Source organism: Phodopus roborovskii, unplaced genomic scaffold, assembly GCF_943737965.1.
Source record: "Phodopus roborovskii unplaced genomic scaffold, PHOROB, whole genome shotgun sequence".
Classification (NCBI taxonomy): Eukaryota; Metazoa; Chordata; class Mammalia; order Rodentia; family Cricetidae; genus Phodopus; species Phodopus roborovskii.
In genome coordinates this window covers 97537-169625 of record NW_026125861.1, presented here as the reverse complement: position 1 = coordinate 169625, position 72089 = coordinate 97537, and positions in this window count along the sequence as shown.

Here is a 72089-nt window from a genome sequence, read left to right as displayed (position 1 = left end):
AGCTCGAGTTTTCTTTCTTTTGTAATGCTCTTGTCAGGCATCAATACGATGGTAATCTTAGCTTCATAAAATGAATTTGGATGTGCTCCCACTATTTCACTTATTGGATGAGATTAGAAGAGAAGTATGATGTGATTAGAATAAAAAAGACTGGAAACAGAACACTCAGGTGACTTGCTTTGTATCTAAACAATACAAGAGAAATCAACAGTTCATTAAGATCAGCTTTAAACAAATGTTTAAAGTCTTTGTGTATCTGTTTTACTAGCTGAAAGAAACTGTACTGCTAAAATTTGAAACACTTTCTCCCCCAGTGCCTTATTGCTTTATCATGCATATAGTAGATTTATACTAAATAACTTTGCAAATGAGTTGGTTTGAATAAAATTACAAAGTTTGAATGTGTCATGTTGACTTCATATCCTCTGTTCTCTCTTCCTAGATTTGTCTTTTTGATACTTGTCCAATGTAGGTCAAATATGAAAACTGAATTTTAAGATACTGAGTTTGCTTTTGAACTTTTGGCTAAGTAATTTCATTTATATGCTTATATACCTTTAAAATGCAATAATTCATGTTGAAAAATGTCCAAAACACAGGAAGAAATGATGACTCTCCTCATTAACCTTAAATTCCAATGTGAGATCTTTTTCAGCCTCCCACTGGAATTTTTTTCCAGGTTAGTGCTAATATGTCTAATGCTAATGCTATTGTTTAATTTATCCTCTTTAGTAATATTTATTCATTGTTACATTTACCTCATTATTGAGGGTTCCATTTGTTTTACAAATAAGCATTATTTGTAATAGCCAGAACTTGGAAGCAAACTAGATGCCTCTCAACTGAAAAATTGATAAAGAAAATATGGTACACTTACACAATGGAGTACTACTCAACAGAAAAATTAATGGCATCTTGATAGCTGAGCCAAATTCCTGGAATCCAGTTGTAGAGAGGGAGGAATGATGAGCTAAGGAGTCAAGACAAGGCTGGGGAAACCCACAGAAACAGTTAACCTGAACAATTTGGAGCTCATGAACTCCAGACTGACAGCTTGGAGACTGGAGACTAGCATTGGACAGAACCAGGCCCCTTGAACATGGGTTTCAGTTAGGAGGCCTAGGCAGTCTATGGGGCCCCTGGTAATGGAACAGCATTTATACCTATTGTATGAATGAACATTGGGAGCCTATTCCCCATAGAGGAATACTCTCTCAGCCTAGACACATGGGGGAGGGTCTAGGCTCTGCCCAAAACTATGTGGCGTACTTTGATGATACCCTTTAGAAGGCTTCACCCTTTCTATGGAGCAGAAGAGGGATGGCATGAGGGTTGGCGGGAAGCATGGGAGAATGGGAGGGAGAGCAAACTGAGATTGATATATAAAATAAGATTGTTTCTAATTTAAATAAAAAGGAAAAATAAAACAATATTTAAAAACAAGGAAAGCAGTAGCAGTCATGTAGGTATCTATCACACAGTTTTAAATAGTAAAACTGGGATTTAAACCCAACCCATAAACCCTCAAAGGCTAAGCTTTACTATGGTAGCAAGGGATGGCTTTTCTTTGTTTTAAAGAATATGCACCATTATTAACTCATTAATTACTTAAAATGGAATATAGAAATTTAAGATTGAAATTAGGCTAGTACCTATTGAATTTGAGTGATCTTATACTAACTTGCAAGAGTAGATTTTATGTCTTCCCAACTCCATATGATATCACTTCCACAACTTGAAATCAGCTATTACAGATGAGAAGCTTGTGAAAATGAAAGGTATTAAATGGTAAAAAAAAAAAAAAAAATCACATACCAAGGTTAGTATTATTTTTTCCCCAATTATCAGATGTATTAGCAGAGTATGAGAAAAGCAAATATAAGAAGCTAAAGCTAATCAAATGTAAAAGATCCAATGTACTGTCTAAACTGTTAGTACCTCTTCCCTTCATTATAGATAGAAATAAATTGGACAGAAGTAGACAGTAGGGAGAAAATGAAAAAAAAATAGAGATGGGGCATAGAGGGAGAGGGAAGAAGAGATAAAGGAAGGTAAGCAGGAGCAACAGAAAAAAAAAGCATAAGAGGAAGAAGTATGAAAAAAAAGTGTAAGGAAATACAAATAACCACAGATTCTGCATTAGAAGGAATGTTCCAAGTCATATTATACTGTAATTTGTGACAGTAGATGCACATAAGAATTGCCTAGAATAACCACATGATTTGCATTTTACAGAGTTAATACTAAATGAGATATTCCAAAGAAAATCTGTGTGTTTAATAAATATGTTCAGGTATTGTGATATAGTTAAGACTGCATTTGGAATATACTTTATGCTATTGATCCTTTATGACATGTATGAAACAACATACTCTTTTATCTAGTATGAGTTTAAGTTCAATCTCAAATTTTAAGCAGTTTATCTCAAGGCACAATTTCATGCCATATGCTTTGCACATCATGAATACAGAATATGTTTTCAGAAACTAATAGCAGAGTTATTTTAATCCCTTACATTGGCACAATGACTTATGGTTTAAAGAGGAAAAAATAGTATGATAAGAGAACTTTTGTTCTTTGAGTCTTTACATGCACTGCCTTCTCTGGAATTCAGGAAAGGATTATCAGAAAGAAAGTGTGTGTGTATGTGTGTGTGTGTGTGTGTGTGCTAGCCTATGTGTACAGAATGAGAGAAAGGATTGCTTTAAGAATGGCCTCATTTCAGGGCCCTGTGAAGGGCTTAGAGTGCTCTGGGGATGCCTTGCATTGGGAGTCAGTGCAAAGACATGGGATGGTTCACTGAAAGAAGCTAGTTGCGATCAATGGCAGGGAGAGCAATAAAAACAGAGACTTTGTTCTCCAAAGCTTGCTGAAAGCATAACATTGAGCTATTGAGACAGCTCAGTCTCTCTCACACACTCCCACTCATCTTTGCCAAGGTGTAGGACTGCCCAGCTCAGCACAGCACATAGAGAATTGCTCCCTGTGAAAAGAACCAAGTAGCTGACAGACACAAATAAAGTTCTTGAAAGAATGTACCAAAGGAAAGTTTTTGCTCTTTAAGTTGTTTCAAGTCTGGGGTTTATCAGCAACTATAAGCATTCAGGATTTAGTGTAGGATTTTTCCCCATTCTCTCTCAAATGTCAAGCCAAGCTCAAAGGGTGACAGAAGCTTCAAAACTATGGTTTTCTCTGGGATTTTCCTTGATTGATTTGAAAAGATATGAATGAAAGGAATATCATACTGATAATATTGTAGACTATAATTATGAAAGAATATTCCCTGAATATTCTTCACTGTCATGATAAAGAGTAAAAATTTAATTCTGGGTTCTTATCTTTCTTGCTATGAATGAATGAATGAATGAATGTAATGAATAAAAAAAAAGATGATCTAATGAATAAATGTAAATTGGGCATCTACCTGGTAGTGACAATGCTCAAAGAAATAACACATGCAAAATCCTCAATTGGGGAAGGAAATATTGTTTCATGAATTCATCCTCAGATTAGTGTACCAAGCAACTATCATGAGCCAGATCCTGTGACAAAAGCTAGGCGTATCTGTCTCAGTGACTCTCACAGCCAAACATGCACCAGAATTACTTGGAGGGCTCACTAACAAAGGATTTGGCTCCAACCCAGTCTCTGATTCATTAAATCTGGAATAAAGCCCAAGAATATGCATTTGTAACAAGTACCAAGTAGATGGTGATGGATAAAGAAGTATATTTTTTTAAGTAAAAGTCACTGTTTTTAAAATGAAAAAAAAAACTGATTAGATACACAGCAGTAACCATCAATTGACATGGAGGATGCTGTAGGGCACAGATGAGGAGCACTTCAACCAGCTCTTCAGTGAAGATCAAAAAGGCTTACCAAAAGTTGTAGTTATATCAACTGTCTCTTACATGCTGATTATATTTTCAGCCAGGTGAAAAAAATCTCAAACATATCCCCAAATAGAGAAAAGAGGAGGTCCGCAGACAGACATGAGAAATACCATGTAAGTTTTAGGGACTGGAAAGTTATCTGTGGCAGTAGTTAGAGAAGATAATACAACATGTATTATAAGCTTGGCACAGAAAAGGCACTTGATTAGCATGTAAATAAAAGAAATGGCACAGACATACCATACACCTTATCAAAACTCTAGAAGAACATGCCATGTGTTCTTATGTTCAGTTCTCAAGATGCTTTCAGAATAGAGAAGCAATTCATCAGAGACAATATGGTACAGAACAACTAAGAAGGCGGGGTGGATTCACAGTAATTTCTTCTGTGCTCTAGAAACAGTACCTTGTAGAGGGTCCACAGTTTCTCCCATTATTAAAGTTAAATGTTTTTGCCTTAAGTCACACCAGATATTTCTAGGTAAAGGCACATAAAGTAAGCAGGCCACTTGGTGTAATCGACTAGAATCAGCTGGAATGAACTGCAAGAGATGGCTTAAATTATCCTCTAAAGTTTGTGAGATATTTAGGGCAGGGATTGCTGACCATCAGGGTTCCCAAAAGAATCTGAGAGAAGGAAAACACCAGACCAAGAAAAACCGATCAGTAAGAAGTAGAACACTAGTAGAAATTTTCTTTCCTACTAAATGTCCCTAATGCTGTGTCCTTGATAGCCCTCACTTTCTTGATTCATTAAATTCCTGAATAGCATTCCTGTAACATCTTTTTAGTTCCCCACCCTCTTTATCTCCCCCCATCTCTTACCCTAAGACAAGTTCAATTCCTTGCAATCTAATCAGTTGTGACTGCTCCAGTCAGCAATCACTAGGGATCTGAAGCATGAAATACACCCTGAATGAGCCTCTATTCCATGGGATGAATCTGTAGTCAAAGCTTCTCAGGGCCAGTGGGATTTAAGTCTGCCTCAGCACAGTTAACATGGTTTAGTTAAAGTGAAGAGACACAGGGCCTCCCAACATGGAAAGAATCACACACACACACACACACACACACACACACACACACACACACACACACACACACACACACAAAAAAAAAAAAAAACAGTGTTTATTTTATTTGAAGAATGTGGTTTTAAACACTGCTTAGGAAGTTTACCTGGAAGGAAAGAGAATTTCTTTTTTTAAAAAGATTTATTTATTATGTATACAGTATTTGCTTGCTCAAACACCAGAAGAAATCACTAGATCTCATTATAGTGCTGGGAATTGAATTCAAGACCTCTGGGAAAGCAGTCAGTGCTCTTAACCTCTGAGCCATCTCTCCAGCCTGAGGATTTCTTACATAGAATGAAACATCAAACCTGGAGAAGTCAGTCACACAAAGTTTCAAGTTTAGGCTTTCTCCTATAATATCTGAAGGTCCAATGAAGAAAAATAAATAAATAAACAAACAAAGTGGGAAATTTTAAGAGCAACACTCGAGTGACTACTTTTATTGTTAACAGTCTCTCTTTCTCATCTATCTCTACCTCCTTCCTTCCTTCCCTCCCTCTCCTCTCTCTCTCTCTCTCTCTCTTATTCTAATTCCTCCTAGTTCTCACTTCCTGTCTTCTTTCTGACAATAGGCTTTCTTACATATGTGGAGCACAAATATTAAAACCCAGAGATAGATATTGGAGTTCAAGCTGAAGATCAGAAAGCAAATCAGACAAGCCACTGGAGAGTTCTCACCTCTCCTAAGCCTCAGACCAAAGAGTGGTGGTGAGATCCTGTCCTCAGTGTGACTGCAGACTGCAATGTTCTCCACTAAACCTCAGACTCCCTGAGACTTCACTGAGCTCCTGCCTTATATTCCTCTCTAGTGCTGGGATTAACGGCGTGTCATCCCAAATTTTGGTATCAAAGGTGTGAGCTCTGTTTCTCTTTTATAATGATTCACTCTCATGTAGCCCAGGGTGGCCTTGAATTCACAGAGATCCATCTGCCTCTTAATCCTGAGTGGTGGGATTAAAGATGTGACCACCACTGTCTGTCCTGTATGGCTGACTAGTGGCTTAGGTGTGTGGCTAACTATTGTCTTTAGCCCCGCACTATGATGCTCAGGCAAGCTTTATTTGTTAGATTACAAACAAAATATCACCACACATATGTTTTGGGGTAGGGTAGTTCACTTTAGATTTCATAAGATATACAGAAAAACTTTATGGGAGGATTTCTGGGACCTGGGGATGGACATTGGGATTTGACCCAGAAGCACCTGCAGTGTGGAGTATGGTACTTCAAGTGCTTTCATGACAGGAGCACTCTGCTAGAAGTCAAAAGATCTGTGAACATAATGTTCCTCATCTTTAAAGTCAAGAGTGATGGGGGATGTCCTCTGTATGCTGTGAATATATGTTTCTCTTGTTGGTTGATGAATAAAGCTGTTTTGGCCAATGGACAGGCAGGATTTAACCAGGCAGGAAATCCAAACAAGGATAGAGAAAGGCAGTAGGTGGAGTCAAGGAGACACCATGTAGCTACCAAGAAAGCAAGAGACCGGTATATCACTGATAGTTAATATAAGTCTCTGTGTGTTTTGGGGGGATTACATGGCTGTGGGACCAGGCAGGACACAAACTTCCCTCTACACGAGAGGATAATTCCCATTGTCCACTTCTCACAGATAAGTTATGCAGAGAACTGAGATCATAAGCACAGAAGCTCTTTTGTGTTATAAAGAATTTTGGAGAAGGTTGTAAAGATTAATACATGCTTTAACCCTCTCTTTCAGCCTTTCAGCACCAAGGCTTTCCTGATTTACCACTAGCAGCAAGTTTTTATTATTTGTGCACTTTTTCCCAAGCTGCCACCTCTCTTTGAAGAGATTGCCCTCGTCTACACATTCTGGGCAGGCCTTTCTTTTGTTCAGCTTTCTCTCCCCCACCCATTTTGTGTTTTTGTTTTTTATTATTTCAGATCAGACAAGATGCATTTACAAATTACTTTCAAGACATTTTAAATAGACTGGGAAAATATGCACATGCCCTGGTCCTTGGAGACCATGTTTTCTTATCAGGTTGTCTCTTCTTTATTAATGCTGTCCCAGGATCCCTTTCTTTAAGCATCTTCTTGTCTTTTACGGGAGGGAGCCTTGCCTCACAATTGACAATATGCTTCCAGGAACCATTCATCTTCTCTTTCACGCACACCACATTTAGCATTCTCTCATGTCTCAGTCAGGAGAGTGCATCGACTGCAAATCCGCTGGGCCCCAGCCTGATGCTGGGAGCAGGGTACACCTGTCTGGCAATGCCAGTTCTACCCTGATTTATTCAGAGATGGAAGTGAATGCCCTGAACAGTTTCAGTCCTAGGAAGTCCTTGTCAATGCAGTGATCTATCTATGCCTTCAGGGAAGCATCCAAGAGATGCATTTAAATCTGCTGTCTTTCTTTACATGGATGAAGCAAGAGCAGGCCTCAAGCTGCAGGATGGCTACAGATGACATAATGGGATGTGCAGAATTCTGTCACTACTACATTTTACTTCCTGTACTACACTGTTTCATTGGCACTGTTTCCAAATTCCTTGCCCTTTTAATGCATTATAGCATTCAACAGAAGAGAGATTTCAATTGTAACAGAAAAGGCTGTGTGTTGCTTTTATCTTCACTGATTCAAGCCAACACATGTTCAGAAACTTTTCTGTTAACTGGCATGCATTTTAATAACATGGTTCCAAAAAGTGCCCATTTTCCTAATTATTTCAGAATTATGTGGACAGTAATTACCAACTTCCATTAGCAGCCTTAGTGGTAGTTAGAACAAATTTCAAATGCATCCAGCAAGTGCTTTATACTAATATGTCTGCTTCATTAACTTCAATCAAAAGACAGCAGTGGCTGCTCATAGCAATAAGTTTGCTTTGATACATTCTCATCAAATATTGATCTGAATAGTCTGTAGGAGTGCTAAGTCAGGCTGTGTGAAATTTATTTACTGAATATATTATTTTTATCCCCGAAATATGAGTTGCTATATGAGAAAAAAAATCTGTTTATTTAATCTTCAGACTTTATTAACAGCCAGTGCATCACTATTATTATTTGTGTGATTAATGCACACCTTTGAAAATGTTTTCAGTGCAAAAACTTGGATAGAAAAGGACAGAACTCAAAGTTATAGCAGAGAATAAACCTTATACAAGGTGCTCTTTTTTCCTGAGTAGAAAATGTCTTCAAGGCTGAGTTGCAGTGAGTACACCCTATCCCCCAAGCAGGTTTACTTAAATGTAACTTGTGTAGCTTGAACTTACATAAGTTTTGTTGAAATGGAGTTGGTTTTTAACTGTTGGGAAATTATTTTAATAGAGAACAGACTGCAAATATTTAAAATGACAGAGATTCAGGAATGAAAGGAACCTCTCATTGATGTATGTAGTGTGGAGCCTAGCTCCCAATTTCACATGTACACTTCAGTTACAGCTGAGGTCTGTGAGGTGGCAGAGAGTGAACGGAATACAGAACAGGAGAAAGAGCTGGCCTGGGGAGGCCTGAAGGAGGAGATAGGCGACGTTAGTAAATAGACTCTGACAGTCCTGTAGAACTGACAAGAAACAAAGCACCAGGCATGAAATGGGAATTAAAAGGCCATTTAGCAATCCAAAATGGCAGCTGTTCTTAAAGCTAACAAAGCTAGCAGGAAATCAAAATGTAAAAGATGCTTCCCACTTTATTTCATTGGAGATTTGAGAATGAAGTCACAATGAGTGATAAGAGTCTCATCTGTGACAGAGGTGAAAGAGGATCGGTGAGAAATCACTTTTCAGGATGAGGCATAAAATTGCATTAAATGTGTTCAGTTACCAGATAGAGTCAATTAACTCCAAGTAATTTGATCTACAATAGTCATAGACACTGAGGTCTAAACAATTCAAATGTTTATTATTTACCTGTTATAGGCAGGGATTTTGTTCTAGGTTGTGAGATGCTGATGAGCAGAACCTAATATCCACTGTGCTTGTTATCCTTGATAATCTCTCAATTGACTCAGTTGCCTATATAAGTGATCAAGAACTCTGCAACTGTCTGAAACATCACATTCATATCTCCATACCCAGTGCCTGGATGAAAACATTACCCAACTCTGTGGTAATATATGCTTGATTACAGTTTGAACCTGTGGTAGCCATAATTCAAGAATCAGAATGGTGAAATTAATGCATACAGGGTGAGAATTTCCAATAATAAAACTGATCCAGGATCTAGTAGCAAATAAAAAGACAATGAGAGAAAAGAGTCATATCTATGTGTTCTGAACATGTATTAAGAGGGTATCTGCTTATGAGTCATTTCTCAAAATGCAAGTGATACCAACAAGATCGCATACCTTTACGCTTAGTTCATTTTAAAGAGCTTTGGACATACTAACCCATTTGTATACTGATATATTAATTGTCGAAGGTTGGAAATATAACTTCTGTGACACAAACAGACATGTCAGGTGCAAAGAGTAATTGACTCTTTTGGGTTCACATAGCTAGTAAGTATCAGAATCAGAACTCATTTATCAGACATTTTGCCAGACTGATAAGTGGTAGCTCACTTCAACAGTATAGAATGTATTAAAACATGGGAGACAACTTTAAACAAACAATGAGAGCTGTATAATAGGGTAGAGATGAGATTTTTCTGAAGCATGAGAAACAGCTATAATAAAAGACTACTAGTGATTCAGTAAAGAATTGCCCTGTTGTAGACAAGGAAGTGGAAAACAATGCTTGCTACTTTGCTGTTACTTGAGAATAACACTAAGACCCTTCTGAAGGTTTATAATTACAAATCCAAAAAATCATTATAATGCATTATGGTAGATAATTACTAACCCAGTTTGGATCAAGGTGAACCCAGCTTCTTTTCAACAAAGTGTAATTATTCTTTGTTCAAGCAATTTCTGGATCTAGAGTCTCTTTGATAGGAGACGAAACAACAAATTCTTTCCAAAATTGTACATATGTTTATTGAGTACCATAGATCCTTAATTGTAAACTTCATTTTTGCTTTCCTGGGGTCACTGGAGGATTGCACTCCGTAATTGAACAATGGCTTAATGAATGTAATTTGGTGGCTCCACTTGCTAATGTGACTAGTTCCTACTGTTTATTTCATTTCAAAATTGGACACGATCAGATATGGAAACATAATTACACTGTGTAGAAATAAGCCTCAAGATTTCCAGACCTGACAGAAGAAAGCTTGTGGGCATGTAATTAAGAGAGGTTGTGGTGACCTACTTTTGCTGAGTTTCAGGGATCAACCTGTATATCTGCCTGTGGATCAATTCATCTCCTTGTCTCTCCTCTTAATAATCCTGACCTCATTTCTTATTGTTTGCACTAATGAATTAATTTGTAGTTCAGTTATGTTGATTTAGAAATCCAAATAAATGAGAGATTGGGAAGTGTCAATTAAGAAATCTGTGGCATTTCTATCACAATGAATGCTTTGTTAGACTTGTTTTGCATTCAGTATTTGAAGATAATTTAGGGGCAGAGGTAAGGAGAGAGAATGGAGCTCGTGACAAGGTCATTGTAAGAAATTATTCAAATGAAAGTAAGACTCTCCCACAGCGAACTGTCAATACTGAAATTAATCATCTGGGAACATTCAAAATTTCTATCTCTCCATTTACAAGCAATAAACATGAGTTTCTTCATCATTGCATTCCAGGCAATAACTTAACTCTCAGGGAAGGAGTTTGGTGAAAATAAGGATACATTAATACTGAAAGAGAATATTCTGAAAAACCCTACATTTATACTGTCAAGTATGGTAGCTACTGGCTACACGTAACTACTAACAACTTAAAATGTGACTAGTGCTATTGAAAAACTAAATACTGTATTTTCGTTTAAGTAATTTAAACTCATGATGGGTGTTAAACATGGAGAGGACAACCAAATTACAGTATGATTAAAAATCATGCCATGATGATCAGATAAACTGAAACAGAAAGATTTGATTAGACAATGTAAAGTTAAATTTCAAAGTGAGAAGATAAACAGTGTGCAATACTGCTGAGTTCAGATAGAATTGAATTTTTTTAGGGACATGATTTATTCTTTCCCTCATTACAAAACAGACACTAAAAGCATACTATCCAGAAGCATATCATCTTCAAAGTGACATAAAAACATTTTGGCAATTGCTATTCATCTTTTTAAGTTTAAGATTTTAGTCTCTAAAAAAGAAAATTCTATTCTTTGAGTCTGCATGGGCTACATTTCAAACAGGTGTTTGGAAACAAGCAACTTAATTCAGGCAGCTCTGCTCAGTAACAGGATGCTAATGAGTAGTTCTCAAAGTAACCATTTGTTTGATCAAATTTAACCATTTAGGGTCTTTTCAAGACAATTTATGTGCTGTGTGTAGCTAGCTATAAACTTGTCTGAAGGATAGATGTGGAAACTGTATTCAGCAAAAAGCCCAAAGTAATAACATGGTTATTTTCTTGACCACCTATTGAAGTCACTAAGGCGTGAGATGTGCATCTCTGAAAAGAAAGCCCTTTGAGATCAATGCCTCTATGTCTTTCATACATTGCTTGAACCTTCTTCAAGTTGTTCATCTGCCACGTCTTTCCTTGACTAGTTTGAACTCTTTACAATTCCATGTAAAATCCCCACGCTTCACTAACTTTTAAAGAGCAATATTTCTTCCCCACCTCATTTTGTGACAACACACACAATGCAGTCACACAACTGAAATATCTTGTCCTGAGCTTTAAAGATTTCAGTAGAGTAGAAAATACGGCTTAGAGAACTTCCCTCAAAAGCATTCACATTAGCTCATTGTGCTAATTATTCAGGGGGGAATACAAATGCAGATATTTTAATTCATTATCCAATCACTCTTAAGTGATATGTCCAGAGAGGTCTGTTTCGCAAGCATAGTTCAAAGATCTGCTTTCTTATTTCCCAAGTCTACGCACCCCAATAGCTTCTCCCTGCCACTCATGGTTGTCCCTGGTAATTTACTCTAACAGCTGTCTGACCCTGACTAATTCAATCGACTTGCTTACCAATACCAGCTTCACAAAAGCACTGCCATTCGACAGTTTGGAGCTCCTCTTTTAGAAGCGTTACTATACATTCTACAGTGTACACACTGGGACAAGATGTGTGACTGTTCATACAAAGGAGAATCTCACCCTGAGTTGCTTCCCCAAGGCCTTCAAAAGGAGAATGCAGTGGGTGAAGAGATTTCAAAATAAAATAAGTGTTAGAAGGACAAAACATAATATCAGCTTGAAGCTGTTATTACTCTGGAATGCATAGCTAAAGAGCCATACAAACCCTCTAAGTGATTATCTAGTGAACATATATCTGAAATGACATGATCACTCTAAATGTAATTTGTACAAATTTTCACCAATGTATTTCAGGGCTAGCAAATTAAATATTTTTATTCAAATTTAACAGCTGCCTGCTATAATAATGAATAGTAAATTCAATTTTATTAGTGTTTAGTAAGACATTCCATTTACTATGCCTATTCAGTGCAGTAAATGAAATTTTGGGGCTCTGGTATTCAGTCAACAATGATACCTGTTTATAGCCAGTCTACCTCACTGAAAGTTGTGTGGATCTCTACCCTTGAGTTGAAGCATAAATATACTGATAGTGCATTATTAAGCTAATGTAACAAATGTCCGTGGATATCAGAGAGCCATCACCTCTTCAGAGACGTGTGGAAACAAGGAAAACTATCTTCAACTCAAGGAATTTGCTACCAAATCCAAACTGTTTTCAATCTCTAGGATGATCATTATGCTTGAGCACATAAGGTTAAGCTACTGGAATAGTCTGGAAAGCATGGTTTCTCTTTGTCCAACATTATTCTTACCTGGCAGGGGGCTGGGAGCATAGCTCAGACATTGGGTCTCCATTACATAAAGCCAGGGGCTTCCTTTAAAAATACTTTGCTAGAATATATTAATTATACTGACTAAGGGACTTCATTACTTACATACAGATACACACACGGGCTCGCACACATACACACACGCATGTTCACATGTACACGCACGCGCACACACACACAATCATTGGTACCCTGGTGGTTTTCCTCCTAACCAGTCCCATTGGTGTTCTTTCCAACAGTCTCACTTCTACTTTCATGCTTTATTTGTGACCCAGTGAGCAAAGGGTTTGTTTAGAGGAATATGGCACCTTACCAGTGCCTATAACATTAAAGAGAATATCTCTCCCTAATATATGTATATATCCTCATGGAGGAAAGTGCTTCCTTGAACCCCTCTTGACAAAATGTCCAGAAGGCCAACTTTGTATAGGTTTTGTGCAGGTAATCTCAACTGCTGTGACTTCAAAAATGCAACAGTTATGTCACATCCAATGTCAGAGGTCCACATCACTCTCCTTGATTCCTATGGCTCTTAGATGTTTTTGGATTCTGAGTCTGCAAAACTTTTCCATGGGCCTCAAAGAGGTTATATAGAAGTCCACCTGTGGCTAAGTATCCAGTAGTCCCTTATTCTAAGCACTTTGTGCAGTTGAGAGAGTTTCCATAGTGACTACTAACATAACCACTACAAAAAGAATCTCTCAGATTAAAGCTGTCAGAAGCACTGATCTATGGCATAAATATATAGAAAGCAATTAGGGAGGGACATCAACCTACTTAGCAAAACAACAGCAATAGCTTCCCCACTAGAGCCTATGACCTTCTCATCCTGGCTTTTGACCAGGTTTACAGTACTAAATGTGGATTCTTTACTGTAATAGGTATCCTAAAATCCAATAAAAAAATTCTTCATTCCAAAACAGACTTATCACTATTCCATTGGTGAGCACATCTTTCCTGGAGAGTAAGTAGTTTTGTATACAGAGTCCATAGTTCAGTGAGATTGTTAGTGGAGTTCTTCCACATTGGCCTGCATAGCCCCTTCTAGCACCATGACAACTAGCCACCAGAGGATCTTTGCAATACAGAAGCTGCTGATTTCTCATAACAGAAGGTGGTGTCTTCAGCAATGGGGGGGATCTTATCTTTTACTTCTAGAGCCAACTAACAGTAGTGTAAACTGTTCTGGAAGCCTCCCAGACAAACACCTTACATACATTTTTATTCAATATCATTTCAAAGGGATAAAATAAATACTAAATTAAAAATTATTTTTTAATAATTTGCAAATTCAGGTATCTCAAGCAGCTCTAGCTAAAAAGGTACTATTAATATTTTTTTCTGTTTTACTTTTGTGAGACAGGGTTACCTTGGTGGTCCTGGATCTTGTTTTGTAGACCAAATTGGTCTTGAACTCACAGAGATCCACCTTCTTCTGTCTCCCAAGTGCTGGGATTAAAGGTACATGTATGCCACCAAGGCCCAATGGAAAAAATGCTATTTCATGTTGAAAAGCCTTTTAATAAATTTCCAGACGCATCTAAAGAAGGCTTCCCTGATTTTATATGTAAGATGTTATGGTTATTAGCCCATAAAATGAAACCATGGATTTCTATATAAAATGGACCTTTATATTATACATATTTACCTTTACATTTATAATCATGGTCAGATGAGACAATCATATACACAAACACATACACACACATTTATGTTGAAATGAAAATGGCCCCATGTATGTATGTATGTACAAGTGTGTGTACAAGAAGCCATCAGTTGAGAAGGAGACAGGGAGAGCACATGGGAGAAATTGGAGAAAGTAGATATGTCAAGTGGTTGGAGAAAGAAATGGAAGGGGGAAAATTATATAATGGTATTTTAATATATTTATTTATTAATCATTTAAAGGAGTTTCTCCTCCTTCCCCCGACTGTTACCACCCCCGAAACCCTTCCCCTTATGTTTCTGTTTAGGAAAGGGTATGTTTACTATAAATATCAACAAAACATGGCATATAAAGTTTAAGTAAGACTAACCATGTCCCTTTGTATGAGGACTGGACAAGGTGACCCAGTATGAATAATAGGGTTCCAAAAGACAGCAAAAGAGTCAGTGACAGTCCCTGCTTCCACTGTTAGGAGTCCCACATGAAGACAAAGCTACACAACTGTCACAAATATTTAGAGTGCCTAGAACAGTCCCATGAAAGATCTCTAGTTGTCAATTCACTCTCTGTAATCTCCTATTAATTTTAAAATATTACAGAAAATGTCATTAGCCTTCTTTGGTTCAAACATTGTATACAGAATCTAAAATATCTAGGGTACTTAGTCATTACTCTGTGAATGTCTATAGGTATGCCAAATCTCTGTGTCTTGTCTGTCGTTACTGCTAAGTTATCAAATTTTCTGTGACCAAAGCTAACAGTACACCAATCTATATCTATGTCTATCTATCTTTCTGTCTATCTATCTAATATATATGAGAGAGAGAAAGCACAAGACCATAGGGACTACTAGTGCAGATGGGCTCTGCTCAGAGCATCCCTTTCATATGGCTCTAGTAGCAGTCTCTTGTTTACCTGGTGCTCACATCCAGTGCTCTAATACAGGTGGAGAACTCTCTATACACAAGCTTACTAACGGAACAATTAAAAAATCCTAAATAAGCCCAGAACTTGGATTTAATTGTCCTCTTGACATTGCACAAACAAACATAAAGGCCACTGGTGCAGGCTCTCATTGTCCAATGATGAAAGGTCTGGGGAAAGTACTTGAGACACTAGCCTCCAAATTGATTACCCCAAGACTTCTTCTGCCCCAAGAAGTACTCATATTTTCTGAACTAGATTTGCCTTTGGGTACTCGGTTTTAAGGTAGCACTCACCAGAGTGAGTTCTCCTATGAAAAGTCATTACTAAGGAAGCAGTCTACAGGAAAACTAGTGGCCAACCATAACTCAGGAAAAGCCTGGAGAAACTCTGAGGGACACCAATCTTTAGGTTCTATAGCACAAAAGTAGCAAACAAGCAGCAAGATACTCTCTGCGTTATGACAATTCTATTATCACCCTGCATTATAACAATTCACCTGGGAACTTGATACTAGAGAGGGTATCCCTATGTGATAATGTTGGGAAACTAAAAAAAAAAAAAAAAGGAATGATTCTTGTAATTGAGAGATTCCAAGAACTGGAAGAAGAACATGGAACACAGCCATGTCCTTGAGAAAGAATATCAGAATTTTGCTTTAATGGAGAACTAGGCCCATGCTGGTTTCACCCAGAGTTTGGTGGATAGTCTGTGTCCTTCACCCACTCCCATTCCCAAGGGCACTTAGGAAAATCTTGTTTCTTTGATTTCTCCCAGACTACCAACTCTGGAATGTGGACATTACTGAGCTTTGATTGTATGTGCTTTTTGTATATTAAAGGCAATGACTTCAAATAATTCCTAAAAAATAAAAAAATAAAAACACACTCCAACATATTTCAAAGCACTTTTGAAAGTTAGAATCAGTATCTTTGGTGTCAGAATGCAAAGCCTTGGTGTAGAAGGCAACAGTACTTATTGATGGCAAGTTCCTTGAGGATAGAAACTATGAAACATACACTTGTTAGTTTTATGTCACATTGCCATTGTCTAGAGTCAATTACCAAATAGTAAATTTCTACAGAAGCTGATACAAATCACCAGAGTATTAAGAGATGAAAACAGTAAAGAGAAGAGATTGCAAAATTAAATCTCATAAAAATGGAAGTTCATTATAACTGAATTTCTAAATAAATGTAGTGGCATCATTTTTACAAGAAGAAAGTTTGTATTTTGACAAAGTAACTGAAGATAACATATGTGCAATTGAGATACAGATGAGCTAGTACATTTGATATTTTCAATCTGAAACTTTCTTCTCTATATTAATACAGAATAGTCACCATCCATAAGTACTTACATATGAATGACATGAAAGTAGAAGAGAAATTTGGAGAAGGGAGATAAGTTGGAAGGACTAAGGGGGAGAATGGAGAGCATATGGGGAATTAATATAGTCAAAGTACACAATAGATTTCAGAGAAATTGTTTTTATGAAACCAGCACTAGTTTAGCATGAAAAATAAAAAGACACGGAGATGGTTATTGAGGGTCAAGCTTCAAGCTGAAGATCAGAAAAGCAAAGCGGCCAGCCTCTAACTATTAATTCTACCTCAGTTCAGACAAAAGGGCAATTCTAATACTGCTCCCAAGATTTACCCAGACTGCTACGCTTGCCTCAATGTGGCTACAGACTGCTTTGTATTGGACCCTTTGCTTTTTATACCTCTCTAGTGCTAGGACTATGGGTGTGTGAGCCCAAGTGCTGAGATCATTTTTGTGTGAACTGTTTCTTTTAGTACTGGATCAATTTTAGTAGTGCAGTATGGCTTTTAACTAACAGAGATCTGTCTACCTCTTAATCCTGAGTCCTGGGATTAAATGTGTGTACCACCACTGCCTGACCTCTATAATTTGAAGCTGACCTTGCTTTCTGAATCCTCAGGCATGCTTTAATAAATCATAAATGACATACCACAACACACTGGACCTGTAGAAATGGCTCAATTGGTAAAGTGCTTGCCAAGCAAACATAAGAATCAGAGTCTGCATCCTTAGTAATCACAAAAAAGTCAGGTATGAATAGTGGCTTAATACCATTGCTCATAGGTAGAGAGATGGGATTACCTGAGTCAACTGGCTAGCTAGAATAGCTGAATCTCAAATCTTTGGGTTCAAGTATGAGGAACTTGAACTTGGAAGATAAAGTTCATAGCAATGGAGGAAGAAGCCTGACATCAACCTTCCGGCCTCCACATACATGTACATAGACACCCACACACAACCAAAGAGGTATATACAGATACATGTCACACATAAACACAGAAAAGGAGGATAAAAGCCAGCATTGTGTACAGTGAATATGAGCCAAAATAAATAGAAAGTAGGTAGGTATGTATACAGGTGGCTGGATAGAAGATTGATAGAGTGTTTGTGAATATGGCTCATATAAGACAAAAGGTTTATAGCACTTGATATAAAGATGGTAGAAGAAGGTTGACCATAGGAATAAGCTAGCTTGTCAGAAGGAATGGAAACCTTAATGTATTTCATGATCACAAACCTAAGATGGCTAAAAATAACCATCTTTCTATCAACCCACAGTTTTGTATAAGTGATGATTAGCATGATCTCAGATGTTACAAAGTGAATTAATGCAAATTTGATTAATTTTTAGGTTGACACACTTTTAAGAAAGGCAGTGCAAGTTTCTGGGTGTTACTGACAAAGCAGTTGTTGAAATTATTGCCTATGTAAGTAGCCTATTGAAAATGGAATGAAGAAAAAGTTAATGCTTTACTGCTAGAAAGTACTGGGCAAGTTTTTGAATATCCTAAAGACATGAAATAATAGTCATGATTGCATTTCAATTATGAAGTTCAAAGAAAAGTGCCCTAAAATAAAATGAAGTACTGGAATTACACAATTTGCAGGTGCAACAGTAATACATGATGATAGGATAGGGCTGAGGATGTAGCCATAGAGGCAGGTAACAGAGCAGAACAAGAGAAGAACATTATTGAAACTAGAGGGCAGATGGAATACACATTGAGGGATTTGTATCTTTCTAGAAGGTTGGAGGGACTTACAATGTAAAGGAAAACTGTAGATCAGTTGTCAAAATCACTAAATGAATAATCAAAATAGACAGCAATTTAGAGAGAGAACGAATTTTGGAACTTTAGGATAGAATTTTCAAGAGAGCAAAAATGTGTAATAACAGCACAGAAGAATGACATTCTTGAAGAGGCCATGGAGAGCAATAGAGACACTATCAGTGCTCTGAGTCTATTGCTTGAACTGTTATATAGGTAAAGTAATTGATATTCAGGAGGCAGTGTAATCTGTTTGTGACTCTTCATGCTATTATTTTCCTGGTAAAGAAAATACAGTGAAACTAAAATATGTTTCTTTACTCTCTAACTTAAAAAAAAAAAGGTTCAAGGTTTGTAACTGAACATAAAAGGTTTAAAAAATTACTTGACCCATGTACTTTAATATTTCCATAAACTGTCCCCTAAGAGCATTTGTTATTCCTTTACTGAAAAGATGGTCAAATAAAGCACTGTCCTTCTTAAGACAAGTTTGTATTAAACAAAATGGAAATGGAAGAGATGCTCCAAAAAAGTTGAATCTAGGTCTCACAGCAAAGGAAAATCCCCTCTCAGTAAAACTCCACATCCATGAATGCAAATCTTTTCCATCTTTTCATATTTCTCTCCTAAATATTTTCTTAGAGATACACTTCTAACCACCTGTCTAGTCACCAAGCTGCTGAGAACCACAACCTTCTCTCTCCTGTTCCCTATTTCTATTCCATTTAATGTTCTATCAGTGTTGCATTTTGCAGCCTGAGTAATCTTTCTGAAACAAAAGATATCCTATCTTCTGTTCACAAAAAGTCAAGATTTCCCAATTATCAGCTTCATACATATACAACAAAGCTGTTTATCTTATGACTCAATTAGAATGAACTATTCCCTGACATCCCAATACTAAAAGTTAAATTAGAAGCTCTCATTGTCTGTGCAATTGATTCACTCTGCTACAGCATTTTTCAAACTATTTGCCCTTCAAACAAGAATGGAGTTTGTTTTCACTTCCTAACTGGTTGAATAGAAAAGCAATGGACATGGAAGGGTAAGTATTTATGTGGAAAGATAGAGTCCTTTGGGCATTAGCCCAAGAGTGGTACCTCTGGATCTTGAGGTAGATCTATTCCCAACTTCATGAGGAACTGTCACACTGCTTTCCAAAGAGGCTGTACAAGTTTACCCTCACACCAAAAATGAATAAGTGTTCCCCTTTTCCCACATCGTTACCACCATAGGCTGCCATTTGTTTCATTGATCTTTGCCATTCTGGCTTGAATAAGTTGAAATCTCAAAGCAATTGTAATTTTCATTAGCCTGATGTCTAAGGTTGTTGAATACAATATATTAAACAGAGTTATCCTACAGTGGGAGTAATAATACCCCTCACAGATGCCATAGTTAAATGGTGTGCAAAAGTATATGACTACTAATATTACTAAAATACCAATGAATTTGAAACATCTTTACTTACAGTAGTCATATGTAAATCAAACATTTTTCCACAATCTTCAAATATTAAAATTTTAACTTCATATACAGTTCACCATCATTGTATAAGGCCACTAATGAAGTGTTAGTAAGTCAAAAATTGGGAACTTGCTTATAGTGGCATCTTGTTCCACCAATAGAGTTGAGGTAATGGTCACACCTTTTGTGGTGGGTAAGATTATGTTCCCCAAGAAATGTGAATATTTAATGCCCAGTATCTGTGACTATGAACTTATTTAGAAATTAGGACCTTCACGTTTAACTTCAAATAAAATCATGCACAATTTGAAATACATGTATAATAGATTGCAATAATATGAATGTCATCTGTTGAAAAAAAAAGAAGTAACATGCAGGGAGAATGACTTGTGAAGTCAACAGCAGATACTGAGAGACCTGAACCCAAAAGTTATAGACTGGGAATATTGTCAGTACAGCCAGATGCCAAAAGAAAAGTACGGAACAGAGTCTATCCTAGAGATTATGTGGAAAATGCTGCCCTGGTTACCACTTCATCCAGACCTTGTGTTTTCTACAATGTAAGACAATGAACTTCTGTTGCATTAGGTACCCAATCTAACTAAGGTATATTCTAACAATAGCCACTGCAAACATACTGTTTACACAAACCAGTAATTGATGTTGGGGCTTCCAGTAGGCCAAGAAAGGAAATTGTGTGGCTGTAACATTGTCATTATGTGCTGCTTATTTACTTATTTCATCATCAAGCAGCTTCTCAATTTGACACAACATGATTCCTTCGACTGCACTATACACTGAATGAATTGTAAATGCTGTCATCTATCTTCATACTCCTTCACTTCCTAACATTTTCTCTTCCATGTCCATACTCTACCTACTCTGTGTCTCTTCTGATAAAGTACATATCATTATAAAATCTACATATTAATATTTTTTAAGAATGTAAGCAAAAATAACTGTAAAGCAGTAAATATTTTAGGAGCTCTTATAATTGTTTTTTTAAATCAGATTGTCTTTATTATAAAAATTGAAGACCATTTCCTCATAGCTCCTTCTCTTCCAAACTGTTTGCTCCGTGTGTGTTTTCATCTGAATCCTAAATGGATTTTGAGCTCATATTGCTGTGCTAGCCAAAGATCAAAGTAGAAGTCAACATTGAAGATAGATAACAAAGTACCATGAAGTATGATATTTCAGTGGCATAAAATAAATATAATTATTCCCCTCAGCAATCTTGTTCCAATTAGATACACAACAGACACCCTCACTTTATTGTTCAGTTTAGTCAAGTGTAGTTTAGAGCTTCTTAAATATTAATGAATACTGGATTTAAATTTAATACTTTCAACTGTATCATGCCTTCATTAAACTTTGGAGTCTGGAAAGATCTTGTGAGTCAGTGATTTCAAATTGTTCGTGGAAGTACTTACTGAGATTTACAGGAGTTCAGAGAACTCACTGACAGTAGAAATGAGCTTGGATCGCAGGTTTTATGGGCCCAGTATAACATTCTTCTGGTCACATAATTTTTTTAAGATTACAATTTCCTTCAAAAAACAGTATTGCTGTTTCTTTTTCAAGCAAGTGTGCTGTAGTATGATGTTTTATTTCTTTAAATGCAAAATGGACAGAATCTCCCTGCAGAGACATTCATTTAAGTTTCCTCTTATCACAAGTAGAAATATAAAATTCTATCCTTCTAAAAATAAAATCAAAGTTCACATTGTGGGGTCACTAATTAGCAATATAATTGCAAAATTAAGTAACTGGCATGGCTTAGATGTATTAATTGTACTACAGGTTGTAACAGGTTAGCAGCAGGGGAAATTGACATTTGTAAAGGAACTGCAATTATTGTAATATTCTGTGCCTGCATTTATTAAAAATTAAAAGTTTAAAACTGAAGAAGTAGGAATTTGAAATGCACCGATAGTTTTCTACCTAACCTGAAACATTTCACTTCTTATATTCTCATAAATTTATGAGGGAAGAAATGCTTCAGGCAAGACTATTTTGGACATATGTTCTTACCAGTTAAATTTATGTCCAATTTCACAATCACACTCCACAATTGCTAAGACAACATGTCAGCTTCAAGTATTTGTGAGAGGCTCTTGTAGAGCAATTAAAAAGTAAGTCAATCAGGTAAATAGTTCAGAGCAGTTAAGGCTTCATATTCTTTTAAGTTGTCGAGGGGAAGCATTTCAAACTCGGTTTGTTGTAATTGATTTATCAATAACCAGGGAAGCTCTGGCAAGGGGGCAAATAATGCAACATTAGATTATAATTTTTTCTGCAATTACAGTCTCAGAACTAGTTGCTGGTAAAACTGAAACTCCCTGATTACATACCAGGAGTAAACCTTGCTACAATAGTTGTTTTTATTTTTTTTTTCACAATCACTAGTTAATATAGTTTTATTTATTTAGTACTACTTCGCCAGAGATTTATATTCACCCAAAACTTTCAAATGCTAAATAATCTAATAGAAACAGACTATATCCTTAACCAGTTCCATTCATTGCACAAAACCTACAATCATCCTGTAGACACTATTGGTACTGGATGTAAGATTAAATACCCACAATAGAATAGGAATCTGCTTTAAAAATACTGTTTGTTGTATGTTTTTCAATGGAAAGTTGGTCTGTTTCAACATCCAAAAACTTTGGCAAATTTTCAGTGCATCTATGTTTATGGTTTTCATGTGTTTTACTCCATGTAAGATCATTTGGTTATATCTATTATATTTATCTAGCGTCTGAAAATTTGAGAGTGCAAGTTTTCACAGTGACCTCAGTTATCTGATTAAGTCTAGAAAAGTGGTTGCTTTTCAGTTCATTTGGATTTATCTGGTATAAGATGAACGACTTCTAGTTCAGAAACTTAACTCCAATTTTTGAAGATAATTATCACCTCTTCCTTATGTGTCATGTTTACATTCTGGTGAGCCATATTATGCATAATTGTAACTGAGATCAATTATGTGTTTAGTTTTACTCACTCAGTATTTTATTCCTGAAACCAAAACGAGAGTCTGGTGAATATTAGGCCTTCAACAGTTCTTTTAAATTGATTTGAGTAGATGAGGTAAAATATGGTATACATGCCAGGAGGAGGTGGTATACAACATTAATCCCAGCACGTGGGAGGCAGGCACAGGTGGATCTATATGAGGTAGAGGCTAGCCTGGCTTATAGGTGCCAGGAGAGGCTCCAAAGCTACACAGAAAAACCCTGTCTCATAAAACAAAACAAAAGAAAAAGAAAGAAGGTATACATTTACTGCCCTAAAGAAGAATTTAAGAGCTTTGTTTACTTATATTCATCTTTTTTAGTCAGCAATAAATAATTGCCTGTATCTAATACTTTCCAATAGAGATGAAGATTAGCAATGATTTTATGCAACTAAATAGACTAACAATCCATATAGGCTATGTAATAACCCACACAGAAATCATTCAAAACTCAGACATCAATAACAAAAAGGCAACATCATCCCCATATACTGAAGACTAAATATTTTTATGCATAATTCTTGGATCAAAGAAGTCATTAAGGAGACAGAAATTTTTCAAGGTTCATGGAACTCACTAAGCACAGTGCTTTAAAGCACTGTGTATTACATTAGAAAAGAAGACAGATCTAAAAATTAGTAACCTAATGGTGTACTGGAATGAGCTAAGTAAACAAAAATCTAAACATGGATATGGCAAAATAAAAAATAATTTTTAATATTAATGGAAAAATTGAAAATATTAAATAATGTTTAATACATTTATAGAATATTTATTTATCATATTCATCCACTACTATCTCCAGCCAACCCTCATAGAGCTTCTGACCTTGTCTCCCTCTAAACTTCAAGTCCTTTTAAAACTTTGTTATAAATAATTCTGTGACACCAATAAGTATAAAGCATATTAGTTTAGGTGTGTGTCCATACACACAAAAGGTTTCACAATCTTTTCTAGAAAATAATATCTGAGTTAAAAAGTATATACTCACTTATGCAGCTAACATTTTCCCATTACAAAATCCACATAATGATACTGCAAAAAAAAGAAGAAATATTAACCAATACTTCTCATATACATAGATGTAAATATTCTCAATGAAGTACTGTATAATTGAACCCTATGACATAGAAAAATAATATATCTTCAGAAATTAGGATCTTTATTACTGGTATGGTAGACTAATCCAGCATGCAAAAATCAGTTTACATGATTGACAAATCAACTGAATAAAGGAATTAGCAGTATCATTATTCAGTTGCAATGAAAATATATTTGACTAGAATTAAACATATATCTAGGCACAGAGCAGTTCTGTCCAAAAAGCACCAAGATGTGGATTAGTGAATGTGTCTCAACAGGAAGATAGAAAAACAGTACTATACTCTTAAAATACAGTATTAGTTAGAAACAAAGAGCTTTCAAGCCACTAAGATCTGTGTCAATCTCAATTTTATATTGTTATTTTAGAGAAGATGTCTTGAAAACTAACATGGTAACTAACATGGTGTATATAATTTTAATGGGTTGATATTCTATAACAGGAAAATTACAGGATGATTTCTCAGGTATCAGAGCTAGGAAAGGAAAAATTAAACAGGTCAATCACAAGGATATCGTATAAATGAAAATTAGACCCCTGGCTCATGGAAGCTATGAAACAATAAATGAATGATGTTTCAAGTTGCTGTGTATGATCATTTTCTTGCAGTAGTAGATTATTAATATAGAAATGAATGAGATGGCTGTTCATTCACTAGTGAAGGAGAAAATGAGAACAAGAAAAGGACCTGCCTTAGGTTTTAACAGGGTCATTTTGACTGCAGTATTGAGAATTCACTGTCAGAGCATAGAGACCAGTAAGAATGCTCTTGTAATAATTCATTGAAAGATGATATTGTTCTGGGTCAAGGTGGTGGCTATGTATTTAAGAAAAGAGGTCATATTTTGGTGAATAACCTCAACATAAATCCAGCCACACTGTACCTCTTAAAAGAGAAAGTGGGAGGTACCCTTGAAAAATTGGTACAGGAGATGGCTTCCTGAACATAAAACCAGTAGCAAAGACACTGAGAACAACAATTAATATATAGGGCATCCTGAAACTGAAAGCATCTGTAAGGCAATGAACACAGTCAAAAAGACAAAACAGCAGCCCACAGAATGGGAAAAGGTATCTCTCATTATTATTCCACAACTTTAAATGGCATCTTGTTTTACATACCTCAGGAAGAACAGATGGTTTAATTAATTAAATGTCTACACTATTTCATTGCTGTTAAAGAGCTTAAAGTTTTCTATGGAAATTCAAGCTTATAATCATTAGCAGAATATGCAAAGGGAATTAGCACCACCCACTCTTATGTTCTCTGGGGGAGCTATGGCACAAATACCCAGGGATGGCTGACTGTTTGAAAAGATGCTTCACAGTCTTATTATCATCTATGCTTACATTTGGGGAAAGTATGTATTCTACTGGATCATTTTGAGTATTAGATTAACCAACACATACCAAGATACCTAGTGAGTTAACTAAGGCAAAGAACACAAGGCAAAACGGCAACCCAAAGAATGGGAAAAAATATTTCTCAACCTCACATCTGACAGAGGACTGATTTCCAAAATATACAAAGAACTCAAGAAGCTAGTCACCAAAACACCAAATAACCCTATTAAAAAGTGGGGTACAGAACTATATAGAGAATTCTCAATATAAGAATCTAAAATGGCTGAAAGCCACATAAGAAATTGCTCAACATCTTTAATCCTTAGCCATCAGGGAAATGCAAATCAAAACAACACTGAGATACCATCTTACTCCTGCCAGAATGGCTGAAGAAAACACCAAAGACAGTTTATGCTAGAGAAGATATGGAGAAAGGGGTCACTCCTCCACTGTTGATGGGAGGGAAAACTCATACAGCCACTTTGGAAATCAGTATGGTGGTTCCTCAGGAAAATGGCAGACTACTTCAAGATCCAATAATTCCACTCATAGGCATATACCCAAAAGTGCACATTCATCCAACGAGGACATTTATTCATAGCAGCATTATTTGTAGTAACCTGGAAGCAACCTAGATGCCCCTCAACTGAAGAATGGGTGGGGAAACACGTGGTACATTTACACAGTGGAGTACTACTCAGCAGAAAAACAAAAACAATGAAACCTTAAAATTCACAGGCAAATGGATGGAACTAGATGAAGCCACCCTGACTGGGGTAACCCATTCACAAAACGACAAACATGGTATGTACTCACTCATATATGGCTTTTAGATATAGAGCAAAGGATCACCAGCCTACAATCCACAATGCTAAAAAAGCTAGGAAACAAGGAGGACCCTAAGAGAGACATACATGAACCTCTGGAGAAGGGGAAAGGGACAAGGTCTCCCAAACTGAGAGCATGGGGGTATGGGGAGGGAATTAGGAGGAAGAAGAGGGGAGAGGTGGGCATGAAGGAGCAGGAACATTGAGTCAGGGAAAGAATAGAGGAGAGCAAGAAAGGAGACACCATAATAGAGTGGGCAATTATAGGATTTAAGAGAAATCTGGAAATAGGAAAATGTTCAGAGGTCTACAAGGATGACCCCAACTAACAATCTATGCTATTGTGGAGAGAAGACACTAACTTAAATGCCCTTCCTTGATAATGAGATTGATGACTACCTTATATACCATCCTAGAGCCTTCATGTAGTAACTAATGGAAGAATGGAAGCAGAAGCAGACACCCACAGCTTAGCACTGAGCCAAACTCCTGGAATCCAGTTGCACAGAGGTAGGAGTGATGAGCAAAGGGGTCAAGACCAGGCTGTAGAAACCCACAGAAATAGCTGACCTGAATAAGGGAGAGCTCATGGTCTCTAGTCTCATAGCTAAGAAACCAGCATAGGACTGTCACAGATTCCCTGATAGTGGTGTTAGTTGGGAGTACTGGGCAGTCTATGGGGCTTTTGATAATGGATCATTATTTATCCCTAGTATATGAATGGACTTTGGGAGCCCATTCCACATAGAGGGATACTCTTTCAGCCTAGACACATGGGGGAGGGCCTGGGCCCTGCTCCAAATGATATGACAGACTTTGAAGACTGCCCATGGAAGGCCCCACACTCCCTGGGGAGCAGAAAGGGGATGGGATGGGGGTTTGTGGGAGTAAAAGTAGAGGGCAGGGGTGCAGAATCTGGGATTAACTTGTAAAAACAAGCTTCTTTCTAATTTAAATGAAAAAAAATAATGAGTGTTACCAACTTCTAAATGCTTTCTATTTAAAAAAAAAAAAAATAGCACTCTGATACCATTTTAAGAATTACAATCTGCCCAGCATTCTTGAATAAATGTTCACATTTTTCTGTTTTATAGAAGACAAAACTAAAACATTGTAATATTGACTATATCATTAAATAACTTGCACATGATGTATTTAATCTGATTCCAAAGCTGATTTTCTTAACAGTTGTAATGAGGTTTGGGAAGGACTCCTACTACATACTTAGCAGTGTGAAAAATAGCTTCCTGTTACATAAACAAACATGATATGAATCCTGTATATTTGCAAAACATTAAAAGACCTTCTTTCTACATGTCAGACAACCAATAAAGTCCAAATAAGTATTTTAACCACGTACAGACTATGTATTTTCATATTCTGTGAAACTACACCATTCACCTACTTATCATACTTAAACCCCGAAGCTATAAGATATATCAAACCACTACTCTTCTTTATAGCTTTTGACACACAATTGGATATGTTGCTGAGCAACACAACCATATAAAGTCATGATCCTATAAAGAATAAGGATAAGGACCTCCTGGAGGGGATGACAAACAGAAGATTTAGTTTACATGTTCAAGTGTATCTGTTCATATATTTGAGCTAATAACATCATAAAAATGTCAAAATATTATATTATGGTGACAATGACATGGGCCCTTCAGTCTTATAGAACTTAGATTTAAATTCAGTGGGAACAGTAACTGTTCTTTTTATCTCCAATATTTACCAAAGTAAATAGTAGATGTCAGTAAATGTTAAGAAGTAAAAGGAAAAACAAAATAAGTTGGGAAAAGGCAAGTTTACCCCATAAATCACCCACAAGCTTAAATATCACCCTAGAATGGTTATTTCACCTCACGAGGGGCTCAGTTCCAGTATCTAAAAAATTCAGACAATAGTTATTCCCTAGAAATGGCAAGGACCTCTGAGATGAGTTATGATAAGTACCTGACATACATATAAGAATGGTGAAGTTCAGAAGGATTTGGAAAAGCTTTAGAACATTGCATCTCACATTAATGTTGGGGGGGGGTGGGTGGGTTGTATTGCTCAAACCCTGGCCTGCCTCCTATGAAAGCAGTTAAACAGCCTCCCTCACAGAATCCTTCTGCAGCATCAATTAACACAGATAATTGTGATCATGTCCTTTATTATCAGAGACACAGTGATGGTAAAATTAAAGACAGCTAAAATGTCATTTTTTTTTCTTCTAAGAAATGGTGGTTGAAAGACCCTTAGTGCAATCCTATAATATTACAGAGAACATCCTTTATACAAAATGACTTCTCTTGCCTATTACTTATCTAAGGCCCATAAATGGTGTTTGATCACTTTAAATCCTCCTCTTTGCTTGGCTTTGATTGCAAAAAGTGGTCAGGTTAATTGGAACAATTAAGGTGTTCCTGGGGGATAATTACCCCTTTTACTTTCTGTGTGTGAAGAGGAAGGAGGATGGCTGGTCCTGAAAATGGGATCCCTGTGGCACACTGGGGAAGAGAATTAAAAACACAGTGAGATATGGAGCCCAGAATGCACTTCCCCATGTACTTAATATAATTACCCAATAAAAGCATGTGCAGTCTCTTGTAGCCTACCACCAAACACACACATTCTCTCTCTCTCTCTCTCTCTCTCTCTCTCTCTCTCTCTCTCTCTCTCTCTCACACACACACACACACACACACACACACCTACCTCGGAATTTGCAGAATGAATTGATCATCCACCTGCACCAAGGGAATGACATGTCTGGCCTAAGAAAATTAGGGTGAGAGAAGCTTCTGTACTTCCCAATTAACCTTACCTTCCTTTCTTGGCTGACCCACATCATGATTATAGTGAGATATTTTCACTGACTTTGGAACTTAAAGGACCACTGATGAACTCCCTTGTTCTTTTTTAACAATAACACTTAATACTAAAGGAATCTACTTTTAAGGTACTGCCCCACCATAAAGTTCCGCATACCTCCAAAATCAGCCCCTAGTCCTTAAAATCCTGCCCTGCCTCAAACCACAGTACTGGAGAATTAAGAGTCAAAAAAGAGGCAGATCTTGTTCTAAAGTGTTCTGATCAGCCCACTGCATTAGGGTTCTGAAAGTGGAAAACTACACTCTTCCAACTTGTTAACAAGTGAATTATGTCTGTATGTACTTAAGTTAAATGACCTGAACACAATGTGATTTGAAAATTATTTAGGTATCAAAGTGAATAGACTCATTTATAAAATGGATACATTTCTCATAGTCAGTCTATAATTAGTGGTGCAAGAACCATGATGGGACTGGTATCCTCTAAATGATATCCTGCTGGGTTATCAAGAAGAAGAGAAACAGAAAACTTCTTTAAAAGAATCATAAATAAATGGTTTACTAGCTTCTACTATGATAAACTACAATTGCCTACCCTCTGTCTTCTCTAATTATGATAAAATAGTTGAATGTGGATTGTCAAATCATAGGAGGTATTTTGAAATAATTTCATTTTCAAGTATGCTGAAGTATATAATTTAGTGAATAATAAATGAAGAAGGTGACAATGTAGAAGTATTTTTTGAAAGTACAGTAAGCATCACCACTAATATCTAACCTTGTGAAGTTCAATTATCTCCTCTGTGAGTGCAACTGATACATGTTCCTTTGTAGGGCTATTGTGAAAAACAAATAAGATCATTCACATAAAGTGCCTAGTAGAGGATCTATCAGAGGAGAGGAGATACACACTAAAAGCTATTTCTCATGCCTTCTCTGGGATACAAGTCATCATTGAAATAAGTTAAAAAGTTTACTTGGGTTAATGAAAGAGAGCTGTAATATCTATCTAGTACTTAAAGCTCCAAATGTTTAAAAATCACTGCACCAGTCTGAAACTCTCAAAAGTCAAAAAGACCCTTAGTGATTTAAGGATAAATGGCACTACATTATATTTACATACAAATCAAGTATCCCTTCTAGAAGAAGATGCCTTTTCATGCATTACACAGCAACCTGTTGTTTTGTTAGCAAATGAGAGTTGATTTTACATCTAACATGAATACATTTCTGTACTCCATGTAAGCTATAGTAGAAACAATAATAATAATAATGGGTGCAATTAACCTTTATTAAACTCTGCTGAGCAACAAACATGGAGTAAAAACAATTATACTCATTGATTAATTAGTTACATACCAATATTTTGATATATTACTGATAAAAATACTTTTTATTTTAAATGTGAATATTTAGAGAAAAAAAGTGGCATATGCATTGTAAGATTCACACCTAATTCTTACCTAAAGTTGTATATACAAATGTTCATAACTTTATGATAGCTAAAGGGTATTTCAACAATACTTATACAAAATCCTAGTATTTAGTCATTAAAAATAAGAAAATGGTGATAAATGTAACAGCATAGAAATGCAGTGAAAACATATGCCCTGTGAAAACTGATGGAAAAATATACATTAGTGATGTTATTCTATCTACTTAAAACCATAGGAAATATAAAGTAATGCATAGAACAGAAGGTGTGTCCATTTTTGTTTGGGATAGAACAATGACAAGAAATGAATGAGAGAAACTTACACAATGATACCTATAAATATTTTCATCCATTTCTATATAAGTAGTGTCACATGTCTCTAATTCTAGATTTTGAAAAGACAAGTTAGGAAGACTGCAAGTTTAAGGCCAGCCTGGGTCAAATAGTAAAACCCTGTCTCAAAGTCACCGCCCATAAGAAGAGTAGATTTACCTAATTATACACATTAAATGTTATGGTTTTTTGCTTTGCATAAATATTCCATAATTATTTCATAGATTGATTTGCTTATTAATAGTATAAAATAATATATTCTATTTCCCCATTCTCCCTGACTCCCTTAATATCACACCAAACAAAATATGGCAATATACATGCAATAATCATTAGTAAAAATGAGGCCATGAAATTAAAGGAGAATATGGGGGTATACATGTGAAGGTTTTGAGGGAGAAATGTTTAATTACATTATAATCAAGGGATTTTTCTGGCCCCAGACAATGGTGACAGACCATATAGGTTGTATAAAATTTAGGTCTATGTAATAACCTGAGGCAGAAACTTGGAACTGGGTTCTCTCCTATCTTGCCTCAGTTCTGTTTGACATATCAACCAAAGGGTGACTCTAAAACACTGATAAAAAAAAATGCTTCATAATGACAATGCAAATTGATAGCACTAAATGCCTTCAGATGTACCATTTTGGGTAAAGCACTGTGCATATCTCAAAAAAATATTTATAGGGAAGGTGCTATAACAATCTCTGTATTACAGGTGGGAAAAAATCTCTTTTGTCTGAAGAGAAAGAATTGCTTGGTGTCTCTGCCACCACCTACATTCTAAGGAATTCTCAATCAAAAAAGGACCTTCCAATTATCTTTGAGTGTAGCACAAATTCTAATTGCTATTAGTAATAAAACCTCAGAGCCAACTATCAGGGGAATGGAAGCTGAAAGATTAGCAAAACAAAGCGGCCACCCACTAGAGAGACTTTACTAAACCAATGATTTAACCAAAGGGGAGATCCTGCCCTCACAATACCTCTTCAGACTGCATCCTCAAACTAACTGCTCCTCTGATTGACAACTCAGAGTGCACTGTTCTTCAGACTGCCTGCTTTAGATTGCTGCCTCAGACTGCTGCCTCAAACTTCCTGTCTCCTCCTACCTTATATTCCTCTCTATGCTCAGCCATATCCCTTTCTGTCTCCACCTCCTGAGTGCTGGGATTAAAGGTGTGTGCCACCACTGTTTGGCCTGTATAGCTGACTAGTGTGGTTAGCTTTGCACTCTGATCTTCAGCCATGCTGTATTTGTTAGAACATTAAAAAAAATCACCATATCACTACATTTGAGAGAGAGAGATAGAGAGAGAGAGAGACAGAAAGAGAGAGTGTGTGTGTGTTTAGGAGGTGCCCACATATGTGCAGATTCATGTGTTTGTATTCAAGGACATAATGTATGGATTGGAATTCTATTAATTTTTCTATGAAGTCTTTCTGTGATTGTGCCCGTATCTGGCTTTGCATATGAAAATGTTATAGCTATCAAACGAGAAATGTTCTTTTCTCCCAATATTCATAGCAACAGCTTTCCTTTTGAGAAAAAAAAAGTTTGATATGACTCCTCAAGCAATAATTTTGACAAGTAGGTAAGAAAAGTTGACTGAGTACATTAGACCCACTATGATACAAAAAGGCCATTTCAAAATATTCCCTTTAATACTAGCACACCAACAAAGTACCTGGAAGGTTATCAATCTTCTTTCCCCAAAAGGCAAACACATCACAAAATGGCAATAAGTTGGTTCATCCATAAGGTAATAGTGGCCTTCTTCTTTTTTCACATAAGGTTTTAACTTAGGCTTGGCATGTCAGACCATCTCTAATTCTCAAGAAACCTGTCCATTTTGTATAGAAGGTATCTCCAGATTCTCTTCCACCACATTCCCACTTGAACTTATTTGAGAGTGGCATTGCAGACTATATTCCTAGTTTCTATAAAGAGGGAAATTTAGAAGCCAAATACGTTAAGAAACAGGAAGGGGAGAATAAAAAAAAGATCCTGGGAAGCCAATTTAGAGAATGCATAACAAACTAGATTTCATACATATGTTCTAGCAGAATAAATTTAATAAACATACTCTAATGCAAGGACTCAATTATTCATATTATCATTCAAAAAATGCTCAATGATATATCAAAGTCCAAAATGATACAAAAGAAAATGGAGTGAGCACAATTGAGCACAGAAGCTACTTAAAAAGACAGGTGCACACAAATAAATTGGGAGAGACAGTAACTATAGGGAGCTTTGGTTATGGAGTGTGAAGAATGTTGTCCAAGCACAGTGGAAGGAAACAGGGTGATAGATTTGAAAGGGGTAAATTAAATATGTAACTCTAAAAGAAGGCCATTCTGTGAGAAAGCATATTATAAGGTTATCAATTTCCAGGCCTCCTTTGTAGATGTATATAAATTATGGAAGACAACGTTCCACTTTGTACCTCTTGAATCCCTGCATTAAACTAAAACTAACCTACTTCTGAGGAATACCCGCTTTCTCTCACACAAGAATAATAATAAACAATAATATGAAATTTAAATAACACTCATACACACACACACACACACACACACACACACACACACAATGCATGCATTGTATCCTGTTATAGGGACAGAGGTTAAGGAGCAATAGTTTAAAGGATATGTGTGACTGTTTAAAGGAATTCAGACTGATATATATATATATACATACAGTTGGCAACATGAGGACTGGGTCCAATAGAAACAAATATAAGTACACAGGTCAATTGGTGATGTGACCATCATAATTTTTTTGCATTTTACTTTCACAGTTTAGAGGATTTTATTTATCTCCAAACTGAATTAACTCATTTGAAATTAAAGTGGTGCATGCAATTAATTATCACCAGGAAGTTCTTCCTTATCCTTGATAATCAGCAGGACTCCGTTAGGGGAGTGTTTCTTTCTTTTTTTTTTTTATCTATTTTTGTTTTTTAAATTTTTTTCTTATTTTACACATCGATCCCAGTTCCTTCTCCCTCCCTCCCATGCCCTCCTAAACCACCCTCCCACTCCATCCCCCCCTACTCCACAGGGAGGGTGATGCCTTCCAGGACAGATCAACAAAATCTCTCAAGTCATTTAGAATAGGGACAAGGCCCTCCCTCCTGTCTCTAGGCTAAGGGAGTATCCCTCCATGGGGAATGTGCTCCCAAAGTCCTTTTGTGCACCAGGGATACATCCTGGTTCCACTGTCAGAGGTTCTTTAGACTGCCCAGGCCTTCTAACTGAGACCCATGTCCAGGGGATCTGAGTTGGTCCAGTGCTGGTTTCCCAGCTATCAGTCTGGGGGCCCATTAGCTCCACCTTGTTCAGGTCAGCTGTCTCTGTGGGTTTCTGTAGCCTGGTCTTGCCCCCATTTTCTTATCTCTCCTCCCTCTCTGCAACTGGATTCCAGTTAACTTAGTGTTTATCTGTGAGTGTCTGCTTCTGTTTCCATCAGCTACTAGATGAGGGCTCAATGATGGTGGATAAGTTAGTCATCAATCTCATTATCAGGAAAGGGCATTCAATAGGGGAGTCTTTCTTAAGCACAGAATATAATTGCCACCCCCCAACTTATAAACCCCCTGGGATCATTTTAGAATTTAGTCTAGCTGAAGTGAGACATTCTAATTATTATAGCTTCAAACAATGCCTGGTTTAATCTGGGGTGTTATTTGTTGTTTTGTTTGGTTTGTGTTAGCATTCCCACTCTAATACTGTGAAAGAAGCTATATAAATCACTAAGTGAACTATAGTCAGCCCCTTTCCTCCCCCATGCTCACTCTCACATTGTGACAGATCAAAGGGTTAAAGTGAACGGCAAGTATAACTGTTATTTTCTTCAAGAGAAAGTTAATTGTAAAAAAAAAAAAAACAATTCACTAAAAGGCTTAAACCCCAACCCCGAAAAAGCTAAGGCTATTTAGACAGAATTCAAAAGTTTATGTAACTGTTGGTTGTTATACAGCTCTGTAACCCATTATATGTAATGTAATTTATCCTTAATTAGCACAGAGTTACATATTAGCAACTTTAATGTGTCATTATGACTAAATTAATATTTTTGGTGTATCAAAATATGATTGAAAACTGACTTTGTAAAAAAGGACTAGATATCAACATGAATTGAGACAAGAGTCTGTACATTCTTAACTTTCTTTTTTTTTTTAAACCAAGTGATGCTGCAATTAGCAAATGCTTAGAGAACAGAGCTTCTTTATGACAAGCTCAGCTGTGGGAAAGAAACCAACAAAATGCCACTTCTGAGAAAGGGGAAGCAATGTCAGGGAGTGTCATCTGCTGACGTTTGTTCCCACTGTCCTTCTCCCATTCACCAAACTAGGCACTGTTCTGTCCTTTAACCTTTGAACTCCAAAAGTATGAGAAGGGCTGGTGGGGCACTGGCTGCTGAGCAGCATCTACTGATTATATCTGACAGTTCTGGGGGCCAGGCTGTGGATTGAACTTCTATTCACAGAATCATTTATGGATGATAGACTTTCTTGAATTCATGAAGCAGGCAAGGTATCAGAAGATTAGAGACTCAGTCTGACAGACAGGTAATAGTGAAAGAAGGCATGAAAGTATTGTTGGCAGGAGAGACAAAGTAGCCACTGCAAAACAGAATTCTTCAGAAAAGGAAAGAACTGCTATGTGGAAAAAGACAATTTATCACAAGAACACCACCAGAACTCTGAGAACTAGCTAGCTACCCATACATCCATTTATCCATCTGTCCATCCAGCCATCATAAGTGCAACACAAAGGAAAAAAAGAACTAGTTATGTGTTTTCAAATAACAGCTAGTAGATGAGGAAATGTAAGTAAGCAAGAGCTCAGATTCACACCATTTCTCCTACTCTTCATACCTACTTTTTTATTCAGCTAAAAAGCAGAAAAAAATGATGACCAGATAAAATTTAACTGTGAATGTTACATACATGAGAACTAGTTCACCCCCCCCCACATGGCTGTATAGTGCCTAATTTCTATAAATTATAGAACCAAGTTTCCACATAGCATCAATTTTCATGAAGGAAATGTAAACCTTTTTATAGTCTACCTCTACCCTCACTCATGAAATCAATCTATTGCTCTATTTCAAATAAATATCATTTGAATCAAATACATATTTTGCAAGAGAAGCCTTAATGAGTGAATACAACTGTAACAGGAGAACTAATTCATAAAACCCCAAATGCATGTATTATTACTACACTCTAGAAATAATAGTTATCAATTACTTCATATAGTATATATGTATATGTGTTGAATATACATATAATCAAATACGTGTATGTTATGGGAGTTGCATGTGCATTTGTAAGCTGAGCCATCTCCCCAAGTCCACTACTATTTCTAATATACCAAAATAATTTTCTATTTCTTTTCCAGTAATCCTGAGGAAAATATTAAATTGTTACCTCAGTTTTATAAAGAAAGAAACAAAGACTCAGGAAGGTGACCAACCCTGTCTAGTAACACAGTAAAGTACAAATCTAACTCTAAAACCAGATCACTCTCCATTACACTGTACTCCCAACACCTCCTAGCATACCAGATTTATTATACTTGAATTTCTCCAAATAATTTCAACAGAACTCTTAGTAGATATACAGTAAGAGGGCTCAATGCAAAATCCATTGAAGAAGCTTATTTAAAGAAAGTTTAACAGGTTTACTTTCTCCAGTGTGTCTATATTGGATCATGGTAGTTATTAAAGAGCATCTCCAAGCAGAAAACAGAAAAAAAAAAAACAGTCTCTTTAACAAAAACATCATAAATTGCTTTAAAAATAGCTCCCTGGGCCAGCCCTTCTGCAGGTAGAGAGCTCAAAAATAGTGTGACTCTACATATTAGCTTTACTTCAACAGAAATGCAGGCTTCCCATCTCTTGTTGGAAGGCAAAAGGAAGAAAATTATATCCATTCGACTCTCCTAGCAAGTAAGCTGAAATCTGTGCTGCCTCAGGGACAATCCATGACCTTCTAGCCAGTAGGGCAGCTGAGCATGATGAGGAAGGGCACTGTCTCTCTGATTCCCAGGGACTGTCACTTCCCCAGGGCTGGTGAGGCCTGGGGATTGGAGGGCAAAAAGCCCAGTCTATTCTAAAGGAATGATACTGAATGGGCCCTGTGTGCTGGCAGGGAGGAGGGGTAGTTTTCCTCACTGGTCCATGGCTCCAAGCCAAAGTTGAATGAAGTACTGTATATGGTGAATCATTGTGAGGACTAGCATTGCCAGATGCTGCTAATGCATATAAAGGAGCCTGCATTTGAAAATGTTGATTCCTCAACAAAGCTTCAGGCTCTCATCTCTGTGCCTGCCTATGCTTTGCTGTTTCAAACCACTCTCTATGAAGATACTCAACCAGTCTTCCTGAAGTAGACATATAACTTCATCCTTCCTCGCATAGAACCCCTCAGCAGTTTCAAAAATGTATGCTGAGAGGTTAATTAACTTGATGAAGGCCTCATAGCTCTTAGTTACTAGAATAGAGCCTTGGCACAGATCAAGCTTACGCAAATTTTGGTGCCTTCAACCTGGTCACATTAATACACAATTGTTAATGTGGAGTTGGCCTAAGTGTATTTTTAACTCTTGTCTGGGTACTATAGATTAATACTCATGTTAGAATTAATCTGCCTCCAATACAACTCTAAGATCCCTCCTACATATAATTCCTCCCATTTGTATTATGCCTTTATAACAATATATATTTCTTAAACCAGGTGATATAAATTACTGAGTTTTATATAATAATGCACAATACAGGGCCTAGTCTATAATAAATATGTGCTGAGTGCTTAGAGAATGGAAATTGTAGATGCCTGGGCTACTCACAGACATTCTCCACAATCTCTGCTCCCACAGACCCAACAGAGAAATCTCAGATGACTGAGAAATACTGTGTTTATCTATATACTCATTTATTTATTTAATCTATGTCCAGATCATATATTCCTCTCCCTCCTTTCCTCCAACTCCCTCTGCCACCTTTGCCCCCCAAATCCACACCTTCCTTTCTGCTCAGAAAAGGGTATACCTCTCATGAAGAGCAAAAAAACATGACATATTACAGTAAGACTTAGCATGTCCCCTTGTACTAAGCCATAAAACCTTCACTTTACAATCCATACTGGTTGCAAGATATGCTGGGGCAATGGTGACACTGAACTTGTGGGAATGGCCAACAAATATCTGGTAAAATTTGAGGCCCATGCCATGAGAAGGAGCTCATGGATGATACTGCCTAAATAGTCAATGCTGGATAGTTCAAATACCTAGGGTACAATCAAACATGACTGCGGAAAAAAAAGGAAAAGAATAAGGATAAAGAAAAGAAAATCAATGAAGTGATTCCTAATGATATTCTGTTATATTCATAGATAAGTGCCTTGTCTAGTAATCATCAGAAAGTCTTCCTTAGGCAGAAAATAGGAGCAGGTACAGAGACCCACAGCCAGAGAGTGTTATTTAGAGGTCACCATCAGTCCCTCCCCTAGGAACTCTGGGAATCCTGTGGAAGAGGGAAAGGAAAGATTGTAGGAGTTAGAAGTGATGGAGGACACAAGGAGAACATGGCCCACCAAATCAACATAGTAGGGCTCATATGGACTCACAAAGACTTAAATGGCAAGTGCTGGGTCTGCATAGATCTGCACCAAGTCCTGTGTTTATGGCTGTTGGCTTGGTGTTTTTGTGGAACTCCTGTCAGTGGGAAAAGTTGTGTCTAACTCTTTTGCTTGCTCTTGAGACTTTCTTCCTACTATTAGGTTGTCTTGTCCAGCCTCTACATACGGTCTTTTACCTTGTCCTAGTGTAACTTGTTCTGTCCTGTTAAGCGATCCTCGCTACCAGGGAACTCCTACAGCTGATAAACACATTCCGCAAACTAGCAGGATACAAGATAAACTCAAAAAAAAAAAAAATCAGTAGCCCCAATTTATTCAGACTACAAAGGGGATGAAAAAGAAATCAGAGAAACATTACTTTTTACAATAGCCATAAACAACATAAAGTATCTTGGGGTAATGCTTACCAAACAAGTGAACAACCTATATAATAAGAACTTTGTGTCTTTAAAGAAAGAAATTAATGAAGATACCAGAAAATGGAAAGATCTCCCATGCTCTTGGATAGGTAGGATAAACATAGTAAACATGGCAATCTTGCCAAAAGCAATCTACAGGTTCAATGCAATCCTCATTAAAACCCTAGCACAATTCTTCACTGACCTTGAAAGGATAATAATCAACTTTATATGGAAAAACAAAAGACCCAGGATACCCAATACAACCCTGTACAATAAAGGAACTTCAGGAGGCATCACCATCCCCAACATTAAGCCTTACTACAGAGCTCTGTTCCTGAAAACAGCCTGATATTGGCACAAAAATAGACAAGTAGAACAATGGAATTGAAAATCCTGATAATAATTTACATACCTATGAAGACCTGATTTTCAACAAAACAGCTAAAAGTATGCAATGGGAGGAGGAAAGCACCTTCAACAAATGTTGCTGGTACAACTGGAAGATTGTATGTAGAAGACTGCAGATAGACCAGTGTCTATCACTACGCACAAAACTCAAGTCCAACTGGATCAAAGACCTCAACATAAATCCAGCCACACTGAACCTCTTAGAAGAGAAAGTGGGAGGTACCCTCAAACAAATTGGTACAAGAGACTGCTTCCTGAACATAACTCCAGTTGCACAGACACTGAGGTTGACAATTAATAAATTGGACCTCCTCAAACTGAGAAGCTTCTGTAAGGCAAAGGACACAGATAAAAAGACCAAATGGCAGCCCACAGACTGGAAAAAGATCTTCACCAATCCTACATCTGACAGAGGGCTGATCTCCAAAATATACAAAGAACTCAAGAAAGTAGTCAACATAACACCAAATAACCCTATTAAAAATGGGGTAAAGAACTGAATAGAGAATTCTCAACAGAGGAAATAAAAAAGGCTGAAAGACACTTAAAATGCTCAACATCCTTAGCTATCAGGGAAATGCAAATCAAAACAACATTGAAATACCATCTTACTCCTGCCAGAATGGCTAAAATTAGAAGCATCAATGACAACTTATGATGGAGATGATGTAGAGAAAGGGGAACACTCCTCCACTGATGGTGTGAATGCAAACTCATACAGCCATTTTGGAGATCAGTATGGCAGTTCCTCAGGAAAATGGGAATCAGTCTACCACAGGACCTGGCAATCACCGTCTTAGTCATATACCCAAATGATCCTTATCCATGCTCAACTATGTTCATAGCAGCATTATTTGTAATAACAAGAACTTGGAAGAAACCTAGATGTCCCTCACCTGAAGAACGGATAAATAAAATGTGGCACATTTACACAATGGAAATACACTCTGTGGGGAAAAAAAGCAATGGAATCTTGAAATTCGCAGGCAAGTAGATGGAACTTGAAGAAACCATCCTGAATGCGGTAACCCAGTCACAAAAAGAGGAAGATGGTATGTATTCACTCATATATGGATTTTAGACCTAGAGCAAAGGATCACTAGACTATAACTCACACTGCCAGAGAAAACTAGGGTACAAGGAGGATTCCAAGAGATTCATATAAGATCCCTCACTGAAGGGGAAAGGGACAAGATCTTCTGAGCATATGGCGAGTGGAGGGGGGGGCGGTGAGTGAAGAGGGAGGTAGGAGAAAGTGCTGGGGAAAAGAGAAAATCGCATGGGACTAGGAAGATTGAGTCAGGGAAGGAATAGATGTGAGATGAGAGAGAGAGAGAGAGAGACAGACAGACAGACAGACAGACAGACAGACAGACAGACAGACAGCGAGACAGAGAGACAGAGAGAGAGAGAGAGACCATAAAAGAGGGAGCCATTATAGGTTTGAAGAGAAAACTGAACCTAGATAAATGTCCAGAGACCTACAAGACTGACCCCAACTAACAATTTGAGCAACAGTGGAAAGACTACCATGAATGCCCTTCCCTGATAATGAGATCAATGATTATCGATCATAGAGCTGATAGAAACAGAAGCAGACACCCACAACTAAACACTGAGCCAAACTGGAATCCAGATGCAGAGAGGGACGACAAGACCAGGCTACAGAAAGAGATAAAGACAGCTGACCTGAACAAGGAGGAGCTAATGTGCCCCCAGACTGATAGATGGGAATCCAGCATGGGACTGACTCAGACCCCCTGAATATGGGTCTCAGCTAGAAGGCCTGGGCAGTCTAAGGGACCTTTGACAGTGGAACCAGGATATATCCCTGTTGCACAAAAGGACTTTGAGGGCACTTCCCCCATGGAGGGATACTCTCTTAACCTAGAGACAGGAGAGAAGGCCTAGTCCCTACTCCAAATGAGTTGACAGATTTAGATGACCCCTCTGGTTGACATCACTCTACATGTGGAGTGGGGAGGGTGATGGGAGGCAAGGGTGGTCAGGGGGGCATGAGAGGGTAGGAGAGAGGGAAATATGGAGGGAGAGAGGGAGGGAGGGAGGGCGGGAGAGGGAACAGGGATTGGTATGTAAAATAAAAATATATACAGTCTGAGGGAAACTGGAATTAGAAATGCTGGCTAAATGGTCAGGAACTACAGATGCAAGCATAACAAACAGAATACAAGAGATGGAAAGGAGAATCAGAGGCATAACAGATGAAATAGGAGAAATAAATTCATCAACCAAAGAAAATCACAAAGCCAACAAATCCCAAACACAAAATATCCAGGAAATATGCCATACCGTGAAAATGCCAAACCTAAGAATAATAGGCATGGAAAATCCACACACAATACCAGCACCACCAAATACAAACAAACAAGTATTAACAGTCAGTGGTCCTTAATTTCCCTCAATATTAATGGTCTTAAATCACATATAAAAAGACACAGGCTAACAGAATGAATAAGAAGACAAAACCCATCATTGTGCTGCATACAAAAAATAAACCTCAACTTGAAAGACAGATGTCACCTCAGAGTAAAAGTTTGAGATAAGATTACAGCCAGGATTTCTGCATCTTCTTAGAATCCCCCATGACAGCGCACCTTACCAGCAGGAAGTAGTTTGGGAAAAATAACGCCCAAATTCCCAAATATTGTCTGTAAATGTTTGTTTTCATTTAAATGAACTTGGTTATTAAAAAACACAAAAGATAAAAATGAGACAAAGGAAAAAATGTAAACAGAAAGTTGTTGAAAAGGCTGAAAAAGAAGGCTCCAAGTGTATTAGAGTTTTTAACTTTTTAACTAATTCTTTTAGAATTTCATAAAAAATACTTTGAAAAAAAAGATTTTCCAATCAACTGGAGCCAAGCAAAAAGCTGGTATAACTAGCCTAATATCTAATAAATTAGACTTTAAACTGAAATCAACCAAAAGAAATGAAGTCCATTTCATATTCATCACAGAAAAAAAAATCTATCAGAAAGAAGTCTCAATTCTGAACACCTATGCCAAAAATACAAAGGCACACACTTTCATAAAACAAACATTACTAGAATTCAAATCACACATAAAATCTCATATACTTATAGGGAGATACTTCAACACACGACTGTCATCACTAGATAGGATCACCAGACAGAAACTTAACAAAGAAACAAAAGAACTAACAGAAAATATGTCCCAATTGGGTTTAACAGACATCTATGGAACATTCTACCCAAACACAAAAGAATATACCTTCTTCTCAGTGTCACATGGAACCCTCTCTAAAATAGAGCACATACTAGGCAACATAGCAAACCTCAAAAGATAAAAAAAAAAAAAAAAATTGGAATAACCACTGTGTCTTATCAGACCATGCTTTAAAATTAGAATTCAACAACAACACAAACTGTAGAAAACCGACATACAAACTCATGGAAAATGAACAATGCTCAATTGCAACATTCCTGGCTCAAAGAAGAAATAAAGAAAGAAATTAAAGACCTCCTAGAATTCAGTGAGAATTTTACAAATTGTTTTCCACCAGCCTGGTCCCACAGCCACGCCAGACCCAAATAACATACACAGATGCTGTATTTGATATAAGGCTGTTGGCCTATTATTAGCATATCTCATTGGTTAGTTCTGTCTTAAATATTAACCCATTTCTTAATCTAAGTATTTCCATGTGGTCTATCTTACCTGAGAGAAGATCTGGACCCTGTTCTCTCAATTCCTACATGTTGAATCTCTCTTACCACTCCTCAAAACCTCCTTATCTCCTAGTCCCATCTATCTTGCTTTCCTATTGGCCAGCAGTACTTTATTCATTAACCAATAAGAGAAACATATTTACAAAATGACATCTCCCATCATCTTCTCTTTTCTGTCTAAATAAAAAGGAGGGTTTTAACATTAACATAGTAAAATACATAACAAAACAGTTATCAAATAAGAACTATAGTTAACAATATTTAGTCTGTTAACATTTAGCAAGATATAAAGAAAATATTTCATCATCTATCCTATCTTTGTGAGTCTAAAGTCCTATATGTAACTTATAATTAACTAAGGAAAACTATAACCATAACAATCTGTCTTCAACTCCTTCAAAGACAATAGAAGGATAATATATATACTCTAGAAATGACAGAGACAACTCCCCTGGTCAGTCACCCGAAGTTCTTCTGTAATGTTTGATCTTCAGCCTATAGGCCATAGTGTGTCTGGCACACTCCTCAGCAAAGTAGGAAAATTTAAACTGTACATCTGTATTGGCAGTTTGTTAGTCACTTTTTTCTGTGTCCTGTAGAATGTCAGGCAGACTGTCAGGCAGACTGTTCCATGAAGCAGGAACCCTGTATCAATGCCCATCTTGTATCAGCAGTCAATGCCCATCTTGTATCAGCAGTAACTTTCCTCTGGGTTCTGCATGTCCAGTTTATACAGCATGAAGTCAAACACTCCAGACAAGAGCAGTATCTTGTCAAAATGGCTAGTCTTGTCATATTGGAAGTAAACTCTATAAAGAGTTTCATTGATGTCCATCTTTCTTTCTGACACAGGTGTAGTTACCAGGAGCAGCTATGTCTCATTGTCAATAAAAACTCTAAACCATTTTAAATGTCATATTTTGTAGGTCTTTGAAAGGTTTGAAGAATGCCTATTTATCTCAAATACATCTCTGTATATCTAGAAATCCTAACTAACTTAACTATAAGCTTTGACTATTATAGGTAAATTCTAACTAAAGTTTTGACTATTACTATCTAAAATCTGTACTAAATTATATATTTTTAAATTAGCTATATAAACAAGAGGAGGAATATATATACATACATACATTATATATATATATATATATATATATATATATTTGACCTTAATTTGTATCATTAAATGAAAATGCATTTTAAAACAAAGTAGGTATTTTTATACTATAATCCCCTTTTTACCTTTAAAGAGATTGTTTGTGGTCATTAACCATATATAACTAATTCCATATAAATGAAAATAAACATTTATAATCAATATTTGGGAATTTGTGAGTTATTCTTTCCAAACTACTTCCTGCTGTTAGGGGGCACTGCTATGGGGATCCTAAGAAGTCACAGAAATCTTGGCTGTAGTGGTCTGCAACTCTGCCTTGTCCCAGAGACAATGCTTCAGGCAGTCTTGCTTGATCAAACCATGTTTGTCTGGAAGGAATCCATAGCTTTTTATTTTCTGTGGAAACTACAATAAAAACCCTTTTCCCTATAACCTGCCTTAGACTTAAATTTTGGAGTCAAAGTATTCTTAAAAATTAAATTGAATTAATCCAGAAGCATTTCTTTTAACAGTTGTTACTATTTCCTCAGCAGTCAAACAATACAAAGACAATATAATACCAGTGGTTTAATAAGGATCAGGAGAAACAGATATGCCAAATAGATGCTTACTCAGGAAGAAATAATGTACAACATAGACAGATGAACACCATCAGGTTCCTGGTCCCAAGGATGCCTCTGGATGCTCTTATGTCCCCATTCTGCAAGCAAGATAATTCCCCGGAGCCCCTTCCTCAGACCTAGTTCCCTCAGGTAATGTCTTCCCCTGTCCCCACCCCCAATGGACATGGTCGGTGCCACAGGAACGGCCAAAATGAGTATCACACTACAGAGAATAAAGACACAACATATGCAAACATATGGGACACTTTGAAAGCGGTGCTAAAGCACTATTTGTAATAGCAAGAACCTGGAAGCAACCTAGATGCCCCTCAATTGAAGAATGGTTAATGAAGATGTGGCACATCTACACAATGGAATACTACTCTGCAGAAAAAAAATAATGGTATCTTGAAATTCGCAGGCAAGTGGATGGCACTTGAAGAAACCATCCTGAATGAGGTAACCCAGTCACAAAAAGAGAAACACAGTATGTACTCACTCATATATGGATTTTAGAACTAGATCAAATGATCACCAGCCTATAATTCACATCACCAGAGGAACTAGGATACAAGTTGTATTCTAAGAGATTCATATAAAGTCCCTCACAGAACTGGGAAGGGACAAGTCCCCCAGACCTCAGGTAAAGTGGGGGAGGACAGCAAATGGAGAGAGAAGTAGGAGAAAATGAGGGGGAGGAGAGGAAGGCATGTGAGACCAGGAGGATTGAGCCTGGTTAGGAATGGAAAATAGAAAAGAGAGAGAGAGAGACAGAGACAGAGAGAGAGAACATAAAAGAGGGAGCCAATATTGGTTTGAAGATAAAGTTGAACACAAAGAAAGGCCGAGGGAACTACAAGACTGCTCCCAACTAACAATCTCAGCTTCCGTGGAAAGGCTATCATAAATGCCCTTCCCGGAGAGTGAGATCAACAACTAACTTCTCCATGGAGCCCTCAACTAATGCCTGTTGAAAATAGGAGCAAACACCCATACATAAACACTGAGTCGAACTAGAACCCAGAAGCAGATGGAGAGGACAAGACCATGCGGTAGAAGTACATAGAGACAGCTTACCTGAACAAGGAGGAGCTAAGGGCCACTAGACTGATAGCTGGGAAGCCAGCAGGGGACTGACTCGGACCCCCCTGAATATGGGTCTCAGCCAGAAGGTCTGAGCAGTCTAAGAGACCTCAGACAGTGGAGCCAGGATGTATCCCTGGTGCACAAAAGGACTTTGCAAACATATCCCCCATGGAGGGATAACTGCCTTATTCTAGAGATAGGAGAGAAGCCCTAGTCCCTACTTCACATGACCTGTCAGATCTACATGACCCCAACTGGATGGCATTCCCCTACATATGGAATTGTGGTGGGGGTTTGGGAGGGGAGGGTGTTTAGAGTGCATGTGAGAGGGCAGAGAGGGTAAAAGGGAGGGAAGGAGGGAGGGAGGGCTGGAGGGGAGGGAGGGAGGGAGGGAGAGGGAACTAGGATCGACATGTAAAATAATAAATTAAAAAAAAAAAAAAAAAAAAAACGCTTTGACTCCAAAATTTAAGTTGAAGAACAAGTTACTGGGGAAAAGGATTTCTATTTTTGTTTCCACAGAAAATGAAAAGATGTGGCTTCCTTCCAGACTAATGTGGTTTGATCACGCCAGACCGCCTGAAACAGAGTACAAGCTGATCCTACATTCAAAACAGCTGGACAAAACAGCCCTACAGACTACAGCCAGGATATCTGAATTTTCTTCGAATCCCCCAAGACAGCGCCCCTTTTCAGCAGGAAGTAGTTTGGAAAGAACGATGCCCAAATTCCCAAATATTGTGTATAAATGTTTGTTTTCATTTAATTGGACTTTATTATATAAAATTAAATAAAAAAAATATTAAAAAATACAAAAAAAAGAAAAAAAAGAAAGCAGTGCTAACAGGAAAGTTCATTGCTCCAAGTGCCCACATAAAGAAACTGGAGAATAGTCACACTAGAGAATTAACACAACTGAAAGCTCTAGAACAAGATGAAGAAAACTCACCCCAGAGAAGTAGACACCATAAAACAATCAAATTGAGAGCTGAAATCAATAAAGGAGAAACAAAGAAACAATACAAAGAATCAATGTAACTAAGAGTTGGTTCTTTGAGAAAATCAAAGACATAGACAAATCTTCATCCAAACTAAACAAAAAGCAGAGAGAAAACATGCAAATTAACAAAATCAGAAATTAAAGGGGTATATAACAATAGATACTGAGAAAATACAGAGAACCTTCAGGTCATACTTTGTAAACCTGTACTCCATAAAATTCAACAAATTTAATGGAAATGCACAATTTTCTGGTTAGATAACACCAAAATTAAATCAAGAACAGATTAGTGATTTAAACACCTGTAAACCCCAATGAAATAAATAGAAGCAGTCATGAAGTCTCCCAACCAAAAACTCATAGGGCCAGATGGTTTCAGTGTAGAATTTTACCAGAAATTCAAAGAACAGATAATACCAATACTCCTCAAAGTATTCCACACAATAGAAGCAGAAGGTTCATTGCCAAACTCTTTCTACAGGGCTTTGTGTGGCTTTTGTACCACAAAGACACAACTAAGAAAGAGAACTACATACCAATGTCCCTCATGAAAAAATAAAAAAAAACCTCAATAAAATACTGGCAAATCAAATCCAAAAACACATCAGAGAAATCATCCACCATGATCAAGTAGGCTTCATCCCACGGAGGCAGGGCAATGGTTCAGCACACAAAAATCTGTCAATGTAATCCACCATATAAACAACCAGAAAAAGGAAAACCACATGATCATCTCACTAGATGCTGAAAAAGCCTTTGACAAAATCTAACTCCCCTTCTTGATAAAGGTCTTGAAGAGATCAGGGATAACAGGCACATGCCTAAACATAATAAAATAATTACACAATAAACCAAGAGCCAACATCAAAATAAATTGAGAGAGACTCAATGTGATTCTGCTGAAATCGGAAACAAGACAAGTCTCTCTACTCTCTCCATATCTCTTCAATTGCTTGAAGTTATAGCTATAAGGGAAAATAAAGGAGATCAAGGGAATACAAATTGAAAAGGAAAAAGTCAAGCTTTCACTATTAGCAGATGATATGATAGTTTATATAAGCAATCCAAAAAACTCTACCAGGGAACTCCTACAGCTGGTAAACACCATCAGCAAAGTGGCAAGATATAAGATTGACTCCAAAAAAAAAAAAAATCAGTATCCCTACTGAATACAGACGATAAAGGGGCTGAGAAAGAAATCAGAGAAACACAACCCTTTACAATAGCCACAAACAACATATAATATCTTGGGATAATGCTATCCAAACAAGTGTAAGACATGTATAGCAAGAACTTTGCGTCTTTAAAGGAAGAAAGTAAAGAAGATACCAGAAAATGGAAAGCTCTCCCATGCTCTTGGATAGGTAGGGAATGGCCTCACCCTCCCTGGGGAGTAGAAGAGAGATGAAATAGGGGTTGGTGGGGGCCAAGTTTTGAGTGAAGGGAGAAGGAACTGTGATTGACATGTAAAACAAGATTGTGTCTAGTTTAAATAAAAAAAAAATATTTAAAAAGTAAGAGAGATAGCTTGTGATATGTCTGAGCCACTGGGCAAATAATTATATTTAGTATTAGGCCTATACAATAACAGCAGTTATTCATCAAAACAATGCAACAAATAGTAAATAAAACCAGACATCTTTTCACTTTAAGAGTGTATTTTCTAATCTTTATTATTATTATTATGGTCTAATTGCATGCAAACTCAATGTTAATTTTGCATGACAAAGATTATTTTTTTCTGAACTGGAAATCATAAGCAATTTTAGAAACAGATGAAGGATATAGTTGTGGCTCTATTGAATGTAGAAAGGAGTCATGCTTTTATCTAATTCTGTGCATCAGCTAATAGCCCTTGTTTTTCTTCTTCACTATTGCCCAGCTAGCATGCTAAATGGAGTTGGGTGGGTAGTGGCTTCTCTTTAAAACAGCAATGAATGAAAAGATGATACTGTATGAAAGGGGCCCTAGAAAATATGTCACACTTAGGGATTTGGTGAATGTAGAAGTTAATAATTCAGACAATGTACTAGTAATATCTATTTTCCATTTCCATTTCTTAAATTGACTGGTTATGTAAGAAGTTCTCTAGCTTTTCTGTGACATCCTTTCATCATCTATAATATAATGCTGCTAAACATACCTACATCACAAAATTAATGTGGTGGTTGGATTTAAGATACAGAAACACCTAGACCAGTACCTGTCACATAATAAATACTCAATAAAAAAGTTTTCTATTAGCAATGATGACCGGTATATTGTCAAATATTTAGGTCAATACGAATCTACTATGTACCATCATTTACCCATGTGCATAGAATATACTCTGTAGTTCCTGGACCTTGCCATGTTTATCTTTTATGCTCAGTGACTAAGAGAAGGTTCTTATGCTTGTTGGTTTTCATCAAAACCTAGATATATCTTACTAGAAAGAATCTTACTTGAGAAAATGTCTCCATAAAACTGTCATGTAGGCACATCTGTGGAGTATTATCTTAAGGATTGGTGTGGGAGGTCCCAGATCACTGTGGGTGATGTGGCTGGTGGTCCTGGAAGATATAAGAACACAAGCTGAGAAAACCACGAGGAGCAAGCCAGTAAGCAGTACTTCTCCAAGGCCTCTGCTTCAGTTCCTGCCCTGCTTCTTCTCTCTTCCTCCCTGAGTTGCTTGTGGTCATGGTATCTTTTCCAGAAATACAGATCAAGCCAAGGCAGTTTCCAAGCAATAAGGATTGTCTGCTGTATGAATAGATAGATGTAAGGATGAATAGAAGCTTATTCAACACTCTGAGCAGATTCTTGCACCCTTACGAATAAACACCTTGACATAGCTATTGCTTCTAATGCAGTAGTCCCCCGAGACTCTGAATTAAATCTTATGCTTGTAATATTGTTGTTCCTTGACAGTTCCCTTAGCATAGTCTTATACTTGAAGTCTGTCTACACAGCCCCTTTAATTGTTTGATTCATTAGAATTGACATTGTCTGCCAATTTCTGTCATTTCTCAAGAACATAATGTTTCATAGCACCCTTATGAATTCACAGATAACAGAGTGAAGACAAATTATAGATTACTCAAGATCCTATGGTACCAGCTCTTAGGTCTCTATTAACATTAGAATGCAGAACTTATGTAGAGCAGGTATTATGCAAAACACTCAAGGGCATATACTTTGAGTCATATCATAGACCATATTATTACTCAGCTATCTATTTGTTCTTAGATCTTGGATATTTTAACTCTACTCTTGTTTGCTGATTAGTAAAATGCTAACAATTATAGTAATTGAGTTTTAACTATACAAGATAGTGTTTAACATGTCTCCACATAGAAAATGTACCCAATAAATGGTAGCTGCTGTGTATTTAACTAGCTCATTATACTGGACATCTATTGTATACTAGACATTACTCTAGGTATTTAGTGACTCAGTTATTAATAAGACACTTTCATTTCCCTCTAGAAGTCTACAGCCAGGCATGTGTAATATACAATAAAACACAGTATTTTGTGACTACATGAGAAACAATAAAGAGAAATTCATACAGAAAGTAAAACTGAATTATATATCAGGTGGGTAACATATGGTACACAAAGAAGAGAGTCAGTACAATATTCACTGTTAATATAAATGACAATTTTCACTCTTAAACAAAAGCAAAATGTATCAAGTTAGCTTTGCATTTTGTTATGTTTAGTTAACATTCATAATATCTGCCTAGTTAAGCACTGTGCTACAATATCAGCATCTTGCCACCTGAAATGAAAATTTCAATATCAGGGAATTTGGACATGGAGGTGCTTAGATCCTGTCTGTTACAGATTGTGAATGAGGAATACCCAGGAGAGTCACCCAGCCTTGGCTTTAGGCTATGCAACAGGAAAGAAAAGTATCCTACAGGGTTGAGTGCAGAGAAGAGAACTGATAAAAAATAGCTAGAAACATGGCCCAGTCAGAGTTCTATGTAGTGTTAGCTTTAATGTATTCCTTTTATGATTGAGGGTGATGCCTTCCAGGAGGAATCAACAAAATCTGCCAAGTTATTTGGAATAGGGACTAGGCACTCTCCACTGCCTCTAGAACAAGGGAGTATCCCTCCATGGGGAATGTACTCCCAAAGTCATTTGATGGACCAGAGATACATCATAGTTCCACTGTCAGAGGTTCCTTGGACTGCCCAGGCCTTCTAACTGAGACCCATGTTCAGGGGATCTGAGTCAGTATAATGCTGGTTTCCCAATTATCAGTATGGGGATCCATTAGCTCCCACTTGTTCAGGTCAGCTATCTCGGTGGGTTTCTGTAGCCTGGTTTTGACCCCCTTTCCTATCACTCCTTCCTCTCTGCAACTGGATTCCAGGAGTTCAGGTCAGTGTTTAGCTGTGGGTGTCTGCTTCTATTTCCATCGGCTACTGGATGAGGGCTCTATGATGGCATATAAGTCACTAATCAATCTCATTATCAGGGAAGGGCATATAAGGTAGCCTTTCAACTGGTGCTCAGATTGTTAGTTGGGGTCACACTTGTAGGTCTCTGCAAATTTCTCTAGAGTCAGTTTTCTCTTCAAACCTATAATGGCTCCTTCTATTATGATATCATTTTTCCATCTTGTTTATTCATCCCCCAAGTCAATGTTCCTGGTCCTACATGCTCTCCTCTCCTTCCCTCCTCTTTCTCCCAATTCCCTGTCCACTCACTGGCCCCTACTACTAACAAGCTCAGGAGCTCTTGTTCCTTTACCCTTCTGTGAGGGACCTGGTATGAATCTCTTAGGTTCCTCCTTCCAATCCCAGAAGCAAATAGGTCAAGCTAGACTTCAAACCAAAATCAATCAAAAGAGATGAAGAAGGTAATTTCATATTAGTCACTGGAGATATCCATCAGTACAAAGTTTCAATTCTGAACATCTATGCCCCAAATACAAAGGAACCTACATTCGTAAAAGAAATGCTACTAAAACTCAAAGCTCACATAAAACCTCACATACTCATAGGGGGAGACTTCAACACCCCACTCTCACCACTAGACAGGACCTCTAGACTGAAACTTAACAAAGAAACAAAAGAATTAACTGAAGTTATGTCTCAATTGAGTTTCACAGACATCTATAGAATATTCCATCCAAACACAAAAGAATATACCTTCTTATCAGCTCCACATGGAACCTTCTCTAAAATCGACCACACACTAGGCAACATAATAAACCTTGACAGATACAAAAAAAAAAAAAAAAAAAAAGGAATAGCCCCCTATAACTTATTAGACCACCATGCTTTAATGTTGGAATTCAACAACAACATATATTGCAGAAACCCTACAAACTCATGGAAACTGAACAATATGCAATTGCACCATTCTTAGATCAAGGAAGAAATAAAGAAATTAAAGATTTCTGATAATTCAAAGAGAATGAAGATACAGCATACCCGAACTTATGGGACACTTTGAAAGCAGAGCTAAGAGGAAAGTTCATTGCACTAAGTGCCCATATGAAGAAAACAGAGGATAGTCACATAAGAGAATTAACAGCACAACTGAAAGCCCTAAAACAAAAAAGAAGAAACTCACCCAGGAGGAGTAGATACCAGGAAATAAACAACTTGAGGGCTGAAATAAATAAAGTAAAAACTAGGAAAACAATACAAAAATCAATATAACAAAGAGTTGGTTCTTTGAGAAAACCAACAAGATAGACACACCATTATCTATTCTAACCAAAAAGCAGAGAGAGAACATGCAAATCAGCAAAATCAGAAATGAAAAGGGGGACAGAACAGACACCGAGGAAATCCAGAGATTTTGAAAACATTTACTCCACAAAATTCACAAATTCAAAGGAAAAGGACAAATTTCTGGATAGGTATCATTTACCAAAATGAAATCAAGAACCAATAAGCAATTTAAATAGACCAATTAGCCCAAATAGACCTATAATCCCTAATGAAATAGAAGCAGTCATCAAGAGCCTTCCAACAAAAAATGTTCAGATCCAGATGAGTCCAGTGCAGAATTCTACCATACATTCAAAGAAGAGCTAATACCAATATTCCTCAAATTATTCCACGCAATAGAAGCAGAAGGTTCATTACCAAACTCTTTTGACGAGGCCATAATCACCGTAGTACCCAAGCCACACAAAGACACAACTAAGAAAGAGAACTACAGACCAATATCCCCCCATGAACAATGATGCAAAAATACTAAATAAAATACTGGCAAATTGAATCCAAGAACACATCAGAGAAATAATCCACCATGACCAAGTAGACTTCATCCCAGAACTGCAGGGATGGTTCAACATACAAAAAAAAATATCTATCAATATGATCCAACATATAAATAAACTGAAAAAGAAAAATCATATGGCCATCTCACTAGATGATGAAGAAGCCTTTGACAAAATCCAACACCCTTTCATGATAAAATTTGGAGAGGTCAGAGATCACAGGAACATACATAACATAATAAAAGCAATATACAGTAAACCAACAGCCAACATCAAACTAAGTAGAGAGAAGCTTTAGGAGATTCCTCTAAAATGAGGAATAAGACAAGGCTGTAAACTCTCTCGATACCTCTTCAATATTGCCCTATCTAGGGCAATAAGACAACAAACGGAGATCAAGGGGAGAAAAATTGGAAAGTAGGAAGCCCAACTGTCATTATTTGCACACGATATGATAGTTTATATAAATGACCCAAAAAACTCTACCACGGAACTCCTACAGCTGATAAACACTTTCAGCAAAGTGGCAGGATACTAGATTAATTAAAAAAAAAAATCAGTCACCATACTGAGTACAGACAATAAAGTGACTGAGAAAGAAATCAGAGAAACATCACCCTTTACAATAGCCACAAACACCATAAATATCATGGGGTAACACTTAACAAACAACTGAAAGACGAATAAAGCCAGAACTTTGTGTCTTCAAAGAAAGAAATTAAAGAAGATACCAGAAAATGGAAAGATTTCCCATGAACTTGAACAGGTAGGATCAACAAAGTAAAGACGGAAATCTTGCCAAAAGCAATCTATAGTTTCAATGTAATCCACATCAAAATCCCAGCACAATTCTTCACTGACCTTCAAAGAATAATACTCAACTTCATATGAAAAAAAAAACACCCAGGATAGACAAAACAACCCTGTCCAATAAAGGAACTTCAGGAGGCATCACCATCCCTGATTTCAAGCTCTAGTATGGAGCTATAGTCCTGAAAACAGCTTGGTATTGGCACAAAAATAGACAGGTAGAGCAATGGAATTGAATAAAAAATCCTGATATTAACCCACACACCTATGAACACCTGATTTTTGACAAAACAGCTAAAATTATACAATGGAAGAAGGAAACCATCTTCAACAAATGGTGCTGGCACAACTGGATGATGGTGTGTAGAAGACTTCAGATAGACCCATGTACAAAACTTAAGTCCAAATGGATGAAAGATCTCAACATAAATCCAGCAACACTGAACCTCTTAGAAGGCAAAATGAGAGGTACCCTTGAACTAATAGGTACAGGAGACTGCTTCATGAATATAACACCTGTAGCACAGACACTGAGATCAATAGTTACTAAATTGGGCCTCCTGAAACTGAGAAAGCTTCTGTAAGGCAAAGGACACAGTTGACAAGACCAAACAGCAGCCCATATAGTAGGAAAAGAACTTCACCAACCCCACATCTGACAGAGGGCTGATCACCCAATTATACTAAGAACTCAAAAAACTAGTCAACAAAACACCAAATAACTCTATTAAAAATTGGGGTACATAACTGAATAGAGAATTCTCTATAGAGGAGATCAAAAAGGCTGAAAGACACTTAAGTAAGTTCTCAACATCCTTAGCTATCAGGGAAATGCAAATCAAAACAACTCTGTGATACCATCTTAATCCTGTCACAATGGCTAAAATTAGAAACACCAATGACAGCTTATGCTGAAGAGAAGTTGGAGAATGGGGAATACTCCTCCACTGCTGGTGGGAGTGCAAATTTGTACAGCCATTTTGGAGATCAGTATGCCGGTTCCTCAGGAAAATTGGAATCAGTCTACCTCAAAATCCAGTAATTTCACTCTTAGGCATATGCACCAATGATCCACATCCATGCAATAAAGACATCTGTTCAACTATGTTCACAGCACCATTATTTATAATAGCAACATCTTTGAAGCAAACTAGATGTCCCTCAACTGAAGAATGGATAAATAAGTTGTAGTACATTTACACAATGGAGTACTGCTCTGTGGGGGAAAAAAATGGAATCTTGAAATTCACAGGCAAATGGATGGAACTAGAAGAAACCATCGTGATTGAGGTAACCCAGTCACAAAAAGAGGAACATGGTATGTGCTCACTCATATATGCATTTTAGACATAGAGCAAAGGATCACCAGCCTACAATCTACCCTGCCAGAGAAGCTAGGAAACAAAGGAGGAATCTAAGAGATTCATACAAGGTCCCTCACAGAAGGGGAAAGGGACAAGATCTCCTGAGCACTTTTGGGGAGGTAACCACTCAGGACAAGTGGTCCTGAGTAGCATAAGAAAACAGGTTAAGTAATTCATGGGGAGCAAGCCAGTAAAAAGCACTCTGCTCCTGGTTCCTCCTCTGACTTCCCTATATAAAGACTATAAACCGTGCACTTAAATGAACATAAAATTAAACATGGTATTTAAATAGGAAGAAAGGAACTTGCAATCAAAATATATACAACTAATATTCAAATACAGTGACACTGTGTGACACAGCATTCATAAAAACAATATTTTCAAACAGTGTCAATGAACTATTAAAAAACTTAAATTAATTCCATTTACAGTGTAAAAATACTTAAAAATAATTTTCTATTTATTGTTCTATATTTATGTGCTGGAATACTGAATATTATAAGATTGAATGTACTCCTAATGAAAATTGATAACTGATATTTTTCAAGACAATAAAAAAAATCATAAAATTGCAAAAATATCAAATGGATTAAATGACTAAATATAAAATAAAATATGAAATCTCATACTGTAAATACCACATGACCTTAATTTGAGGCAAAAGTTTTATATAAAATCTCAAAAGCATAAGTAACAAAAGTAGGCATAGATAAATCAGAGTGCAAAAAATGAAATAAATCTTCAACACAACATATTAGACAACCAATAAAATGAGATGACATCCTATAGAGTGGTAGAGGATATTTTTAACCTCTGCATCATCTGGTGTCGTGTTAGTATATAAGATTTAAAACATAGGTGAATCAATGGTTTAAAATTGTCCAGTAAGGACACAAGAAAAATGAAAACATAATGAGATTGTCTTTCACTTGTAGTAAGTGTTGGAGTGTACATTCAGAAAATAGAACATTTATACCTTGTGGATGAGAATATTAGTTAGAATAGTCATCACAGAAAATTCTCATCTTGGTGCCTAAAAAGGCAAAACTTAGATTTACCACATGGTCCATCTATAACACTTTTGAGCAAATAAATCCAGTAATATATATCAAATTGCTATACATATATTTGCAAACTCATAATTGTTGCATCATTATTCATAATATCCAAATTCAGGAATCAGCTTATCAATAATGAGTGGGGAAAGAAATTGGATAGTTTTAAAATGCATTATCTTTCAACCATAAAGAAGAGTTTTCACTCACCAACAAAGATGAATTGAGAGGATATTATAGCAGATTAAATAAGCTGGAAACTGTAATATAAATACTGCATATTTCCACACATTTTTACAATTTAAACAACTGAATTCATGGAATCAGACAGTAGTATAGCAATTAATAGGAACTGGGTTTGAAAGGAATCATAAAATACTGGTCAATAGTTCATTTCATTTAGAAAAGTAAATAATATAACATAAGATGTTACTATTGTTATTATGACACACTTTTTAATATTGGTCAGATAATAAATAAAAAAGTTTCATAATTTTTGAGGTGATATATGTGATCAATAATTTCATTAAACATTATATGTACATATATAATCTATAAATCCTTATATCATATTTCATAACATAACTATGTACAATTACATTTTACAGAATGCTACATTGTTGAGCCTCATGTAAAAGCAGAAATTAGTAGGTAATAGTTGGAGTAAAGATAGTCTATAAAAATGACAGCAAAAAGTTTCAACACTAAAACAACACATATCCTGGATTCCTGATTTTGATTTTTGGTTAACTGTGGATAATGGTAGTTTTATATTTGCTAATAGCATGACTTTATGTGTGTGGAATTATCCAGTCAATTTAAAGGAATCTTGTGTGCTGAAATCCTTTTATGTTGTTATTATAAGTTAGTTTGAAAGTTGAGTCTTGGTAGAAGCCAAAAATCAGGAATTAGAGGAAACAAGGATTCAAATCAATAAGACAAAAGAAAATAAAAATACTGAGAATGACCCAGCCAATAACACCAAAATGTGCCTTTATCATTTCATTCTCTTTTAATAAAACCATGTATTTACATACCTTTATGAAGCAAACATTTGAACAGAGTGATAACAAAACAGAATATGACTCAGTAAGACAGAAAAGAAGACTGACATACTCTTCTATCAGTGTGAATCAGAAGGGACTTTTATGTCTAACCTTTATTTAACTATGCATTAAACATATTGATTAGGAACATTCAAATTAATTTAGATTTCTTTCTAATGTTGCTATTTTCTTCTGCATACTTAATTGAAAAATTTCATGTCAAGCATAAATATTGATGCTTTCAATAATAACATTATGTGTTTTGATCTGTTCTCTTTATATAGCCTGCTGGGTTATTAAAGCAGTTAAATTTTGAAAATATTTATGAGTAAAAAATTATAAATCCACAGAATTACCTCAGTACCTGACTATACAAATGAATACTACTATCAGTCAGCAAAAATAGTAAAATCATAGTACTATACTCATATATTGTCTCTGAAATTCAACAAAGAAAGCTCAATCTAATACTTATCTTTTTACATTAGTAAAAAGTACTTATTTTAAAGGTAAAAAAGTGAGATAAAAAGCATACAGTAGTGGAAAAATAGGGGCTCTGTGATTTTCTTGTGTGTCATTATGATTCTGGCTCTTGATCAAAAGCCTCAACAAAAATCCAGCCACACTGAACCACATAGAAGAGAAAGTGGCATGTACCCTAGAACAAACTAATATAGGAGACCACTTCCTGAACATAGCACAGAAACTGAGATCAACAGTTAATAAGTGGGACCTCCTGAAAGGGAGAAGATGCTGCAAGGGAAAGGACATACTCAACAAGACAACAAGGCAGCCCACAGAATGGGAAAAGATCTTCACCAACCCCACATCTGACAGAGGGCTGATCTACAAAATATACAAAGAACTCAAGAATCTAGATACCAAAATACCAAATAATCCAATTCAAAAGTTGGGTAAAAAACTGAATAGAGAATTTTCAATAGAGGAAATCAAAAAGGCTGAAAGACACTTAAGAAATTGCTCAAAATCCTTAGCCATCATGGAAATGCAAATCAAAACAACTCTGAGATACCATCTAACTCCTGCCAGAATGGCTAAAATCAAAAACACCAAGAACAGTTTATGCTGGAGGGGAAGCAGAGAAAGGAGAATATTCCTCCACTGCTGGTAGGAGGGCAAACTTGTACAGCAACTTTGGAAATCAGTATGGCGGTTCCTCAGGAAAATGGGACTCACTCTACCACAAAATTCAGCAATTCTACTCTTAGGGATATACCAAAAATAATATGCACATTCATACAACGACATCTGTTCAACTATGTTCATAGCAGCATTATTTGTAATAGCCAGAGCCAGGAAGTAACCTAGATGTTCCTCAACTGAAGAATAGATAGAGAAAATGTGGTACATTTGCACAATGGAGTACTACTCAGTGGAAAAAAAAAAACAATGGAATCATGAAATTCACAGGCAAATGGATGGAACTAGAAGAAATCATCCTGAATGAGGCAACTCAGTCACAATGGATTTTAGACATTGAGCAAAAGATAATCAGTATATAATCCACACCACAAGAGAAGCTAGGAAACAAGGAGGACCCTAATCCTAATAGAAACATACATCTTCCCCCAGAGAAAGGGAAAAGGACAAGATCTTCTGAGCAAATTGGGAGAGGGTATCAGGAGAAAGACAAGGGAAGAAAAAGAGAGGAGAGAAGGATACGATGGAACAGGAAGAGTGAGTCATGGGAAGAATACAGGACAGCAAGAAAAGAGATACCATAAGAGAGGGAGTCCTCTTTTTGTTACTGGGTTACCTCACTCAGGATGGTTTAGTTCCATCCATTTGTCTGTAAAATTCAAGATTCCACTCCCCCTGCCCCCGCTGAGTAGTATTCCATTGTGTAAGTGTGCCAAATCTCCTTTATCCAGTCTTCAGTTAAGGGGCATTAAGGTTGCTTCCAGCTTCTTGCTATTACAAATAATACTGCTATGAACATAGATGAACAGATGTCTTTGTTGCATAGATGTGGATCTTTTGGGTATATGACTAAGAGTGAAATTGCTTGGTCCTCTGGAAGACTGATTCCCATTTTCCTGAGGAACCACCACACTGATCTTGAAAATGGATGTATGAGCTTACACTTCCACCAGCAGTGGAGGAGTGTTCCCCTTTCTCCACATTCTCCCCATCATAAGCTGTCATTGGTGTTTCTAATTTTAGCCATCCTGACAGGAGTAAGATCTACTCACTCATATATGAAATTTAGACATAGAGCAAAGGATCACCAGTCTATAATACACATTGCCAGAGAAACTAGGATAAAAGGAGATAAAAGGAGGAACCTAAGAGATTCATACCAGGTCTCTCACAGAAGGGGAAAGGAACAAGAGGTCCTGAGCATATTGGGAGTGGGAGGCCCGTGAGTGAAGAAGGAGTTGAGAGAAAGAGGAGGGGAGGAGAGGAGAACATGTGGGACCAGGAACATTGAGTTGGGGGATGAATATACAAAAAGAAAAAAAAGAGATACATAATAGAGGGAGCCATTATAGATTTGAAGAGAAAACTGACTCTAAAGAAATGCAGAGACCTACAAGTGTGACCCCAAATAACAATCTGAGCAACAGTGGAAAGGCTACCTTAAATGTCCTTCCCTGATAATGAGATTGATAAGTAACTTATATGCTATCATAGAGCCCTCATCTAGTAGCTGTTGGAAACAGAAGCAGACACCCACAGCTAAACACTGACCTGAACTCCTGGAATCCAGTTGCAGAGAGGGAGGAGTGATAAGAAAAGGGGTCAAGACCAGGCTACAGAAACCTTCAGAGACAGCTGACATGAACAAGGGAGAGCTCATGGACCACCCAGAAAGCGTGCTGCCGGCTTGGAGATGTGGTCACTGCCATTGCCATCTCTCATACACATCAATAAATTGTTAGCAGAGTTTTTTAAAAGCCCTGTGCTTTTTTGTGGCTTATGTTGAGTCAGGAATTCTCGCTTAAAGGAGCCGCGCAAATATCTGCTTGTCTCTTGCAAAGCAGATTCCAACCGAGAAAAATGCTGCTACCAAGAAACCTTGTTTGTCTGTGTTTTTTTGTTTCTAACACCGAGTTTTTAAGCTTTTTTTTTTTTTTTAACTTAAGTGTAAATTCTTATTAGCCACGTGGGCGCCATTTGTAAGGCGTACAGGTTTTTTTGCCTGCCGCCGCCCGGTCTTGTCCGGCCGCCACGCCACCAGCCCCAAATAACACACAGAGACTCTGTATTTGATATTATCCTGTTGGCCAGTTACTAGTTTCTTATTGGCTAGCTCTATCTTAATTATTAACCCATTTCTGCTGATCTATGTATTTCTCTTACCGGGGAGCCGGCTGGCGTCCAGCTCTCTCCAGACTCTCCATCTTGACTCCTCCTTACTACTTCCTATTTCCTTCTTGTCTCCTAGTCCCTCCTATCTTCCTTTCCTATTGGCCAACAGTGCTTTATTATTAACCAGTATGAGAAACATATATACAGAATGACATCTCCCATCACAAGGCAGATCTTATGGACCCCAGACTGATAGCCGGGAAACCAGTATTGGATCAAACTAGACCCGTGAACATTGGTGTCAGTTAGGAGGCCTGGGCGATCTATGGGGCCTCTAGAGGTCCATTCCACAAAGAGAGATACTCCATCAGCCTAGACACATAGGGGAAGGCCTATGTGTCCCTGCCCAAATGATATGACAGACTTTGAAGATCCTCCATGGAAGCCCTCACACTCCCTGAGGAGCAGAAAGGGGATGGGATATGAAGTTGCTTGAGGGGAGGGAGTGGGAACTAGTAATGACATGTAAAAAGGCTTGTTTTTAATTAAAATAGATAAATAAAAAGATTCCAGCTCTGCCACTTAGCAGCTAAGAAAAATTACATGATATCACAAGGAAAATCAAGATAACAGTTACAACTACCTAGTAATATTGAAGTTTGCATCTAATGTATATTAAAATGCTTAATAGAGTACATTATACAATCTCATTGTTGCTTATTTGAAGGCTCAGTCTTAAGAATGTATATCTAGTCTTCAAGATATGTTCCTTTTTGTCTTTTTCCAATATTTATGTATTGGTATTCCTGACATGGTATGAAAAGCTGGATATCTCCCTAACTCCACAAATAAATTTAAGTGCATGGTATAGAGAGGTGGGAACCCTATGTCCTTTGTGCCTCTCTAAACAATTATGAATTGTGCTTGGTCTATCCTGTGCTTGAGTATGATATAGAGGAAGTTGCTCTCAACACTCCTAATGCTACGATCCTTTGCTGTTGTTCTTTATGTTGTGGTGACCCCTATCAATAAAATTATTTGTGTTGCCACTTCATGACTGCAATTTTGCTGCTGTTATGGTTTATAATGTAAATACCTATGATTTTTGATGGTCTTAGATGATTGCTTGAGGGTGTCTACAGAAAGTGCTATTGCAGCTATCATCCAGCATCATGCTTTGTTTCTTGCTTTTGACTAACTCCATATTCATATTATCCGATTTCTGTATTTACCACCAAAATTTTGTTCTCTTTATAAAACTATTTTGAAATTTAGCAACACAGCTTGCCAATTAATCTTCTGTCGATCTTTTATTTACTAGATATTTACAAAATAAATTCCATTTATTATTGATGCCTTTGTCAAATTTTGAAAGAGAAAAAGGCTTATAAAATATTTGTATTAATATTAATGTATTCTATCATAGTGGATGAAACAGGTGGACCAGCTATTGTGCTGCTGAAAACTGTTACTGTCAAGAAATACATATTTGTAAGAAGTGGAGAGATGGTTCCATGGTTAAGAGAATTTGCTGTTTTTCCATAGGAACCAGGTTTGACTGTCAGCATCCACATGGTGACTCACAATTATCTGTAATTCTAGTGTCAGAGCACCTGATGCCCACTTCTAATATCTTTGAGCACTAGGCAAGCATGTGCTGCACAGACATACATGTAGGCAAAGGACCCATACAAATATTTTTGAAAAATAAATGTGTCTAATAAACTTGTGTTGGTCATCTTCTTTGACTCCCAAAAATCTTCTGTGTTATTAGTAAATAATTGTATTTTCCTGTTCACTGTCTTAATAAAATTCATACCAGGATATTTATGGTCTTGTTCTTAGATTTGATTTTTTAAATCTTAAAATATAATTAGGAGATAACCATATCTGTTTTCATTTGTTTTGTATTTATTTAGGCAAAAATAATCACAGATATCAAAACTTGTATCTTTTATAAGTCAGTGGGAAGCAATGGTGTATTTAACTAAGAGAAGTCAGTGGAGTTAGATTATTTATAAGCACACCCTGCTTCCTGTGCATCTTCTCCCCAGTTCCTGTGTGTGGAGAAAATTTCATTGCCAGTTTCCTGCTCCACCCACCATGTTCTCTTTCCTACCGGAGACTATCTTTCTAGAACCATAAACAAAACTAAACTCTTTTAAATTTGCTTTGGGTCATGATAGTTTATGGCAGCAATAATAAAATAACTGACTCAAATATTAGTATTGAGAATGGGGTTATTGCTGTGATAAATGTGAACATAATATTTTGTTTGTTTTGTTTGTTTGCTTGCTTGCTTTCTTGTATGCTTTTTTGTTTTTTTTAAGAATGTGAGTCTTTGTTCCAAAGTGGTTGAATGCTATAAGCATATACTAATGGAAGCCTAGAAAACAGTAGTGCTTAAAATAAAGCAGACAGTAGAACTTTCCAAGGGGAACAATGGTTTTATTAATAACTGTGCTAGAGGCCATTCCTGTAATGTTTGGGCAAATAATTTTATTTCATTCTGCCCATATGCTGAGAACTTGCCTGAGGCTGAATTAAAAACTAATGATGCATTTATTTGGTAGAGGAAATTTTAAGACAGAATAAACTCAAGTAAGTGAAATGATCATATATATACATACATATATATACATATGTGTGTGTGTGTGTGTGTATTAGAAGTCTAAAGTTTAAAATATACTGTCTGGAGATATAAAGAGCACTAGGAAGCTTAATGCTGCAACCAAGTTATATACTTTAAAGGAGGCTACAATTGTTAAGGAGATGAATGACATCAAAGAAAAAACTTTGACTCTATAATGGAAAGAAAATAATGCTCCTTTAGGGCAAGATACCACTCAGCTAAATCTGCAGTTTTTTAAAGGAAATATCCTAAAGGGTTTCCTGTCCCTTAAAATGATCTTTTTAAAAAAAGGTTGCTGCTAATGTGATCCAAGGAAGTCAGGGTCATCTCAGCATGGCAGCTAAACTTGACAGAGTCATCTACATGGCAATACCCTTGAAAGTATGACAGATACAAGATTGGAGCAGTTTTAGGTTCTTCTGCTGTAGTTTAGGAAATATGCTAAGGCCAGATAAGGCATTGTAGGGTCAGAATCTTAGGAAAGAGGATTTGAAAGGTCATTGTATAAAGCACTGACGGCGAAGCCTGTGTTTTGATAGAGACCCCAACATGCTGGAGATAACAGAGCCATGAGATGTTTGCCACGGAGAGATGTATACAGGCAGGGGAACCAGCACAAGAGAAACATGTATCTTTCAGGCAGCAAAACTGGAAATAACGAGTGATCTAAGCCTGGGGATACCAGTCATGGAACTATATCATTTACTGTTTGTCATTCTAGGTTTCAGTCTTCATTTGGTTCAGTATTTCCTTAGTGTAACTACATTCTTCCCTTTTTGACTGGTAATGTATATTCTAAGCCATCCTATGCTGAAAGTGTGTATATAAATTGCATTTTATTTTTATGAGGAGTTAAAATTAAGAGAGTCTCAGAGAAGACTTTGCTATTTTGAACACTGTTGAGAGTTCTAAAGACTATGGAAATGTTTGAAATTGAACTGAGTACATTCTATGTCATGAAGTGGTAGTGAATATATGAGAATTATGGGGCTGAATGTTGATGCCCTTAATGAGAAAGGTCCTTCATAAGATCATCATTTGAATACTTGTTCCAAAGTTAGTGGTATTGTTTGAAGTATTGTTTAGGAGGTGGAGGCAGTATATAAACGAGGATACGAGGATGGGCTTTTGTGGCTTATAGCCTTACTCCATTTCCTAAAGTCTCATTTTCTCTTACTAACATGTAAATATAATGTAATCTTCCCCAGTCCCTGCTCCTGCTTCTATGCTATACAGTCTCTGAAATAAGGACTCTAGCCCTCTGAAAATACAAAACAAAATAAATTCTTTTAAGTTACTTTTTGCATGGTATTCTATTACAGCAATAGAAAAGTAAATAATAAGACATCCTTTCCAAAGGCACACCTTTTTTCAATTAGGCTAATATTCATCCATCTAATTTCTCTCTCCCATTGTCTGTTTACTACATGACCTATCCAATTTCAAAAAGGCTTCAAATGCAAGTATCATTTCCTTTTCATGGAAAGCAAATAATGTGGAAAAGACTCAGTGACATAGTTACACCTGGGAAACTAATCTATAGAGTCAGAGAATGAAACCTAAATGCTTGGCTACATCAAAAAGATGATTTATCAGCACATTTTCATGATCATTAAATTCGCCTTTCAAAAATGACTTTGAACCTATTGTTTCCTATATATCCTTTATAAGGTAGCAGATGTTATCTTCATGGAACATCAAGCATTAAATTACAAATTATTAAATGTAATTAAGTGTCCTCTAAAGTAACAGAGTTTCATCCTTCTCTGACTCTCTTGGTTTCCTAGTTCTCTGGAAATGCCAGAATCCACACAGATCCCGGATTACTTCATTTTGTCATCTGGTGAAATTATTCTCTCAGTGAGCCAAAGAAAAAAAGACTGTTATAACTTTCAACCAGTGTAGAATGGTAATAAAAGTCAAGCAACTTAGTATCACTGAAATATGACATATCTGTATACTTTCTAAATCATTAGGGATGGTTTCAAGTATTCTGGCTCTCTATTTTACTATGATATACTTCCTTGTCTGTTCTTAAAGTAGGAATTACCATGGAGTTTGTTTTGGCTAATGAAATGAATTGTTTGTAAAAAAATAAGATACGTTATGCATGTCAATTCCAGGAGAGAGCTCTGAAAATCCATGTGTAAGTCATTATCCTTTCCCTCTTTTGCCTAAATGAATTTGGGAGCACATGTTTAGATAAACTCTAAATAACCCTGGGACCATGAATGACTTCAAGTAACAGAAGTCCTTGCTAAATGATATCTTCAATATAGCATGAGTCTTTACAATCAAAGTTTTAATGCGTTAGGGCACTGGTTGTTTCTGTTTGTTTTTTTGTTTTGTTTTGTTTTGTTTTTGTTTTGTTTTTTGTCACAGAATAACATGCTTTTCTTAATAAGTTAATTTATTCATTCATTAAGATATTTTGTGGGGAGGACATGAATGGGTTTAGAGGTAGAAAAAACACAATAGCTGAGAAAATATTTATCTGGTTGTCTCTATTTCCTTAACAGTGTTTCATATCCAGTGGAGAGAAGCCCTTAACTAATAACTGTTTTTTTTAAAGCAAAATGTGTGTGTTTGTGTGCATTTGCTTGTGTGTATGCATGTCTGTGTGTGTGTGTGTGTGTGTGTGTGTGTGTGTGTGTGTGTGTGTTTACAGGGAGTTCAAACCTAAATTGGCATTAAGTGTGGGTATAAATCTAACCTTCAAGAAGTTGATATACTAAAAAACCATGATAAGACAAAGTTAAATATTATGAGTCACAAAAGAGTTACCTTTGTAAATGAAGACAAATAATTAGAAAAGAGAGTTCAGAATGCTACACATGAAATTGAACTGAATCTATACACCATGATTTGAAGAAATAAGAGAATTATGTGTAAATGCCCAAAGATATCAAAAGTAAGACTGGGATTGGTTGGATTATGATTACAGAACTCACTGCCAAATATTATACCCCTAGAAGACACAACTGCTTAAAATTAGTATTTCCTCAACTTTCCTAGCCAAAGAATTACCTAGTGTACTGTTGTTTTGATTTGTTTTTTTAAGAGAATTTTCTGGACAGCTCAAGGCCAACATGATAATATATATTTTAAAGACACTTTGTAGATTATTGCTTTGATCAGCAAAGTTTTAGGAAACACTGGTCTAAATGAAAACATGACTGGTTGGATATGAATATATAATTTGACATGCATATATTTATTCTTTTATTAAAAATAAAAGTATTAATGGAATATCTTATATGTCTGGCTTTGGGTTAGGAACTAGAGATGCAAGAATGAAGCAAGACAAAGGCTCTGCTTTCTCAAGGCTTACTTCCTAAGAGAAAGGGAAATGAGGAATTACACAATCAATTCTTTACAATTATATGGAATGCTATAGAGAATTTTAATGTGCTGTGAAGTTGCATAATAGTGAGAGCTGACATCCTCATAATTATCTTGAGGTTATATAAAGACGTAAAATTTAAGCTATATTTGAATTATAAATAGATACTAGTTATATTAGTTAAAAGAGGAAAAAGATAATTCTAAGAAAAGGAAAGATCATTGGTATCTGCCTAGAATGAGAGAGTACAAAAATCTTTCAAGAATCTCATTGAAACTTGACTACAGAAAGGGAGTTAAACAGACAATATGAGCTATAGTCCACACTGATGACACACTGATATAGGGTAAATCTAAGTATGGGCCAACAAGACAGGACTCAGATCTTGGCATAAGTCCCAGATCAGACTTCCAAGCTCTCTCAGCTTTGTGACCTTTCCCATGAAACTGATATGCCTCAATACCAGGAGAACAATATTATATTATCTTGCTCACATTTCTCACTGGAGCATTTTTAAAGCAGTGTAACATAGTGGGAAATAAGCAGTTTAAAGCCAAAGGACAAATTAAATCTAGCTCTATTATTCAGTAAATATATGGCTATAGGTAAGTCATTTAATTCCTTTGCACTTTAGTTTCTCTAACTGTACAATGAATAAGAGCATCTATATGATAAAATGGCTCGAGGAGTCACTGAGATGACACATGTGTGGTTTCATAGACAGGAGTTTAAATCTACACAAGACTGTATTTTAATCTTGTTTCCATCACTTATCTCTGTCTGATATTGTGGGAGGATGATTTACTCTTCTGAGCTTCAATTTCCCCATTTGCAAAATAATAGCACATATAACTTAGAGGAGTTATGCACAATCTCATTCAGTTTTTGACATATAGGTGCTAGTTTATGAATGGTAATCATGAATAGCAGTATTTATTGTTGATATAACATTCTATCTCTGATGAGTTCAGACAAAAATTTTTGAATACATTAGCCAAAATGTCTGAGCCAAGAATAAAGAGCTCTTGGGCAAGTAGTCTGTCTCTCAAAAATTTTCTCTCAAGGGGAATCATACTGTTCAAACTATCTATAATAACCATATTTCTATATGATTGATTTCTGGTCATTTGTCTTTCTTCCTTAGAGAACTATCTATTCTAGTGTTTGCCTATTTAAAAAATATTTTTGTTTTTTTATTATGTTATGACCACAGATGTTTTGTCTGCATATAAATGTATTCACCATCTTTGTGAAATGACCTCTGATATCAAGAGAGTATCAGACTCTTGGGACTGGAGTTGTATATGGCTGTAAGACTCTATGTGGTTAATGAGTACCAAACCCAGGTCCTCTGGAAGCACAGTAAATATTCTTAATCACTGAGTAACTGCTCCATCCCTAGGGTTTACCTATTTTAAAAACAGGTTGTATTTGCTTGTATTATTATTTGGCTGTCTGGTTTTGAGACAGAAACTCCAGTAGCACATACTGGGCAAAAATTCACTATGTAGCTTAAGAGGATCTTGACTTGTATAATTTGACTTGTATATTGCACTTTTGTTAAATGTGATTTTATGTCATGTCCAAAAAAATAAAGAATGTCATATCCTGTATCCTGAAGATTTTACTGAAATTTAACTAAAACTTAACATTTACTTATTATAAATGTTAATGGGTTGCCTATGATATTTTGATACATATATAACTTTGATAATGTTTAAATTAGATTACATTTACCTCTCTTCCTTTCACTGAAAAAGACCGAATCATCTTTCTTACAGCATTTTAAATTATGTAGTATTTAACTATTATCTATACTCATTTTAGTATATAAAAACAAACAAAACTTCTTGCACTTTCTACTTTCTGTTAAGAATGTGTTATGGCAACTAAACACTGAGTCGAACTAGAATCTAGATGCAGAGGGAGAGGACAAGACCAGGTTTCAGATACTCATAGAGACAGCTGACCTGGACAAGGAGGAGCTAATGGGCCCCCAGACTGATAGCTGGGAATTCAGCATGGGACCGACTCAGGACTCCCTGAATATGGGTCTCAGCTAGAAGGACTGAGCAGTCTAAGGGACCTCAGACAGTGGAACCAGGATGTATTCCTGGTGCACAAATGGACCTTGAGAGCACATCCCCTATGGAGGGACAACTGCTTTAACCTAGAGACAGGAGAGAAGTCCTAGACCCTACTTCAAATGACTTGACAGATTTAGATGACCCCACCTGGATGGCATAGCCCTACATGTGGATTTGGGGTGGGAGGATTGGAGGGGAGGATGGTCAGGATGCATGCAAGAGGGCAGAGAGGGTAAGAGGGAGGGAGGCAGGAAAGAAGGGAGGGAAAGGGAACTGGGATCGACATGTTAAATAAAAAATAAATAATTAAAATAAAATAAAAAAAGATCGTGTCATGACTTTGTTGCATGGATGTGGATCATTTTGGTTTAAGCCTAGGAGGGAGATTGCCACGTCCTGTGGTAGACTGATTCTCATTTTCCTGAGAAACCCCCATACTGATCTCCAAAATGGCTGTATGAGTTTGCACTCCCACCACCAGTGGAGGAGTGACCCCTTTCTCCACATCCTCTCCAGCATAAGTTGACATTGGTGATTCTAATTTTAGCCATTCCGGCAGGGGTAAGTTGTTTTTATTTGCATTTCCCTGATAGCTAAGGATGTTGACACTTTCCTAAGTGTCTTTCAGCCTTTTGGATTTACTCTATTGAGAGTTCTCTATTCAGTTCTGTGCCCCATTTTTTAATAGGGATATTTGTTTTGTTTACTAGTTTCTTGAGCTCTTTGTATATCTTGGGGATCAACACTCTGTCAGATGTAGGACTGGTGAAGATCTTTTGCAAGTCTGTGTGCTGCCCTTTGGTTTTGTCATCGGTGTCCTTTGCCTTACAGAAGCTTCTCAGTTTGAGAACGTCACATTTATTTATTAATTGTCTATCTCAGTGTTTGTGCTACTGAAGTTATATTCAGAAAGCGGTATCAGGTACCAATTTGTTCAAGGGTACCTCCCACTTTCTCTTCTAAGAGGTTCTTTGTGGCTGGATTTATGTTTGATCCATTTGGACTTTGTGCATGGCAATAGACATGGGTCTATCTGCAGTCTTCTACACACTATCATCCAGTTGTGCCAGCACCATTTGTTGAAGATGCTTTCCTCCCCCCATTCTATACTTTTAGCTGTGTTGTCAAAAATCAGGTCTTCATAGGTGTGTGGGTTAATATCAGGATTTTTGATTCAATTCCATTGGCTTACTTGTATATTTTTGTGCTGATATCAAGCTGTTTTCAGGACTATAGCTCAAAGTCCTGTACTCAACAATGTTAATAGCAGCATTATTTGTAATAGCAAGAACCTGGAATCAACCTATATGCTCCTCAACTGAAGAAAGTATAAAGAAGATGTGGCACATTTACACAACGGAATATTACTCTGTGGAAAAAAAAAAAACAATGGAATCTTGAAATTCGCTGGCAAGTGGATGAAACTTGAAGAAACCATCCTGAATGAGGTAACCCAGTCACAAAAAGAGGAACATGGTATGTACTCACTCATATATGGATTTTAGACATAGAGCAAGGATCACCAGCCTATAATTCACACCACCAGAGAAACTAGGATACAAGGAGGATTCTAAGAGATTCATAAGGTTCCTCACAGAACAGGAAATGGACAAGATCTCTTGAGCATATGGGGAGTGTGGGTTGCAGTGAGTGGAGAGGGAACTAGGAGAAAGTGAAGGGGAGGAGGAAAATTGAGTTAGGGGAGGAATAGATGTGAGGAGAGAGAGAGAGAGAGAGAGAGAGAGAGAGAGAGAGAGAGAGAGAGAGAGAGAGAGACCATAAAAGAGGGAGCCATTATAGGTTTGAAGGGAAAACTGACTCTAGAGAAATGTCCAGAGACATACAAGTCTGACCCCAACTAACAATTTGAGGAACAGTACAAAGGCTACCATAAATTCCCTTCCCTGTTAATAAGATTGATGACTAGCTTAGCCACTATCATAGAGCTCTCATCTAGTAGCCGATGGAAAAAGAAGCAAACACCCACAAGTAAACACTGAGCTGAACTGGAATCCAGATGCAGAGAAGGAGGACATGACCAGGCTACAGAAACACACAGAGACTGCTGACCTGAACAAGAAGGAGATAATGTGCCCCCAGACTAATACCTGGGAATCCAGCATGGGACTGACTCAGACTGAGCATGGGTCTCGTTAGAAAGCCTGGGCAGTCTAAGGGACCTTGGATAGTGGAACCAGGATATATCTCTAGTGCACAAAAGGACTTTGGGGGCACATCCCCCATGGAGGGATACTCCCTTACCCAGAGACAGGAGAGAAAGTCATATTCCCTACTCCAAATGACTTGATAGATTTAGATTAGCCCTCCTGGAAGGCATCACCCTAGAGTGGGGGGGATGGTAGTGGAGGGTGGTCAGGGGGCATGAGAGAGTGGGAGAGAGGGGAAGAGGGAGGGAGAGGGAATTGGAATCGACATGTAAAACAAAAATAAAAAAGTAAAAAAAGAAAAAATTGTAGGTCATTTTGTTCTCGATTTTCCTTTTCTTAGAGCACACTTGTTATTCACTGTTTTGTATATAGTTTTGTATTAAGCCTAAATCTTTTCTTTAGACTAAAAGGGGAATTGTAGTGAGGTAGTCCTTCTGTAGCACTGACCACGCCCATTGGGGGGTGGAGCTATGGGCGGAGGTGACCTGAGGAAGGAGGTCGGAGGGGGCCAGGAAGGCGCTCTCTTTCTGGCGTGACTCGGACAGGAGAGGATCGGGTTGAATTTCCTGGTGTTCATCTGTCTAGGTTGTAAGTTATTTCTCCCTGAATAAACATCTATTCGGCTTATTTGTTTATCCTGATCCTTATTTACCGCAATAAAAAATACTATATATTTTAAAAAGGACGTGTTATGGCTTCCAGTTTAACATTTGCATTTTTAAATCATTTTCCATCAATTATTAAAGTTGAAACAAGATATTGGCAATCTTTGACTTTTTGTTTTGTTTTTTTCATGTTAATGTCTAATTCTTCTAACATTGTTTTTGAAAATAATCTGTCCTTTTCCATTATGTATTTTTTGCCCTGTTCTGTACGATCATTTGACTATAAATGCAAGGATTTATTTTGACAAAGATTAAACTGGAAACTGCTTTGAGAATTAGGGACATTTTTAACATTAATTCATCCAGTATTTAAACACAAGAAGTTTTTGTGTTCTTTTGAATCTTGTTTGGTTTCTATTAGTAATGTTTACTAGTTTTAAACGTCCATTTAATTTTCTTCCTTTGAAAACGTTTTCTTAAAATATTTTGTTCTTGGAATAGGGACATATCTCAGTTTTCAAGTGCTTATTGATTGAGTGAGAATCTAAGTTAAACTCCTAAAATCCACATTAAAAAGCAGACAGTTGCAATCCTAGCACAGGGGAAGCAGAAAGAAGAGTGTCTTTGAGACTTGCTGGTCAGCCAACC